Below are 62,483 nucleotides of genomic sequence, written 5' to 3'. Positions count from 1 at the left end.
CGACGTGGCAATTCCCGCAAATGCCATTTGATGGCCCAACCAATCCAGTCTTGGGTGGCCGAAAGATTTGACTTCCTTGTTCCTTCTCCTTTTCTCCTTCCTGGTTTCTTTTGTTCGCAGAGGGAAGAAGACAACTTTTGTCTTGTGCCATTGTGTCACAACTCTTTGCCAGGTTCTCTTGTTCAATTCTTAACACTGAGCTTGCTAAACATTTTTTTAAAAAACAGCCCCTGATGCTCTGGGAGTTTTGGGGATCCTTGTTAGGTAGCCCAAGAGTCTGAAGAAAGAAAAATTATTATTTATATTTATTATTTATATGCCCTCCCATTCCAATCGGACTCAGGGAATAGTGTTTCTGTCCGGTCCAGCCACATGAGAAAAGATTTCTCTAGCCAAACTTTTATTCTGGCAACTAAGGCCAGAAATCATGGATGCAGCTATGAAAGTGTAAATAGAATAGAATAGAATAGAATAGAATAGAATGGGAATGGAATAGAATTTTATTGGCCAAGTGTGATTGGACACACAAGGAATTTGTCTTGGTGCAGATGCTCTCAGTGGACATAAAAGAAAAGGATACATTTGTCAAGAATCATGTGGTACAACACTTAATGATTGTCATAGGGGTCAAATAAGCAATGAAGAAACAATCAATATTAATAAAAATCTTAGGATTCAAGCAACAAGTTACAGTCATACAGTCCTAAGTGGGAGGAAAAGGATGATAGGAATGATGAGAAAAACTAGTAGAATAGAAGTGCAGATTTAGTAAATAGTTTGACAGTGTTGAGGGAATTATTTGTTTAGCAGGAGTGATGGCGTTCGGGGGAAAAACTGTCCTTGTGTCTAGTTGTCTTGGTGTGCAGGGCTCTGTAGCAATGTTTTGAGGGTGGGAGTTGAAGCAGTTTGTGTCCAGGATGTGAGGGGTCAGTCGATATTTTCACGGCCCTATTTTGGACTCCTCCAGTATTCAGGTCCTCAATGGAAGGTAGGTTGACAGCAATTGTATCCTTAACACTTCTATTATTGATTGTTCCCTCATTGCTTATTTGACCCCTATGACAATCATCAAGTGTTGTACCTCATGATTCTTGACAAATGTCTCCTTTCTTTTATGGACACTGAGAGCCTCTGCACCAAAGACAAATTCCTTGTGGGTCCAATCACACTTGGCCAATAAAGAATTCTATTCAATTCTTATATATGTTTGACCAGTATATAAAATAAATAAATATCCTGGATGACTGAGGTTTGCTGGAGCTGTTCAGTCCTGCAGGTTCTGAAGGAAAGTTAGCATCTAGCATTTAGACCTATATATTGCTTGACAGTGCTTTACAGCCCTCTCTAAGCAGTTTACAGAGAGTTAGCCTCTTGCCCCCAACAATTTGGGTCCTCATTTTACCCACCGCAGAAGGATGGGAGTCTGAGTCAACCTTGAGCCGACTGAGATTCGATCGAAGTAGCTTGCAGTGCTGAACTATAACCACTGTACCACCAAGGTGACTACTTCAGCATTAACCAGAACAATACACAAGCACCCAATAGATACAAACTCAAGGCAAACCGTTCCAAACTCAATTGCAGAAAATACAACTTTAGCCACAGAGTGATCAATGCCTGGAATGCACTTCCTGACTCCGTGGGTTAGGGGAGAAGCCCCGAGACCCAGAGGAGGTGGGTGGGCTCCCCTTGTCTGGGTGCCTTCAAGGGCAAGGGGTCTCATCAGCCGTGGGTCTGTCAGCCTTCTTTTGGGTTGCAGCACTGAGCAATGGGCTCGGCTGGATGACCTCATGAACCGTTTCAAATCGCAGGATTCTCTCAGTGACATCTCTCCTGGCAGAAGGTAAACCCTGTCAGATTAAATTTCTTTTTGTGTACAGAAGCTGCTTCCTGATGGTTAGACTAAAAAATCCCCTCTTGAGCAATTTCCCTGGCCCTCTCCTCCCTCCCCAAAGAAATCCACCTCTTTCTTTACCTATAAAAGCCTCCGTCCCCTTTGCTGGAGGGAAAGCCTGGAGTGGCCCCTGAGGAGACTCGCTACCCAAGGAGGCAAAGGGACAGGTGAGTGTGACTCTCCCACCTGTGGGCACCTGACAGGTGAGGCCCCTGCCCCAGATCGCTCTGGGTCCCCTTTCTCCATCTGAAGGGGGCTCTTGCAGGGGGTCTTCAGGCAACATCTCACTTGCAGCAGGGGGTCTGCAGGAGGCTCCTCCAGGCAGGGAGGAAGGGATCTATGGAGGGATCTCTGCAGTAGATAAAGGGAAGGACACGGTAGATCACAACCTAAGGGAAGGTTCCTCACGGTTTGGATCGGTTCCCCTGAACTGCTAGTGACCCATTGAATGACATCACAAAAAGCCAACACAGTTCTAGGCTGCATTAACAGAGGGGTGGAATCAGATCCTGTGAAGTGTTAATACCAATTCTAAGCCTCTTAATAATCCTGCATTCAGTTTTGGTTCGCCACGATGCAAAAAGGATATTGAGACTCTGGGAAAAGTGCAGAGAAGAGCAGCAAAGATGATTAGGGGATTGGAGGCTAAAATGTATGAAGAAGGGGGGGTGTCTAGTTTTATGAAAAGAAAGCTTAGGGGTGACATGGTAGCAGTCTTCCAATATTTGAGGGGATGTCCCAGAGAGGAAAGGGTTGACGTATTTTCCAAAACATCTGAAGGCAGCACAAAAGGCAACAGGTGGAAACTCACCAAGGAGAGAAGCAACATGTAACTAAGAAGATATTTCCTGACAGGAAGAACAATTAACCAGGGGAACTGCTTGCCACCAGAACTGGTGGGTGCTCCATCGTTGGAGACTTTCCAAAGAGTTTAGACAACCATGTGTCTGAATGGTGGAGGGTTTCCTGCTTGAGCATCGAGGTCTCTTCCAATCCAGTTATTCTGTGACATACAGGAGAGCATTGCCCTAGAGGTCATCTATCCCACCCTCCCCTTTACAGAGCAACCCAGGATCCATTGGGGACCCCACTAGAGCCCCTTGCAGGACCAAGGGTGAAGGCTCCAGCTGGGCCATTTGAAAACTATGGGATCAACTTTGGGATTCCTAGCTTGGTCCCAAGTTGGAGATGGGGTCCCTCTTCCTTGTGTGTGGGTGGGGTGGGGTAGGGCAGCTTCCAAATGGTATCACTGCCCCTTTAACGTCTCCTCTCTTTGCTTCTCTCTGCAGGGAAAGAAGGAAGGAAGGGAGACCATGAGGCGATTCATCTTTATGAGCCTTGGCTTGCTGGTCCTGGCTTTTTCCCTGAATGGTGAGTTCGAACCAGGTCTCTGGTGTGCAGAGAATCCAACTCTCTTGCCTCTGAACCCCTTGCTGACTTGATACCCACCCCCCTACAACCTCTCGCTGAAGTTGCTGTTTGACATTGTTGCTCTGCTCCAAGACTCAGGGGCGTTTGCAGCAATGCAACAACAAAGGAAAATCAATGTGATTGACATGCAGAATTAATGAAAAGTTAAAACTTTTGCAAAAATGCATGCGTTGATCATTTTTTTAATAAAGAGTACCCCCCTCTATCTCGTGCTAGAGATTCCTCTGCATAGGATCCACCTTGAGATTAGATCCTTTCCCAGGAACCTAAGAGTGGCAGGGCATCTCCAGAAGGGGCTCCCCTGGGCAGTGAGTAGGAGGGGCTCAGTCCTACAAATAATCACCCCTGAATCCCATTATGAGCACTTATGGCACATCCTATTGACCAGAAGAATTCCTTAAGGAGAGGCCCATATGATTTCCCATAATTTGCACTTGTCAATAGCCTGTTATCTTCTTCAGCAGTTACAGTTTCAGGAAGTTTTGAAAGTAGAATAGAATGGAATGGAATGGGATATGATAGGATAGCATAAGATAGGATAGGATAGAAAATAGAACAGAATAGAATAGAATAGAATTCTTTATTGGCCTAGTGTGACCAAAGACAAATGGTCTTTGGTGCAGATGCTCTCAGTGTACATAAAAGAAAAAGATACATTTATCCAGAAATATGAGGTACAACACTTAATGATTGTCATAGGATATAAATAAGCAATCAGTAAACAATCAATATTAATAAAAAAATCATAAGGATACAAGCAACAAATTACAGTCATGCAGTCATAAGTGGGAGGAAATGGGTGATAGGAACAATGAGAAGACTAATAGTAATAGTAATGCAGCCTTAGTGAATAGTTTGAAGGTGGGGAGGTAATTATTTGTTTAGCAGAGTGATGGCATTCAAGAAAAAACTGTCTTTGTGTCTTATGGTTATGGTGTGCTGTGCTCTATAATGACGTTTTGAGGCTGGGAGTTGAAACAGTTTATGTCCAGGATGCGGAGAGGGGCGGCATATAAATCTAAATAATAAATAAATAAATAAATAAAATAAATGCGAGGGGTCAGTAAATATTTTCACTGCCCTCTTTTTGAGTTGGGCAGTCTACAGGTCCTCAGTGGATGGAAGGTTGGCAGCCATTGTTTTTTCTGCAGTTCTGATTCTCCTCTGAAGTCTGTGTCGGTCTTGTTGGGTTGCAGAACCGAACCAGACAGTGATGGAGGTGCAGATGACAGACTCAGTGGTTCCTCTGTAGAACTGGATCAGCAGCTCCTTGGGCAGTTTGAGCTTCCTGAGTTGGCGCAGAAAGAACATTCTTTGTTGTGTTAAGCCCACCGCAGTAATTGTAAAGGTTGTGAGACTCGCTCTGGGTGGTTCACATTTCACACCCCAAAGCCAAGTGTATAAAGGCTGAACAGGCTTAATCTGGTCCATTTTCTGGCTTTGCACAGTTCACAGAATGGTAGACCAAGCAGAGTAGAAAGGTTCACACACGCCATGGGCCTTCAAGGAAATTAATCCCCATTAATCCAATCCATGTTTTGGACAGTCTCCAAGTTCAGCTTCTGTGACTGTAACCCAAGTCAAATTCAATATATTGCTATCAAAGACGTTTGTAACTCAGCGGGTTAAGAATGTTCTGCAGAGCCAGCTGTCTCTTCCTCCTCCTCCTCCTCTACCTCCTCCTCCTCCTCCTCCTCCTCCTCCTCCTCTCCTGGCCTTCTCATCCTTGGCTTTCTCTCTTCTCATGCAGGCATTGGAGCCGATCAAGATTGTCCCTCTGGTTGGATCTCCGAAAATGTGACCTGCTACAAGTACTTCCCTGAACGGAAGACCTGGGACCAAGCACAGGTGAGAGATGCCCCCTACCTTTGAATCTGCCCTTCTCACCTCGAGGTTTGACTACTGCAATGCTCTCTACATGGGGCTACCTCTGAAGAGCACTTGGAAACTGCAAATTGTGCAGAAAGCAGCCACGCGAGCAGTCATGGGCTTGCCCAAACATGTACATATCTCTCCGCGGACTGCACTGGCGGTCACTTGGTTTCTGGACTCAATTCAAAGTGTTGGTTATGACCTATAGAGCCCTACATGGCATCACACCAGAATAGGGAAAACACACCCAGAGCCCAGAAGGGGAAAAAAGGGGGGGGTGTCATTTTTTTCTAGCAGTTCTGCATACCTGACCATAGCCATCACTGGAGTCCATCACTGGTAATTATCCAGTCACACACAGAGATACATTGAAGTGCATATGGTTTTTAAAGAAGCAGAACAGTCCAAAGGAACATTCCGGATTGTCCACGTTCAAATCAGCCAATCTCTAGTGGAACAATAATCTCCTTCCCGGTTTGTCAGTGAGTTCCACTCATTGACAAATGAGACAACTCGGTTGCTAAAGTCATATTTTTTGCAGTCAAGTTTGGAGCGGTTGATATTAAGTTTCATATACATTCAACAAAGAAATTACATCTTACAACACATCAGAATATCAGAGAGAATAACAGAGCATAACACAGAAATCACTGTCAAGTGAAAGAGTCAGTCAGAATGAAAAAAACAGAGAGAATAAGCTATGATCTGCCGCATGAATCCCAGAGCCAAGACCATGAGGTGCCACAGAGTTGGTCTCCTTAGGGTCTCGTTGACCAAACAATGTCGGTTGGTGGGACCTAGGGGAAGAGCCTTCTCTGTGGGGGGGGGGCGTCCCTCTGAAATCAGCTCCCCCTGGAGGTTCTTACTGCCCCCACCCTTCTCGCCTTCCAAAAGAGTTGAAAAACGCATCTTTGCCGCCAGCCCTAGGGTTCCTCAGATCTTTATTTTATTTTATTTTATTTATTTATTTTGTCCAATACAAATTGAAAGTTAAAGAGAATAAAAACGTGTAGTAGTAAATATCAGGGAAGGGATAGAAGAAAAGATATGAGAATAGAATACGTCAATGAAGAGTAGAGGAAAGGATATATGAATGGGAGGAAAGATATATAAAATATAGGAGAGACAATTGGACAGGGGACGGAAGGCACACTAGTGCACTTATGCTCGCCCCTTACTGACCTCTAAGGAACCTGGAGAGGTCAATCGTGGATAGTCTAAGGGAAAAATGTTGGGGGTTGACACCACAGAGTCCAGTAATGAGTTCCACGCTTCGACAACTCAGTTGCTAAAGTCATATTTTTTACAGTCAAGTTTGGAGCGGTTGATATTAAGTTTGAACCTGTTGCGTGCTCTTGTGTTATTGCGGTTGAAGCTGAAGTAGTTGTTGACAGGCAGGACGTTGCAGCATATGATCTTGTGGGCAATACTTAGATCGTGTTTAAGGTGTTGTAGTTCTAAGCTTTCTAGACCCAGGATTGTAAGTCTAGTCTCGTAGGGTCTTCTGTTTCGAGTGGTGGAGTGAATCTTCCCCTCTGACCAATGAATGTTCTTTGAATGGCTGTTGAATGAATGGCATTGATAGTTTTTTAAATTAGAATTCTAATTACTGTACTATTAATTGGATTGTTATTACTGTTTCCTGTTTTTTTCTGTACATGCTGTGAGCCGCCCCAAGTCCTCCGAGAGGGGCGGCATACAAATCCAATTAAATCTTAAATCTTTAAAATCTCTAGCTCCCTCTTGTGGCAACTTGCATCAGTACAGCCAATCAGAACATAGTATACATTTTAAAGCTATATTATATCAATCCATACAACCATACGTTGTTGGCTTCTTTATATCACCAACCCAACCGTTTGGACAGAGTACTAAACATGAATGAATTTATGTCAGGAACTGGTCGAGAGGTGCAGAATCCAAGCAGGGCATCTGTAGGGGTCAATGAATTAATGGTAGTGGCTGGGAGGGGCCCTTCCACCAGATCCCTGCCCTTTTACGCATCGATAGAGAAGATGTTCCTTCGGAGATGAATGAGAACCTTTCTCTGTTGTCGCTTTCTCCCAGAGGACCTGCGTGGAACAGCAGGGAAACGGACAACTTGCCTCCATCACAGATGCGGACAAGTCAGTGAAGTTGTCCTACGAGCTCTACGGAACATGGAATATCTTTGATATCTGGTTTGGATTAAGGCTTTCAAAGACAGTAGGTCCTTCCTATTGCTGATCTTTTATCAGTGCTTTCTACCATTTCTGAGGGGCTGTTTGAAGGGTGGTAGGGAATCTATTCCCTAAAAGCTCGCTCTATAGCCCTGGGATTTTGCTAGCGGTCTCCCACCCAAGAATTCATGGGTTTTGACCCTATTTTCCATTCTGAGATCAAATCACTATCAGCTGGCCTGGTGACTTTATGGAGACCTGGGGTGTTTCCAAAGGCAGGACCCAAAAACCAATCATTTATCATGAATAGAATAAAATAGAAATAAATAGAAATAGAAATAATAGAAATAGAAATAGAAATAATAGAAATAATAGAAATAATAGAAATAATAGAAATAATAGAAATAATAGAAATAATAGAAATAATAGAAATAATAGAAATAATAGAAATAATAGAAATAATAGAAATAATAGAAATAATAGAAATAATAGAAATAATAGAAAATAGAAATAATAGAAATAATAGAAATAATAGAAATAATAGAAATAATAGAAATAATAGAAATAATAGAAATAATAGAAATAATAGAAATAATAGAAATAATAGAAATAATAGAAATAATAGAAATAATAGAAATAATAGAAATAGAACTCTTTTTTTGGCCAAGTGTGATTGGACACACAAGGAGTTTGTCTTTGGTGCAGATGTTCTCAGTGTACATAAAAGAAAAAGATGCATTTGTCAAGAGTGAGTAGGGGGAATTTCCTCCAGAAGATAATAGGAAGCGCTCGTACGGACTAAAAAAATACACTGATGTTTATACATTGTGGGAAAGGAGGTGTAAATGATATAAAAATTCTAGAAAGAGAGCAGAGAAGAGCAACAAAGACGATTAGGGGACTGGAGGCTAAAACATATGAAGAATGGTTGCAGGAACTGGGCACAGCTAGTTTTAATGAAAAGAAGCTCTCTCTCTCTCTCTCATTTTCTCTCTCTCTCATTCTCTCTGTTTGTGTCTCTCTGAGTCTCTCTCTCTGTGTATGTGTGTCTCTTTCTCTATCTCTCTCACTTTCTCTATCTGTCTGTCTCTGTCTCTCTGTGTCTGCCATCAATCTTTTTCTGTGTTTCTATGTTGTTTCTGTGTTTCATTACAGAGCGGTTTCTGGCTGTGGCCTGATGGCTCCAAGGTGACCTTCACAAACTGGGAAAAAGGAGAACCCAACAACTTTTTGAACAAGGAGTTCTGTGCTGCACTGACACGTGGATCAAGTAAGTTTGCTAGGCTGCAGTTTTGCTGAAAACGTGAACTTCCAGTTTTCAGCAAAAGTGACACAAAACCATCGCAGGATCATGGGAAGCTGCAGGCAGCCATGAAGGTTTCTCAGCTACCAAAGTATGGTCACGTGACCAGGGGGAGAGAGGGGCACCCCACTGCCAGGACTTCTGTTCTGGGTTATGAGTCCTTTTTTTGTAGGTGGGTCATAATTTCAAAGCAAGTCAAACTGTCACGCATGAACAATTGAGTTCCAGCTGGCTCCTTTATTGCTTTCTGGTTGTTATTTATTTATTTATTTATTTATTTATTTATTGGACTTGTATGCCCCTCCTCTCAGCGAATTCGGGGTGGCTCACAACATATCAAAAAACAATATACAATAATGAATAGGATAGGATAGGATGGGATAGAATAGAATAGAATAGAATTAGAATAGAATAGAATTTTATTGGCCAAGTGTGATTGGACACACAAGGAATTTGTCTTTGGTGCAGATGCTCTCAGCGTACATAAAAGAAAAAGAGACATTTGTCAAGAGTCATGTGGTACAACACTTAATGATGGTCATAGGGGTCAAATAAGCAATGAAGAAACAATCAATATAAATAATAATCTTAGGATACAAGCAACAAGTTACAGCCATACAGTCCTAAGTGGGAGGAAAAGGAGGATAGGAATGATGAGGAAAAACTAGTAGAAATAGAAGTGCAGATTTAGTAAAAGGTCTGACAGTGTTGAGGGAATTATTTGTTTAGCAGAGTGATGGCGTTTGGGGAAAACCTGTTCTTATATCTAGTCATCTTGGTGTGCAGGGCTCTATCTGAAATCCAATTAATATAAATAACCTAAAACTCATTCTAAGAAGCTTGAAACATTAAAAATCATTCACTCAGATTCAGACCACAAACATACCACATACTCGTTGGCCAGAGGGTCTAGGGTCCAGTGACCCCAAATCTGGTGGCATAAATCGGTTTTCAAATTCTTATCAAAGGCAAGGAGGGTGGGGGCAGTGCAAATCTCTGGGGGGAGCTGATTCTAGAGGGCTGGGGCCTTCACAAAGAAGGCTCTTCCTCTAGTCCCGCCAAGCAACATTGTCTAGTTGATGGGACCTCAAGAAGGCCGACTCTGTGGAATCTGGGACTCATGCGGCCGGAGGCGGTCCTGCAGGTAATCTGGTCCGATGCCATGAAGGGCTTTGTAGGTCATAACCAATACTTTGAATCGTGTCCAGAGACCAATTGGTGGCCAATGCAGTCCGCGGAGTGTTGGAGAAACATGGACATGCCTTGGGAGGCCCATAACTGCTCATGCGGCTACATTCTGCGTGGTTTATTTATTTATTTATTATTTAGATTTGTATGCCGCCCCTCTCCGCAGACTCGGGGCGGCTCACAGCAAGATACAGCAAATCATGACAAATCCAAATAAATTTAAAAGATTTTAAAAGATTTAAAAAGAACCCCATTTACTAACAAACACACACACAAACATACCATGCATAAATTGTACATGCCCGGTGTTTCAGTTCCCCCATACCTGATGGCAAAGGTGGGTTTTAAGGAGTTTATGGAAGGCAGGGAGAGTAGGGGCAGTTCTAATCTCTGGGGGGAGTTGGTTCCAGAGAGTCGGGGCCGCCACAGAGAAGGCTCTTCCCCTGGGGCCCGCCAACCGACATTGTTTAGTTGACAGGACCCGGAGAAGGCCAACTCTGTGGGACCTAATCGGTCGCTGGGATTCGTGAGGCAGAAGGCGGTCTCGGAGATATTCTGGTCCGGTGCCATGAAGGGCTTTATAGGTCATAACCAACACTTTGAATTGTGACCGGAAATTGATCGGCAACCAATGCAGACTGCAGAGTGTTGGTGTGACATGGGCATATTTGGGGAAGTCTATGATTGCTCTTGTAGCTGCATTCTGCATGATCTGAAGTTTCCGAACACTCTTCAAAGGTCGCCCCATGTAGAGAGCATTACAGTAGTCAAACCTCGAGGTGATGAGGGCATGAGTGACTGTGAGCAATGACTCCCTGTCCAGATAGGGCCGCAACTGGTGCACCAGGCGAACCTGGGCAAATGCCCCCCCCCATAGTTTATAGTTTCCGAACACTCTTCAGAGGTAGCCCCATGAAGAGAGCATTGCAGTAGTCAAACCTCGAGGTGCTAAGGAATCAATAATGCAGGGATCTTCCCCAGACTGGTAGCTTCTATCTGGGAAAGACCAGATAAGGCTCCAAGATAAGGCTTGTGTACAGGTGACACACGGAGCCATATGGAAGGGCATGTACACGGGGTGGACAAAGAAATGGAAACACCTTGCAGCTCTTCTGTGGAATCCGTGAAGCTCCCTTCGAACAGTTTTTGTGGACACTGGGTCTGTACGTGTCTATTGAGCTCTGCAGTGATTTTAGGAGCTGTGGTCTTGCGATCCGCTCTAACCACTCGCTTTAGAGTCCGACCGGTCTCTCTCAAACGACTTCGACTTTCGACCAGGCCTGTGCTTGGCTGAGGACGTTTTCCCTTCTCTTTCAAAAGCAGTCAATACTTTTGAGACATGACCTCTTGAAACGCCAAACATTCGGGCACTTTCTGTCACACTAGCGCCTGCCATTCGAGCACCAACAATTTGCCTCTTTGAAAGTCTGAGAGCTCTGCCATTTCTAGAAGGTTATAACCCATTTCCTTAAATTTATGTAAAAAAAAAAGGTAGTTTAAAAAAACATATCAAATAACAGATTTTTTTAAAAAACAAAAGAACATTTAAATATGTCAAGTTTTGATTGATTTGAACATGTTCAAACATGATGCCAAAAAGTCAAGTGTTTCCATTTGTTTGTCCACCTGGGCACCTGATTTTCTAGCTTGGTGGAGGCTATTTCGCCCTCCGGAGGCTTCAAGGAAGCTTCCCTGAAGCCCCAGTGTGTGAAAAATGGTCCAATAGGCAAATTGGAAGTGTGAAAAAAGGCCCTTCCAGTCTGTCTGTTGTGCTGTTTTTTGCACTCCAAGGCTTCAGGAAGCTTCCCTAAGGTGTCCAGTGGGTGAAAAACAACACAACAGACAAACCAGAAGTCCATTTTTCCGAATTTCTGGTTTAGTGGTTTGGGTGTTTTTTCTCCATCCAAAGCTTCAGTTGGGTCTGTGAACATGTAAGAGGGCGCAGGGGTTGCACACATGCACAGGGGGAGGGAATGGTGCGGGTATGTTCACATGTGCTAGCCCGCGCACACAGAACCTTTTGGCATGTGAACCAAAGAAGCTTCTCCATCCCTGGCCCAGGTTGATTCTCGGCTTGAGTCCTTCTCCCAATGGGGTCAGTGGCTCTACAGCTGCCGCCAGTTCTAAGTTGCCGACTACAACGTCTACCAAGCACACTCAGAAGATTCTCAGCCCCTTTGTAATTTATATAGAAGAGAAAAATTGGCACATGCCTGGCCCAAGTTTATAGTTCTCATGAGAACAGCATAAATCCCCCCCCCCCATGATGTCTTTGTTTGAGTGGTCATTAAACCAATGGCCCTAAGTGGAGGATTCCCTGTAGAATTGTCTTAGGACAAAAAAGGAAGCTTTGCTGCCCTCTTGTGGCTGAGAGCTTGATAGGCAAGATCTGATAGCCATGACCTCACTTGATTGCTACCTAGGTCTCTTTCTCTTTCCCTTTCTCCTTCTCTTTCTCTCTCTCTCTCTCTATATCTTTCTCTCCCATCTTTAGCTAGCTACCATTTATTATCTATAAATCATTTATTATCTACCAATCATTTATTATCTATCTATCATTTATCATTTAATATCATTTATTATTTATCAATCATTTATTATCTATCTATCTATATATCATTTATTATCAATCATTTATTATCAATCAATCATTTATTTATTTATTTATTATATCTATCTATCAATCAATCATCTCTGTCTGTCTGTCTGTCTGTCTGTCTATCTATCTATCTATCATTTATCATCTATGATTTATTATCAATCAATCAATCATTTATTTATTTATTTATTATATCTATCTATCATCTCTTTATCTATCTATCTACCTATCATCTATCTATCACCTCTGTCTATCTATCTATCTATCTATCTATCTATCTATCTATCTATCATTTATCATCTATCATTTATTATCAATCAATCATTTATTTATTCATTATATCTATCTATCATCTCTTTATCTATCTATCTATCTATCTATCATCTCTGTCTGTCTATCTATCTATCTATCTATCTATCTATCTATCTATCTATCTATCTATCTATCCATATATATATATATATATATATATATATATGTTTTCGTAGATTTTATATATATAAAATTTTATATATATAAGCTGAAAACATTTTAACACATACAGAATATAGTTGTCGGCTATAAATATATTAACTGCCTTGTAGTGGTCCTGGGTTGGGCCTAGAGGCAAAAAGGAGCTGTGACGTTCCTTAAATATACCAGGGTGATCCGACTTAAGAAAAAAAAAAAATATATATATATATATATATATATATATCTTTCTACCTGCCTATCATCTACCTACCTACCTCTGTCTATTATTAAATTATATGCCACACTATCCAGCTGAGTTACAACAACCTACTGAACCCAAAGTGCATGATAGCAGGTGAGGGTCTCCTCCTACAATACCCTCTTGCAAATAAGGAGGAGCCCCTGAAATGCTCCTTTGGGACTGAGGGAAAACTTTCTCTTCTGCTGCCAAGGATATGTCAGATGGAATGACAAGGACTGTGAGCACCGGCATCCTTTTATCTGCCAGACCCAGTCCAGGGGCACCTGATGGAGGTTGGAGAAGCAGCGAGGGCCCCCTGCCTGCCGAAATCTCTGCTCCACACCCCTTTGCTCAACGGATGCTTTGCGTAGCTTGGACCTGATTTTGCTCATTCTGATGGGCCAGAAGTTCAAATAAATTCTGCCTGGCATAACTATTCTGTGTGATGGATCAATTATCTATTAGAAAGCAAACTCACATGCTGGAAAGATACGAACCCGGTGTTTAAGATTTTTTTGCCTCTTCTTCCGAACTATTTTCACCTTACGAACCCAAGCTGCTGCTGGTGGGATGAAGGGGTTTCTTCCCCCCACCTTTTTTGAAGAAAGAAAAGGGAGGGGCGGCTTGGAGGGGGAAAGACTTTGCATTAACAAAAGTAGGAGAACAGCGTGCTTGCAGAGGCACTGAAAGGGTGTCTTTTGAAGAAAGAAAAGGGAGGGGCGCCCCCTTGCCTTTCTTCCTTCCCACTCACCCTTTAGCCTAGCCTTGCTTCTTCCACCCGCCCCCTTTAGCTGCCCCTCCCTGCCCTCTGTTCGCCTCCCTTCTAAAGTTTGGGATTTTCCTGAAGGATTTGCACCCATTATTTGCTTTTACATTGATTCCTATGGGAAACATTGTTTCGTCTTCCGAACTTTTCACCTTACGAACCTCCTCCTGGAACCAATTAAGTTTGTATCATGAGGTACCACTGTATTAGGTTTTATGGTTCAGGAGATTTCATAATTACAGTATGTCTGCATCCATCTTTCCCTCTCATTTTTGAAATGTAGAGATATTTCAAGCATCTCTTTGCCTCAAGGATGTGTCTTTCATTACTCGGTGGGAAGTGACCCTCTCCACTTTCTAAACTGTCACGGAATTTGGGCACCAGGCATCCAGTCAGAGACGCTGACACAAATTTGTTGTTTTATAAAAATAATTATATTTTACATCTATATTTCTGGCAGACAAGATAGTCAGGCACATCACTACATCATGAGGTAAATCACAGAAACTTCCCCGCCTATTTTTCCTGGGTGTCCCTGTATAGTCTGTGATTTGCCTCATGATGTAGTGATGTGCCTGACTTGTCTCACGAATTTGACACCCCTGATTTACCTCATGATGATGTTCCTGTGATGATTGACCTCAGGGGTATCAAACTTGCGACAACATATTGTCATCAATTTTTTCCTGTCACCAAAAATTTGGGTGGGCATGGCCAGCACATGAGGCATCCAGTCCTCAGGTCACAAATATGACACCACTGATTTACCTTATCATGGTGTTATTGTGATTATTTACCTCATGATGATGTTCCTGTGATGATTTACTTCAGGATTATCCTGTTTGCCTGGCTGTCTTGTTCTGCTACAAATATAGATGTGGAATACATTGATTTATATAAAACTACAAGTTTGTGTTGGCATTTATTTATTTATAATATTTGTAGGCCGCCCACTCCAATAGGACTCATCTATAACTTCCTTTTGACACCAACTACACAATTTCTTGACAAAGCATCTTGGTTGTCTTTGTTGTGGCCGGGCAGCAACCTGTGCAGTTCATAGCTGATTCCGAAGCACAGATGTGGTGATGCACCGGTGGCCTGTGCAGCTGGCACCTGAGGCTGGAGAGGACTTGGTGCCAGAGGCGGAAATTCAGCCAGGGCCTTCAGAACCTCCGTAACATCCCATCAGTAATGAGGAAGAAGAGGAGGAGACTATTCTCAATGCACGGGTATGCAGAGCTGCCAAAAGGCAGGAATGGTTCCTCAGGAGGAAGTCTCCTGGGGAGTAAGGCTTGGGGCTAATTGGCCACTCCCCTAGCCTTTTTAAGGGATGATGACAAAGAAGCCAATTTGCAGGAAACAACTACGTTCATATTCTTTCATGTCTTTACTCTGACTTTTGTTTTCTCTCTTGGCATTTTTTCCCGTGCAAATTGCTCCTGGCCATTGTAAGCATGCAGATATCTACAGAATTGTTGACTCAGAATTGAGTTGTTATTTTGTGGACTCGTGCTGGCTGTTAATGAAGTTGAATTATCTGCTGGTGTTCAGAAAAGATTATTTTAAACTGTATTTGTGTTTGACGACTACTAAGAAAGCTCATTAGTAGTCCTTCATTAGTCAAGTAAGAGTTGTACGGACTTTGTGTGTGCTGCGTCCTGTGGGGTTTGTAGCTGGGGCAGAACACACTTCTTCTTGGCCACCATATCACAATCCCAGTGCTACCTTGGCTTCTGCCTGCCATTTCCATAATGGAGCTCCCATTTCAGAAGATGTCACTCTGCCTCCCCATAACATCCCCTGTGTTGTCTCCTCCAGACCTTGACGGAAGGCCCCCAACTCTTTCAAAGGCCGGCTGAAAAGAATCCCCCAGCGATGGGGGGTCTTCTTCCCAGTTGTGGCAGAAGGAGAGCTGAAGGAGTTCCCACTATGGCCTTGGACTGCTAGAGGGCGAGAGGTGTCACGGGCTCTTTGGTGCCCTCCAGAGGAGGTTCGTAACTTTGCATATCTGATGCAACAGCTCAGCACAGCCCTGGTCCTCAGGGACCCACCTCACCACCCCACCCCTGTGCTCTTTCTAGCGGGAAGCTACATTCATGCTCCGGGTGGAGATCAGGTGCCAATCATCTTGGTGGATGGAAATCGAAATGGTGCCCAAGCCCAGCAGATTCTCAGCCCTCCAGTTAAAATGAGAAGGACCTGCCAGAAAGAGACATAGCATCCATGGATGGTGCTCTTAAAAAATCCCCACCCTTCCTAAACAGACCTCTGAGTTTGAAAACAAAGGACACTGGTTATGCTAGGCAGAATTTATTCGAACTTCTGGCCCATCAAAATGAGCAAAATCAGGTCCAAGCTACGTAAAGCATCCGTTAAGCAAAGGGGGGTGGAGCAGAGATTTCGGCAGGCAGGGGGCCCTCGCTGCTTCTCCAACCTTCAGCAGCCACTTGCCTGCCTCTGGGGCTGGAGCTTGCAGACAATCATATTCCAGCTACGGCAGGTGTCGGTTCTCCAGTTGAGATATCCTGGGCAGCAGAAGAGAAAGTTTTCACTCATCCTAAATGAGCATTTCAGACACAGGACGGGGACCCCCACCTGCCATCATGGGCTCTCTGTCCAAATAGGACCGCAATTGGTGCACCAGGTGAACCTGGGCAAACGCCCCCCCTGTCCACAGCTGAGAGAATTCATTCATTCATTCATTCATTCATTCATTCATTCATTCATTCGTTCATACATTGGACTTATATGCCACCCCTCTCCGAGGACTCAGGGCGGCTTATAACATAAAACCACAAAATACAAAAACAAATTTAAAGTCCAATATTAAAATAATTTAAAAACCTGATTAGTAATCTTTAAAATCCATTTTTTAAACTCACACTCATTCATGCCACAATCAGATTCAAAATTAATGGCCGGAGCAAAATGTTAAAGCTCAACAGCCCCAGTGAGTTTTTAAGGACTTCTGGAAGGCGAGGAGAGTGGGGGCAGTATGAATCTCTGGAGGGAGTTGGTTGCAGAGGGTCAGAGTCACCACAGAGAAGGGCACTTCCCCTAGGGCCTGCCAGCCAGCATTGCTTGTCTGCTGAGAGGTCAAGAAGCAACAGGATAGAGGAGTGACCTCTATTCCAGGCCAACCAGAAATCATCCATCAGTGCAACCAAATCAGTTTCCATGCCAGGCCTGAATCCAGATTGCTGAGGGTCAAGATAATTGGCTTCATGCAAGGACCACAGCAGTTGGAATGATACCACCTTCTCAACAACCTTCCCCAGAAAGGGAAGGTTGTAGACCGGATGATAGTTATTTTAAATAGCCAGATCCAGGGAAGGCTTCTTGAGCAGGGGGTAGACAACAGACTCCTTTCCAGCACCCCTCCCTCAAAGAAGCCTTGACAACTGCCTGGATCCAGCCTTGTATTACCTCCCTGCTGGCCAAAACCAGCCAGGAAGGACATGGGTCCAACAAGCAGGTGATGGAGATCACATGTCCTATGGCTTTGTCCACTTCATCAGGTGTCACCAGGTCAAACTCCTCCCACACAACAGGACTAAGACAGGACCATGTCCACTGTTCCCTGTAAGCTGTGTGGCTGTGCGGCTGCGCAGGTGATAAGAAACCTTTGTGCTGCACTTTTCAAGTGCCGCGCAGTCATGGAGAACATGCCTCCCTGCCCACCTTCCCCCCCCTTTCAGCCTCCCCCCCTTCCAAGAGCCTCCAAGTTTGCTCCTCCGCCACTGCTACTCTTCACCTCTCCTGCTCCCTCCGCGGCAGAGCCAGGAGCTGTTTCTCCCCAACCAACTCACTTGGACGGAGAAAAACTCTCCTCCACTTCTGCCAAGACTGGCTTACCATCTCCCCCCCCCCTATTTTTTGGTGATTTTTGGCTCTCTGAGCATGCACAGAAGTAAAACCATCCCTCTGCGCATGCACAGATGCCAAATGGTAGTAGTGCACACTGGTAGGAAATGGTAAGAGGAATCTGCCCCTGGAACAGAGTGTGGGGTTGTGACAGTTCAGAGATCGAAGAGGTCAACACAGGTCATCAGTGGTCAAGGGGTGAATGTTACAACACAGACCAGATGCGTCCTTATTCCTGGAAGTGCACCCTCAGTTGACCCCAACATGTTGCCTTACGTGAACGGGTTATCAGTACAGCACACTCCTTCTTTGAAGGTTCTCCTTCTTCCCAGCGTGTGTGGGTCACCTGGGAGCCATCATTCCACAGCCAAATGCCTTTCTGTAATGGAAGGGAAACCAGGTTAGACAATTCTATCTATCTCTTATCTGTCTATCTATCTATCTATCTATCTATCTATCTATCTATCTATCTATCTATCTATCTATCTATCTATCTATCTATCTATCTATCTACTATTTCTCTGTCTTATCTATCTATCTATCTATCTATCTATCTATCTATCATCTATCTATCTATCTATCTATCTATCTATCTATCTAATCTTTCTATCTATCTAACTAATCTATCTATCTATCTATCTATCTATCTATCTATCTATCTATCTATCTATCTATCTATCTACTATTTCTCTGTCTTATCTATCTATCTAACTAATCTATCATCTATCTATCTATCTATCTATCTATCTATCTATCTATCTATCTATCTACTATTTCTCTGTCTTATCTATCTATCTATCTATCTATCTATCTATCTATCTATCTACTATTTCTCTGTCTTATCTATCTATCTATCTATCTATCTATCATCTATCTATCTATCTATCTATCTATCTACTATTTCTCTGTCTTATCTATCTATCTATCTATCTATCTATCTATCTATCTATCTATCTATCTATCTATCTATCTATTAGATTTCTATGCCGCCCCTCTCCGAGGACTCAGGGCAGCTCACAACATATAAAATGTACAATACACAATATCTTAATCCAATTAAATAATTAAAAATCTTTTAAAAATAACCTCAAAACCATAAAAAACCATCATTCCATTCAGTCCACATTCACTTCACATACTCACTGGGCAGGGGGCAAAGATCTAACAGGCCCAGGCCTGGCCGCATAAGTGAGTCTTCAGACTATTACGGAAGGTGAGGAGTATGAATCTCTGGGGGGAGCTGATTATCATCATCATTGTAACAGAGTTGGAAGGGACCTTGGAGGTCTTCTAGTCCAACCCCCTGCTTAAAAAGTGACAAAAGTGTTGCTTATGACCTATAAAGCCCTACATGGCATAGGACCAGGCTATCTCCGAGACCGCCTTCTGCCACACGAATCCCAGTGACTGGTCAGGTCCCACAGAGTTGGCCTCCTTAGGGTCCCATCAACCAGACAATTCCGGCTGGCGGGACCTAGGGGAAGAGCCTTCTCTGTGGGGGGGCCCCGGCCGTCTAATATCAGCTATCCCAGGAGATTTGCACTGCCCCCACCCTCCTCCCCTTCCAGAAGAGTTTAAAAACTCACCTTTTCTGCCAAGCCTGGAGTCCCTTAGATCTTTGCCCCTGACCAATGAATGTTTTAGAATGAATGGTAATGGTAGCATTTTAAATTAGATTTTTAAAAGAATTGTTTTAAATGTATTATTAATTGGATTGCTTACTATTGTTTTTTCTGTTTTTTTGTATATGCTGTGAGCCGCCCCCAGTCCCCAGAGAGGGGGGAGGCATAGAAATCCAATTAAATAAATAAATATATACATATATAAATAATATATAAATATGTAAATAGATAAATAGATGATAAATAGGTAAATAGATGATAAATAGATAAATAGATGGTTATTCAACATCTGCACTTCCAATGTTGGAGCATTCACAACTTCTGGAGGCAAGCTGTTCTGACTGTCAGGAAATGTCTCCTTAGTTCTAATTCACTTCTCTTCTTGTTTAGTTTCCACCAATTGCTTCTTGTTCTACCCTCGGGTGCTTTGGAGAATAGCTTGACTCCCTCTCATTTGTGGAAACCCTTGAGATATTGGAAGGCTGCTATTGTGTCTCCCCTGGTTCTTATTTTCATTAAATTAGACATACCCAGTCCCTGCAATTGTTCTTTGAATGTTTTAGCCTCCAGTCCCCTAATCATCCCGGTTGTTCTTCTCTGCCCTCTTTCTAGAGTCTCAACATCCTTTTAATATTATTTTCACCTCCTTTCCCACAATGTATAAACACGAGTGCATTTTTTAGTCTGTAAGAGCCCCTCCCCTTATCTTCTAGAGGGAATTCCTCCCATCCACTCTATTAATGATAAATGATTGGTTTTCGGGTCCGGCTTTTGGAAACATCCCAGAAGAAAACTGCTAGCAAAACCCCAGGGCTGTAAAGCAAACTTCTGGTGGAGAGATTCCCTACCAGGCTTCAATGGTAGAAAGCACTGATAAAAGATCAGCAATAGGAAGGACCTACTGTCTTTGAAAATCTCAATCCAATCCAGACATCAAAGATATTCCGTGTTTTGGAGAGTTCGTCGGACAACTTCACAGACTCTTCCAGATCCTTGATGGAGGCGAGTTGGGCACCTTCCTGCTCTTCCATGCAGATCCTCTGGGAGAAAAACGACAACGGAGAAAGATTCTCATTCATCTCAAAAGAAACATCTTCTCTATCGATGTATAAAAGGGCAGGGATCTGGTGGAAGGGCCCCTCCCAGCCACTACCATTAATTCATTGACCCCTACCGATGCCCTGCTTGGAGTCTGCTGTTCTTGAACAATTCCTGTCATAAATTCATACATGTTAGTACTCTGTCCAAATGGTTGGGTTGGTAATATATAAAGAAGCCAACAACGTATGCTTTTACGGATTGATGTAATATAGCTTGAAAATGTATGCCATGTTCTGAGTGGCTGTACTGATGCAAGTTGCCACAAGAGGGAGTTAGAGATCATGGCTTATTTTCTCTGTTGTTTCATTCTGATTGATTCTTTGACTTGATATTTATTTATTTATTTATTTATTTATTTATTTATTTATTTATTTATTTATTTATTTATTTATTTATTTATTTATTTATTTATTTATTTATTTATTTATTTATTTATTTATTTATTTATTTATTTATTTATTTATTATTTAGATTTGTATGCCGCCCCTCTCCGCAGACTCAGGCGGCTCACAACATAGAAACATAGAAACATAGAAGACTGACGGCAGAAAAAGACCCCATGGTCCATCTAGTCTGCCCTTTTACTATTTCCTGTATTTTATCTTACAATGGATATATGTTTATCCCAGGCATGTTTAAATTCGGTTACTGTGGATTTACCAACCACGTCTGCTGGAAGTTTGTTCCAAGGATCTACTACTCTTTCAGTAAAATAATACTTTCTCATGTTGCCTTTGATCTTTCCCCCAACTAACTTCAGATTGTGTCCCCTTGTTCTTGTGTTCACTTTCCTGTTAAAAACACTTCCCTCCTGAACCCTATTTAACCCTTTAACATATTTAAATGTTTCGATCATGTCCCCCCTTTTCCTTCTGTCCTCCAGACTATACAGATTGAGTTCATGAAGTCTTTCCTGATACGTTTTATACTTCAGACCTTCCACCATTCTTGTAGCCCGTCTTTGGACCCATTCAATTTTGTCAATATCTTTTTGTAGGTGAGGTCTCCACTGCAAACCAACAGAATGCAACAATTCATGACAAATCTAAATTATAGTTTAAAATATTTTTAAAAACCCATTTACTAAGCAAACATACACACAAACATACCATGCATAAATTGTATATGCCCGGGGGAGATGTCTCAGTTCCCCCATGCCATTTCTGTGTATACTCTGTTATTACCTATGCTAGGGTCCTCTTTGTAGACTTTAGTTCAGCATTCACCACTATCATACCTGACGTTCTTTTAACTAAACTAAATCAGCTATGGTACCTGAACACACTTGTAAGTGAATCACAAGCTTTCGTAAAGACAGGAAGCAGCAGGCAAAACTAGGCAAAATCACATCAGATACCTGTACAATTAGCACAGGGTCCTCCCCAAGGCTGTGTGCTCTCTCCACTTCTCTTTTTTCTATACACCAATGACTGGATCTCAAACGATCCATCTGTTAAACTACTGAAGTTTGCAGATGATACATCAGTGATTGGTCTCATTTGAGACAAATATGAATCCGCATATAGACGGGAGGTTGAGCAACTAACCTTGTGGTGTGACCGGAACAATCTAGAATTGAACACACCCAAAAGCATAGAAATGGTGGTAGACTTCCGCCTCTCACAATACTAGACAACACAGTATCAACAGTAGAGACTTTCAAATTTCTAGGTTCTATCATATCTCAAGACCTAAAATGGTCACCAAACATCAAAAACATCATCAAAAAAGCACAATAAATTATGTTCTTTCTGCACCAACTCAGGAAGCTCAAACTGCCCAAGGAGCTACTGATACAGTTCTACAGAGGAATCATTGAGTCTGTCATCTGCACCTCTATAACTGTCTAGTTTGGTGCTGCAACCCAACAAGACCGACACAGACTTCAGAGGAGAATCAGAACGGCAGGAAAAACAATTGCTGCCAACCTGTCTTCTATTGAGGACCTGTAGACTTCACGAGTCAAAAAGAGGCAGGGAAAATATCTACTGACCCCTCACATCTTGGGCACAACTTGTTTTACCCTCAAAACATTGCTACAGAGCACTGCAAACCAAGACAACTAGACACAAGAACAGTTTTTTCCTGAACACCATCACTCTACTAAACAAATAATTTCCTCAACACTGTCAAGCTATTTACTAAGTCTGCACTACTATTACTACTAGTTTTTTCTCATCATTCCTATCACCCATTTCCTCCCATGTTCACTGTATGACTGTAACTTGTTGCTTGTATCCTAAGATTTTTATTAATATTGTTTCTTCATTGCTTATTTGACCCCTATGACAATCATTGTGTTGTACCTCATGATTCTTGACAAATGTATATTTTATGTACACTGAGAGCATCTGCACCAAAGACAAATTCCTTGTGTGTTCAATCACACTTGGCTAATAAAGAATTCTATTCTATTCTATTCTATTCTATCTGATATTCTAATGTGTTGTAAGCTGTAATATCTTTGTTGAATGTATATGACAAGGACAAACTGGTAAGAAGATACTTCTAGAGATTAGCTGATTTGATCGTGTATTATCTGGAATGTTTGTTTGGATTATTCCATATCTTAAAGTAAGCACTATATGCACTTTAACATACCTCTGCGTGTAACTGGATAATTACTCATATCTACTGCAATATCCCGTTTCCATACGCATGTCCTTGATATCTCAAGGGCTACTCTGCACACACCTTAACAATGCATTAAAATCTCAGATCCCTCCATCTCTTCAGAGGCCAGAAGATACCAGCCAGAGTTGCCAGCAAACATCAGGAAATCTGTTCTCTAGCAGATGGTCACTCAACCCAACTCTGGAACCAACTCCCCCCGGAGATTAGGACTGCCCCTACTCTTCCTGCCTTCCGTAAACTCCTTAAAACCCACCTTTGCCGTCAGGCATGGGGGAACTGAAACATCTCCCCCCGGGCATGTTTAATTTATGCATGGTACGCCTGTGTGTGCGTCTGTTAGTATATGGGGTTTTTTAAAATACTTAATATTTTTAAATTTGTCTGTTTACTTATGATTTGTTTCTACATGTTGTGAGCCGCCCCGAGTCTTCGGAGAGGGGCGGCATACAAATCTAAGTAATAAATAAATAAATAATAAATAAATAAATAAATAAATAAACCCTGAAGATTAATACTGGAGTACCGGCCATGAAAATCTATACCAGCATAAAGTTCACAGAATATTTGCATTTTCAGACTGCCCTGAAATGGTGATTTGCACTGTCTTTCCATGCACATGGTCTAGTTGACCTCTAGTTCTCCCTTTGTGGGTCTTTGGCCCATCCAGGAGGGACTTGGGGGCAATGCCAAGTTCTACCTAGACTTCTCCTTTGTCTGGACTATGAGATTTCATTTTTCAATTTCTATAGCTGCCCACCTCTCCCGCATATTCAAAGGCAGGGGGCATCTCTCACCTGTGCTTCGCCCCAGGTTGTCCAATTGGAGAAGAACTTGTAGCAAGACACATTGTGGGAGAACCAACCAGAGGGACAACTTTGATTGGCTCCAATGCCTGCGTGAGAAGAGAGAAAGCGAAGGAGAAGTTGGCCAGGAGAGGAGGAGGAGGAGGAAACAGCTGGCTCTGCAGAATATTCTTAACCCGCTGAGTTACAAATATTTTTGATAGCAATATATTGAATTTGACTTGGTTACAGTCACAGAAGCTGAATTTGGAGACTGTCCAAAACTTGGTTTGGGTTAACGGGGATTAATTTCCTTGACACAGCATGGCATGTGTGAACTTGTCTACTTTGTTTACTCTACCATTCTGTGAACTGTGCAAAGACAGAAAACGGGTTCTTAGAAGGACCACATTAAGCCTGTTCAACCATTGTACACTTGGGGTGTGAAGTGTGAACCTTCTAGAGCGAGTCTCACTACCCTCACAACTACTGCGGTGGTCTTACGGGGGGCTCTTATCGAAGCTCTCCTGAAACTGTAACTGCTGAAAAAGTGAACAGTCAGGATATTGACAAGTGCAAATTACGAGGACTCATATGGGTCTCTCCCTAAGGAACTGCAGTGGTCAACAAGATGTGCCATAAGTGTTCATAATGGGATTGTTGTGGTCTGACTGCATCCTGAGCAATTACTCATGGGCCCGGAGCACACAGAGACAGTGGAATTGCAGTACAGGTGCCCTGCGTTCCTGGAACCCGAGCGAAGAGGATGTGGTGTCAGAGGCTGAGCAGCAACCAGGGCCTTCCGTACCTCCTGAGATGAGTGACTCAGGAGAAGAGATGCTAGGGTTCGCAGGGCCTCTAGGAGGCAGGAGTGGTTACTCGGGAGAAGGTTTACTTATGAGTAGCACTGCTGATTACTGGGCTACATCCTCAGGGCATTTAAGACGGAGTAACACACTGCTTCCGCACAGAGAACAACGTGATTCATTCTAGCATCTAGTTTTGAGTTTCTGTTTCTTCGGCTTGTGCTTTAAAGAGAGACATTCTTCACTTTCTGAGGAGCTCCAGGCTTCCAGGTAACTTCTGTACATCTCCGACTCTGACTATTATTCCAGCTAGGTAATTATTGTCATGCTTATCTCTTTCTGTGGCTCTAGCCAGCTGATAAAACTTTATAATTCAGTACGGCAAAGCCGTTAAAAGATTTTACTTTCATTTTGAAAAGACTTTAGCTGCAAATACTTCTTGTATGTAGTAAAACCCTTTATTATTTAAAACCTGCGATATGCACCTGATTTCTGGGGGCCTCGGTGCTGGAACAGAATAGGGATTCAGGGGTGATTATTTGTAGGACTGACCCCCTTCTGAAGATGCCCTGCCACTCTTAGGTTCCTGGGAAAGGATCTAATCTAATGGGTGGATCCCATGCAGAGGAATCTCTAGAGAGAGGTGGAGGGTGCTCTTTATTTTTTTTTAAATGACCAATGCATGCGGCTTTGCCACAAGTTTTAACTTTTCATTAATTCTGCATGTCAATCGCATTGATTTTCCTGCAAATGCCCCTGAGTCTTGGAACAGAGCGATAAAGTAGGGGCAGAATAATGTCAAATAGCAACTGCAGTGAGACGTTTGATGGGGTTGTCAAAACAGCAAGAGGTTCAGAGGCAAGGGAGTTGGATTCTCTGCACACCAGAGACCTGTTTCGAACTCACCACTCAGGGAAAAAGCCAGGACCAGCAAGCCGAGGCTCATAAAGATGAATCGCCTCATGGTCTCCCTTCCTTCCTTCCTTGCCTGCAGAGAGAAGCAAAGAGAGGAGATGTTAAAGGGACAGTGATAACATTTGGAAGCTCACCTGTCAGGTGCCCACAGGTGGGAGAGTCACACTCACCTGTCTCTTTGCCTCCTTGGGTAGCGAGTCTCCTCAGGGGCCACTCCAGGCTTTCCCTCCAGCAAAGGGAACGGAGGCTTTTATAGGTAAAGAAAGAGGTGGATTTCTTTGGGGAGGGAAGAGAGGGCCAGGGAAATTGCTCGAGGGGATTTTTTTTAGTCTAACCACCAGGAAGCAGCTTATATACACAAAAAGAAATTCAATCTGACAGGGTTTACCTTCTGCTAGGGCAGATATCACCTGCGATTTGAAACGGTTCATGAGGTCATCCAGCCGAGCCCTTGCTCAGTGCTGCAACCCAAAAGAAGGCTGACAGACCCACGGCCGATGAGACCCCTTGCCCTTGAAGGCACCCAGACAAGGGGAGCCCACCCACCTCCTCTGGGTCTCGAGGCTTCTCCCCTAACCACGGAGTCAGGAAGTGCATTCCAGGCGATCACTGTTGCTAAAGTCCTATTTTCCGCAATTGAGTTTGGAGCGGTTTGCCTTGAGTTTGTATCTATTGGGTGCTCGTGTATTGTCATGGTTGAAGCTGAAGTAGTCACCTCGGTGGTGCAGTGGTTATAGTTCAGCACTGCAAGCTACTTCTGCTGATCCTCGGCTGCCAGCAGTTTGGCAGATCGAATCTCAGTAGGTTCAAGGTTGACACATCATACAATACATACAAATAGTTTACGGAAACTTGTGCATTTTGAATTAATGTTGTTTTTACGTTGCCTTTTCTGCATTATCATAGTTCTAAGCTTTCCAAACTTGTAAGCATTGCAAGTCTAGTTGTGTAGGGAATTCTGTTGCGAGTGGACGAGTGGAGGGCTCTTCTAGTAAAGAATCTCTGGACGTTTTCTAGAGTGTTTATGTCCGAAATGCAGTGGGCTTTCAATTTATGTCGCTCTCACACACGCAGCCCTGGAAAATTGCCACACTCAAATCATTTTCAGCCCAACATTGGGGCACAAACGGTTCTTTAGAATACATGGAGACCCCGCGAATTCACAATAACAGAAAACTTTCCTGGTTACAGTGTATATTTATTTGCTTTTACACAAACACACACACACACAAACAAACACTCTTTAAAGGGACTTGAGATGGGATTCCCCAGTTGCTCAGTCCCAACTTCCTTTTTGAAATTCAGGTGACCTTTGTTTGTCTGTCTCCTTAACAACTTGGTTACCTCTAAACCTTTCTCCACTCTGCTTGAGTGCCATCATCAATCTTTAGTTATGGTAGTTTATCTGGAGAATTTAATTTAATTTAATTTAATTTAATTTAATTTAGTTTAGTTTAGTTTAGTTTAGTTTAGTTTAGTTTAATTTAATTTAATTTAATTTAATTTAATTTAATTTAACTTAACTTAACTTAACTTAACTTAACTTAACTAAACTAAACTAAACTAAACTAAACTAAACTAAACTAAACTTAACTTAACTTAACTTAACTTAACTAAACTAAACTAAACTAAACTTAACTTAACTTAACTTAACTTAACTTAACTTAACTTAATTTAATTTAATTTAATTTAATTTTTATTTTTAATTTAATTTTTATTTTATTTTATTTTTAATTTAATTGTATGCTGCCCCTCTCTGAGGACTCGGAGCGGCTCACAACAGAATGCAATATCACAAATACAATATGTTTTAAAAGCACATTAAACAGCACATTAAAACCATACAACTCAGTCACACGATTTACAAATCTACCATAGCCTAGGGGTAACTCAGTTACCCCATGCCTGGTGACACAGGTGGGTTTTGAGTAGCTTACGAAAAGCAAGGAGGTTGGGGAGTTCTAATCTCTGGGGGGAGTTGATTCCAGAGGCCTGGAGCCGACACAGAGAATGCTCTTCGCCTGGCTCCTCCTCTTCTTCTCAGCAGATGATAGCCAGGCAGTGGCTTTCGCAGTGTTTGGCACGAACGCCGAACCAAAGCACAAATTTTTTAAAAAAATTGGGTTCGGGTCCGGCATGCCGAACACCAGAAAATTTGGTATGGACCCGAATTGTGCGGGTTCGGTTCACCCAATACTAATCGTAAATAAGCAAGGACGCTGATCTGACTCGATTCATTTTAGAGTAGATAAGACAGCTGTAAATCCACACAGCCACACAAGCCAAAAGTCCTCAAAAGTTCTTTAACCATGAAATGTCCAAAGGTCACTAAAAGTCCTTGAATATTACGAGCTCTCCACACTGTAGCAATTGTCTTCCAAAGGTATCTCTTTCTCAAACGGATAAACACCCACAGCCCATGCTCCCCAACGCCCGTATTTATCACAAACTCATTAACATAATTACCACTTGAACAGGTGTGCTCACTTATCTTCTGAGATGCCTGTGCAACTGTTCCCTTCGTGCCACAAGCCTGTGCACACGGGCATCCACAAGTGGGTCCTCCTCCATTTCTGATGACTCACCAATTGGAGCACTGACTGGTGGGCTGGCTGCACCCATCTCCCCGTCTGTTTCCTCTCCCCCACTGTCTGTCTCTGACTGTGAGGTAATTTCACTGTCCGATTCCGCTGGCAACAAAACAAATCTCTGATAAACCAAGGATTCCCATGAATCAACATCAAAATTCCCCACTGCAGGAGCTGGGCCAGAGGCAACCACAACACCGCATTCCCTCCACTGCATCCGCACTGCTCGTTCTGGCTGGTTCTGCCCCATTCCTTTCAGTTCCCGCAAGCTCCCCACCCCCTGCCATGACCACACAGCCTGCTCTGTGCTCTCCTCAGCACATACATCTCTTGGTGCAGTGATGATGCCCCAAGCAAGTCCTGGCCCTTGGGAGCACAGCGCTGGAGGCAGGGGTGGGCAGCAGGCAAGACAGGATGGAAAGCAGTTCCACTGGCAGAAATGAAGATGAGTGTGCAGCTCCAACTGATCAGCAGCTGTCACTTCCTGGATTACTGGTCTCAGCTCATCTCTCCTTTTTCCCCCTGCTGCTGCTGCTGCCTCTGTGCTCCTTGCTTTTTTCCTCTTTCCTCCTTCCTGGCCTCGGAGGAGCTTCCCTCGCTCCTGCCCGGCTCCCTTCCAGCCTCCCACGGCCACCTCCTGCCTGAGGTGCAAACAGAAGGCCTGGGTGGAAGCAGCACTGGCAACATTTATGCTTATGGCAGCACCCATTCATCTAGCTGCCCAGCCTAAGATGGGGGGCCACCCAGGAAGGAGAGTGCAGAAAATGAGCAACACTGGTAAAGTTGTAAGTTGAGGACTTAATAGTTCACTTGAATGATGATGATTGTTCAAGCCACTCCCACCTGGTCATATGGCCAGCAAGCCACTCCTACCCAGTGACATGACCATTATGCCACACCCACAAAATAAGCCACACCCACAGTGTGGCAGTAAAAACTTTGGCCGGCCATTACTGGCTGGAGGCCCTGCCCAGCGGCACGTGGTTCTCTGCCAAGCCCTCCAAGAGTCCCTCCATTGTGGTCCAGGCTCGACGGAGAGTGGCGCACTGCCAGGCCAAGCCTCCAGCGCTGTGCCCCTGATAGCTTGGGCCATCGCCACCACACCGAGAGATGCCTGCAGCGTGGGAGAGCACAGGGCAGCAGGACAGGTGGCCGGAGCTTGGAACCACCGCTTTGCTTCTTCCTGGGGCTCTGTCAATCTAGGCGCCATGGCAAGATTCAGCTGCTGCGCATGGACAGCAACCTAAATCTCGTGTGAACGTCCCTCGTGCAGGGAGATTTCAGCGAAAGTCGCCGAATTCTTTGCTTTTATGCAGGCGCAGAAGTAAAAAAAAATGGCGATTTTCACTGGAATCTCACTGGTTGCACACAAGCATGGCACATGTAGGGCTGCTGGTAATGAAGCTGCATGCACAGTTCCATTTTCAGCACTGCAACCATGCAACGGCGTGCCCCCTTCCAGGGGAGACCCACCCCTGATTGGGTGGGATCCAGAAGCGTCTCTCTCTCTCTCTCTCACACTGATTATTCTCTGCTAGTAGGTCTATGTGTCTATGTTGTAGAACTGTGTCTTCAACTGATGGTTTAATGTATTCTGTAAGTCAGTGTTTCCCAACCTTGGTAACTTGAAGATATCTGGACTTCAATTCCCAGAACTCCACAGCCAGCAAATGCTGGCTGGGGAATTCTGGGAGTTGAAGTCCAAAGAGCTTCAAGTTGCCAAGGTTGGGAAACACTGCTGTAAGTTACAGTATTGTTTAATGTATTGAGAGGGGCTTATAATATTGGGTATGTATTGTGAGCATTGACTGATGTAATTGGGTATGATTAGGGTTGCTCTTGACTAAGCTATTTGCCAAAGTAGATAATATTTATACACTTAATGTATCTCGTTGGTTACCTGGATTATTACTCATATCTCTGGGCTATTAGCTGGATATCTACTACTTCCACATTCCCTCTATGCGTCCTTGGCAACTCAAGGGTTACTCTGCATACTCCTTAACTCTTAAGGCTACTTAAAGTCACCCTTCCCCACCCTCCTTAAAGCTGAGCCTCCACTTGAAGGAGACTTGGGTTTCTTGAGTTTTGGACCTCAACCATCTCCTGGGTCCCCAAAATAAAGGAGGCCAGTTGCGCTAAGGCAGAATTTATTGGACCTTCTGGCCCACCAGGGTGAGCAAGATCAGATCCAAGCTGCAAAAAGCATCCTACAGTGTCTATGGAGAGGGGCAGCATACAAATCTAAATAATAATAATAATAATAATAATAATAATAATAATAATAATAATAAGTTATGTTCGTCATCACCTATAAAGTCCTTCATGGCACCGGACCAGCGTATCTGCGAGACCGCCTTCTGCCACATGAATCCCAGTGGCCGGTTAGGTCGCACAGAGTTGGTCTTCTCCTGGTCCCGTCGACTAAACAATGTTGTCTGGCGGGACCCAGGGGAAGAGCCTTCTCTGTGGTAGCTCTGATCCTCTGGAATCAGTTCCCTCCAGAGATTAGAACTGCCCCCACCCTCCTTGCCTTTCGTAAACTCCTCAAAACCCACCTCTGTCGTCAAGCGTGGGGGAACTGAAACATCTCCCCTTGCCTATGTAGTTTTTGTGCATGATATGACTGTATGTATGTTTTTTATATATTGGGGTTCCTTGCTTTTTAGACTTTTTTGAATGTACAATTGTTATTTTAGAATCTAATTATTAGATTTGTCATTATGTATTGTTTTTATCACTGTTGTGAGCTGCCCTGAGTCTACGGAGAGAGGCGGCATACAAATGTAATTAATAATAACGATAACGATAACGATAATGATAACAATAATGATAATGACAATAATAATAGTAATAATAATAATAATAGTAATAGTAATAATAATAATAATAATCCAGGGTTGCAAGAGCCGAGGTTTTTATTAGGCAGGGGGCTTCCTTGCTTCTCCAGACTTCTCCAGGTGCTTCGCTCACTCTGGAGCTGCTTCCTCAGCCGCCAGGAACTTGCAGGTGAAAGGTAATGAGCTCTTGCACTCTATGTTGTACCAATCGATAGAACCTGGGCAGCAAAAGAGAAATTTGGGTCACCTGAGCGTCCTGCCATGTGTGTGGATGAAGAGATAAACGAAGAGGCCACAGCCGTTGCGATCTCCGGAGCGTTTAAAATTTATTAAAAACTACTAAAATCAGCTAAGCTTTTGTTAGTCCTCTACTAGCGTCGTCAGAGAGTTAAAATCCCCATCCACACAATGCTGCTGGCTTTGCTCCTTCCCTCCTGTAATTAGCTTGGTTGTTGCTTGCTTAGTTGTGTAAACAGGTGGAATTGCTGTTCCTTCTTTATCTTTTGGGTATTGCCTCTTTCTCTCCCCAGGGGGTAGAGAAGGATTATGAGGCAATGCGGCCCTCATTGTGGGTAGTACCCCCTCCTGCTGTTCTGTTCGGGTCGTATGTGACCCGAAGCCAAGTTTGAGTCCCTGTAAAATTTTTTCCCTGCATATCTGAAACTTGAAATTTCATGACTATTTATCATTTCAGGGGTTCTCTCTATGAGAATTTTTTTGGGGGGGGTGGGGGCTTAGTTTTTGCTGGGCAAAAAAAGTTACAAATCTTATGTTCCCGGGTCACCCTGACCCGGACCGAAAACTCTTCATTTGCAGTGCTTATGTTTGGTCTTTTTGAAAGCTTTTTTCACTTGGAAAGTAGTCTGAACATTTCTGCACACAATGATATGAAAATTGAAATGAAAAAAGTAAATCTTATTGGTTTATTTTGCGGATATAATGCACGCCCCCCCCGTTTTTGTGAAATTTTTTTCAATTTATGGATAGTTTTGCTTGCAAAATGCATTCTATTTTACTAAAGTTGGTGTGAGATTGGTAGCTTGAACATTTCTGAATATAAGAAAAATATAAAGGAACTGAAAAAAATGATTCTTATTGGTTTTTTAACATCAGAAATAAGGCCCCCCCCCCTTGGCTGCTTGCAACCATTTTCACTTTTTATTTTTTTATGCTCCAAATCCGAAATATTCTTTAAAATCTTAGGCATTCATTTACTCAATTTAACAATGCTGATCATCAAAAAATATTTTTGGGGTGGTGGCTAATTGTTTTCTGGGCAAAAAAAAATCATAACTTTGAATCTGTTTCTGTTCGTATGTGACCGGACCAAAAATAATTTTTTTAGGTACTTGAATTTGATCTTTTTGAAAACTTTTTCAACTGGAAAACTAGTTTGAACATTTATGAACATAATGATATGAAAATTGAACTGGAAAAATTGAGACTTATATTTTTATTTTGATCAAAAAGCCCCTCCCCCCATCCTTTTTTAATTTCGTGTCAATTTCTATTTTTTAAGGCTACAAATCCCTAAGGAATTTTCCCCCAAGAGGTTTGATATACTAAATTGAACATTTCTGAATATAAGAAAAATATAAATGAACTGAAAAAAATGGTTCTTATTGGTTTATTTTTGCCACAAAAGGGCCACCCCCCCCCTCGGCCTTGCTGTGTGCCATTATTGTCACTGTTTATACATATTTGTCTAGAAATATTTGGAATATCCTTTTGAAAATCAACCACATTGTAGCCAGAGAACTAATTTTATGAAACAAATCCATTTTACTAAAAAAAAGTATGTAAGTTTGAAATTAACAGCATAATTTTTATATAAATTGAAATAATTGAGGCATACTTTATGTGCAAAATAAACCAATATGCATCAATTTTTCCAGTTCAATTTTCATATCATTATGTTCAGAAATGTTCAAGCTACCAATCCCACACCAACTTTAGTAAAATAGAATGTATTTTGCTAGCAAAACTATCCATAAAGTGAAGACTATTTAAAAAAACGGGGGGGGCGTGCATTTCATCAACAAAATAAACCAATATGCATCAATTTTTCCAGTTCAATTTTCATATCATTATGTTCAGAAATGTTCAAGCTACCAATCCCATAGCAACTTTAGTAAAATAGAATGCATTTTGCAAGCAAAACTATCCATAAATTGAAAAAAATTTCACAAAAACAGGGGGGGCGTGCATTATATCCGCAAAATAAACCAATAAGATTTACTTTTTTCATTTCAATTTTCATATCATTGTGTGCAGAAATGTTCAGACTACTTTCCAAGTGAAAAAAGCTTTCAAAAAGACCAAACATAAGCACTGCAAATGAAGAGTTTTCGGTCCGGGTCGTATGTGACCCGAACAGAAGATTTGTTATTTTTCTTAAACAGAACAGCAGGGTTTTAAAAGACCTCCTGGTCCATCTAATCTGCCCTTATACTATTTCCTGCATTTTATCTTAGGATGGATCTATGTTTATCCCACGCATGTTTAAATTCAGTTCCTGTGGATTGACCAATCATGTCTCATGGAAGTTTGTTCCAAGCATCTACTGCTCTTTCAGTCTAATCATATTTTCTCACGTTGCTTCTGATCTTTCCCCCAACTCACCTCAGATTGTGCCCCCTTGTTCTTGAGTTCACTTTCCTTTTAAAAACACTTCCCTCCTGGACCTTATTTAACCCTTTGACATATTTAAATGTTTCGATCGTGTCCCCCCTTTCCCTTCTGTCCTCCAGACTATACGGATTGAGTCCATGAAGTCTTTCCTGATACGTTTTATGCTTAAGACCTTCCACCATTCTTGTAGCCCGTCTTTGGACCCATTCGATTTTGTCAATATCTTTTTGTAGGTGAGGTCTCCAGAACTGAACACAGTATTATTCCAAATGTGGTCTCACCAGCATTCTATATAGCGGGATCATAATCTCCCTCTTCCTGCTTGTTAGTCCTCTCACTATGCAGCCAAGCATTCTACTTGCCGCCTGACTGCACTGTTCACCCATTTTGAGACTGTCAGAAATCACTTCCCCTAAATCCTTCTCTTCTGACGTTTTTGCTAGCACAGAACTGCCAATGCAGTCTTAACCCAATGTCCATACCACATTGACTTACCTGGCTTTAAATGCATTATGACGCAATCGGGTCCGTCACCCCAGGCTTCATAACTGAGGCTGGAGCCATCACTCCACTGCCAGCTGCATTGCTGGAATGGCAGGGAAACCATGTTAGCCAACCATGTTACAAGGGGCTCCGGCTGCACAGGGCCCAGGGGCGGAAGGTTGGAAGGTTTACAGGGGGAAAGCAAAGGGGTCTGGGACAATTCTCCACGGCCAACGTGGTGTGGGACAAAAGTTTGTGGAATACAATCATTAAAGAAAAGGATCCCAAAGGAGGGACAAAAGGAAAGAGGAGTGACAAAAAGTTATTTTTTTGTAGGTTTAAATGTAATTTAATTGTTAAACTGTTCCACAAGGAGTTGTCCTGTGGTGAGTTGGCCAGGGTGAGTTGTCCTGTCCCAAGAGCAAATGTATCCCACCCGCTGTTCGCCATCCCAGTTCTATGGCTCTCGCCAAGGCCAGGACAATCAATGCAGAAATTTCTCCCAACATCACACACCACACACCCCATATTCCCTCTTTACAAACAGGACAGGTGAATGGATAAAGGTTAGCCTCAGAGAGGACCTACATTCCATAGATTACTCAGTCCGATCCACATAGAAGGTTGCTTCAAGCTTTTCAAGGCCAGATTGGACACGTAGGACCCTTCTTCACTGCTGAGGATGGAGGCCACGTGGCTGCCTGTCTTCTGCTCGAGGCAGAACTTCTGGAAGGGACCAACGAGAGAGGAAGACACTTGTTCAGCTGAGAAGCAGCTTTGTGTGTGTGCAGTGTGTGTTTGGCTGCCATCATGATTTGCTTGACCCCTGCAGCTGCCTTCACTGAACATGCAGTGTCTGAACATTACTTGTTTCAGCTCCACAAACAGGGGTGGGCAGCAGGCAGGGCGGGGTGGAACGCAGTTCCACCGGCAGAAATGAAGATGCGTGCGCAACTCCAGCTGATCGGCGGCTGTCACTTCCGAGATTACTGGTCTCAGCTCAGCTCTCCTTTTTTCCCCTGCTGCTGCTGCTACATCTGGGCTCCTTGCTTTTTTCCTCTTTCCTCCTTCCTGGCCTCGGACAAGCTTCCCTCTCTCCTGCCCGGCTCCCCTCCAGCCTCACATGGCCACCACCCGCCTGAGGTGCAAGCAGAAGGCGTGGGTGGAAGCAGCACTGGCAGCATTGATGCCTCTGGCAGCACCCGTTCGCCTAGATACCCAGCCTGAGGCAGCGGGTGACCCAGGAAGGAGAGCGCGGAAAACACGAAGCAAATTGTCACCCCAGCTGAGAAGGTTGTAAGTCAAGAACTTAACGGTTAACTTGAACGATGATGATCCTTCAAGCCACTCCCACCTGGTCACATGGCCAGCAAGCCACTACCCACAAAATAAGCCACACCCACAAAATAAGCCACACCCCACAGTGTGCCAGTAAAAAATGTTGGCTGCCCATTGCTGTCCACAAGTGACAACTTCCGACCCTCCCCCCCCACTTAATAAAGGCCCTAGACCAGTGATGGCAAACCTATGGCATGGGCACCACAGGTGGCATGCAGAGCCATATCTCCTGGCACGTGAGCCGTGGCCCTAGCTCAGTTCCAGAGAGCCTCCGGGGGAAATGGGGGAGGGCGTTTCTACCTTCTCTCAGCTCCAGGGAAGCCTTTGGAGCCTGGGGAGGGCAAAACATGAGCCTACTGGGCCCACCAGAAGTTGGGAAACGGGCCATTTCTGGCCTCCAGAGGGCCTCTGGGGGGTGGGGGAAGCTGTTTTTGACCTCCCTAGGCATTGAAGTATGAGTGGGGGCACTTGTGCATGCTCGATAGTATGCACACACGCTCTTTCAGCACCCAAGGAAAAAAGGTTAGCCATCACTGCCCTGGACTAAACCCAGGACCAGCCTTTTGGATAGTGGGCTCTACAGAAACCCCTCCCCCCCTGCTTCCTCTCTATGGAGCCCCCACTGGGTGTTGCCTGAGCGGAGTTTCCAAAATTTTGGAGGCGGCCAAGCGCATCTCGGCCTTCGGCACTTTGGGAGGCCTCCATGGCAGGTCCTGCCCAGCTTTTCAATGCACCCCAAAACTCCGTGCACACTGATGCTCCTAAGAGCTACTCGGAGTAACGGGATCACAGAGTTGGAAGATACCCTGGAGGTCTTCTAGTCCAACCCCTGACATCATTCCAGACAAGAGGCTCTGCCTGGGCTGAGAGATTCACAGGCGCACAAGAACATCTAACCTCGGCTTCGACCCAATTCTTGCGTTCATCAAAGACCTTGTAACAATACTTATCATAGGAGGACCAACCAGAGGGACAATCCATTGCAGATCCTAGAAGAGAGAGAGAGAGTCCAATGAGAAGATGGGGAGGGAGAGGAGGAGGAGACAGCTGGGTCTGCAGAACTTCCTCAGCCTGCTGAGTTGCAAATATCTCCTGCTGCTGCTGAGTTGCAACTGACCTGCTGCAGCATTTGAGATTATTTGGTTAGAGTTGTTTCTGGTTAATTCCCTGGAAGCTTCATATCCTGAGTCTCTCAAAACTGGGAGGCATGGAAGTCAATTAAGTTAAGTTAAGTTAAGTTAAGTTAAGTTAAGTTAAATTAAGTTAAGTTAAGTTAAGTTAAGTTAAGTTAAGTTAAGTTAAGTTAAATTAAATTAAATTAAATTAAATTAAATTAAATTAAATTAAATTAAATTAAATTAAATTAAATTAAATTAAATTAAATTAAATTAAATTAAATTAAATTAAATTAAATTAAATTAAATTAAATTAAATTAAATTAAATTAAATTAAATTAAATTAAATTAAATTAAATTAAATTAAATTAAATTAAATTAAATTAAATTAAATTAAATTAAATTAAATTAAATTAAATTAAATTAAATTAAATTAAATTAAATTAAATTAAATTAAATTAAATTAAATTAAATTAAATTAAATTAAATTAAATTAAATTAAATTAAATTAAATTAAATTAAATTAAATTAAATTAAATTAAATTAAATTAAATTAAATTAAATTAAATTAAATTAAATTAAATTAAATTAAATTAAATTAAATTAAATTAAATTAAATTAAATTAAATTAAATTAAATTAAATTAAATTAAATTAAATTAAATTAAATTAAATTAAATTAAATTAAATTAAATTAAATTAAATTAAATTAAATTAAATTAAATTAAATTAAATTAAATTAAATTAAATTAAATTAAATTAAATTAAATTAAATTAAATTAAATTAAATTAAATTAAATTAAATTAAATTAAATTAAATTAAATTAAATTAAATTAAATTAAATTAAATTAAATTAAATTAAATTAAATTAAATTAAATTAAATTAAATTAAATTAAATTTTAAATTAAATTTTAAATTAAATTTTAAATTAGATTAGATTAGATCTTAAATTAAATTAAATCTTAAATTAAATTAAATTAAATCTTACATTAAATTAAATCAAATCAAATCAAATCAAATCTTAAATTAAATTAAATCAAATCAAATCTTAAATTAAATTAAAGTACCAGTACATGTTGGACCATATTCAATTTGAGATTATGGATAAAAGGATGAATTTAGTTAATGAAACTGACTTGCGACAACTGATGAGACGATGGGACAGGATAAGATGATACATGGCGAGTAGAATCCGAGACCAAGCTACAAGGAATAAATTGGAATCACTCTATAAGATGTAAAGAGATAAAATGGTATACAAGAAACACACCCGATTTGATGCTGGGGTGTGAATGCTTTTCTGATGGTGGGCATTAATCACAAAGCATATCTGTTTTATGTTGTGTGCATGTTTATATCTTTTTAAAAAATCAATAAAAATATTAAATAAAAAATAAATAAAAATTTAAAAGACCACAAGGAATCCAAAAATTCCTCCTTAGGTCTGAAAGAAGCTCTCTAAAATGGTCCCCTAACATCAAAAACATCATCAAAAGAGTGCAACAAGGAATGTTCTCTCTGCGCCAACTCAGGAAGCTGAAGCTGCCCCAGGAGCTGCTGATCCAGTTCTACAGAAGAATCGTTGAGTCCATCATCTGCATCTCCATAACCCTCCTGGAACTCACCCTTTAGGGGGAAAGCCACAACCAGCAAGCCCAGGCTCACAAAGGTGAATGGCCCCATGGTCTTCCTCCCTCCCTTCCTTCTTTGCCTGTAGAGAGAGGGGGGACGGAGGGAAGGAGGGGGACGATGGGTGAGAAGCCCAACCTGTGGCCAAACCAGCTTTGCACTTTTTCACTTGCTTGACTGGACGTAATTTCTCCCTCTTTGGTCACCAAGCAGCCTCATTGGGTGAGAGTGGACACAGCATTGCTAGGTGAAGGGCAGAACGCCCCCCAAAAGGCCCCCTCCCTTTCCCCCAGAGATCCCCCTGATAGATCCCTTGACCCTTGCCACCCACAGATCCCTGATGGAACCTGGACGTTGACATTAGCCCCCTCCAAGAGTTCCCTTCAGGTGGAGACAGACAGGTATGGGGGGGATCTCCTGCAGGGGCCTCACCTGTCAGGTGCCCACAGGTGGGAGAGCCCCACTCACCTGTCCCTCTGCCTCCTGGGATAGCAAGTCTGCTCAGTGGCCACTCCAGGCTTTTCCTCCAGCAAAGAAGGGGAGGGAGGCATTTATAGGCAAGGCAGGGGGAAGATTTCCTGGGGGGGGGGGCGAGAGGGACAGTGGGAGAAATGGCTTTGTGTGAGAGTGGAATTTGGTGGCTGCCAATCAGGATGCAGCTTGTTTGCACAAAAGAACATGACGGTTTACACTCTGCCAGGAGAGGTGTCACCGAGAGAGGATCCAAGACCTTGACATGTTCCCTGAGGTCATCCAGCCCAGCCCCTGCTCAGGGCAACAGTCCAAAGGAAAGAACCCCGATATCTGGCTGGATAGCCCCCTCCCCTTGGGGGATCCCCCCACCTCCCCTGGGTCTGGGGGCTGCTGTTGTTAGATTTGTGAGTGAGGTTTCTCTCTCTTTCCTTCAGGACCTGCTGGGATGGACAGCTCCCAGCCTCCTCCCCAGGGAGCCCTCCCCTCCTTCCCCACAACAGGGCAAGACCTCAACCTCGGTTAAGAAGAGAAAAAGGGAGGCTTCTTTCTAGGTTCTTTCATATCTCAAGACCTAAAATGGTCACCTAACATCAAAAACATCATCACCACAAAGAATGTTCTTTCTGCGCCAACTCAGGAAGCTCAAACTGCCCCAAGAGCTGCTGATCCAGTTCTACAGGGGAATCATTGAGTCCGTCGTCTGCACCTCTATCACTGTCTGGTTTGGTTCTGCAACCCAACAAGACCGACACAGACTCCAGAGGAGAATCAGAAAAATCAATGGGTGCCAACCTGCCTTCCATTGAGGACCTGGATACTGCACAAGTCAAAAAGAGGGCTGTGAAAATAGTTGCTGACCCCTGTCATCCTGGACGCAAACTGTTTCAACTCCTACCCTCAAAATGTCGCTACAGAGCATTGCACATCAAGACAACTAGACACAAGGACAGTTTCTTCCTTCTGCTTGGGTGGGGCCGAGAGCTCCGAGGGGGGTGAGGAAGCTTTGTAAGGGCTTTGGCAAGACTCACAAAGGAGAAATTCTTGCCTTGGCATCAGCTAAGGAGCCTCTGTTGTTCCCAAAACAGCACCCAGGAATCTTGGAGCTCTTACAACCCGGATTTGGGCTTGGCCTCCTATTTGCACAGCTGAGGGGTGGAAGGAACCAAGCAGGAGAGATAACAGGGTGGGCAAAGGGGGCTCCCCAAAAACCGGAAAGAGCCACTGTATCAGTGAGATTGGTGATATAGAGAAGGAAGAATGGGTAAAAGGAGGAAGAGAGGAAGAGAGGAAAGAGAAAGGGAAGGAGGGAGGGAGGAATACAGCCACTACAGTCCTAGGATGCCCTCACCTCTGCTTGAATTTTATATTTCAGGATTCAAGCTGGGTAACTGACTGAGTTTCAGAGCTAAAATTAGACAAACCTGCCCTCTCCAAATAATCTTCACAATAACACAGAAGTCGGTTCTCTGCATTATATTCTTGAATCCAGGAAGGTGGATTATGAGCAGGAACAACTGGCAAGGGAAATGTCTTATCCTCCCTTCCCTTTCTTTCTTTCTTTCTTTCTTTCCTTCCTTCCTTCCTTCCTCTCTCTCTCCTTCCGTTCCTGTCTTTTTTATCATTCATCCTTTTCTATCTATCTATCTATCTATCTATCTATCTATCTATTTGATTTTTATGCTGCCCTTCTCCTTAGACTCAGGGCGCCTTACAACATGTTAGCAATAGCACTTTTTAACAGAGCCAGCCTATTGCCTCCTCAATCCAGGTCCTCATTTGACCCACCTCAGAAGGATGGAAGCCTGAGTCAACCTGGAGCCGGTGATGAGATTTGAACCGCTGACCTACAGATCTACAGTCAGCTTCAGGGGCCTATACTACAGCACTCTACAGTACCTGCTGCGCCACCTCAGCTCCATTTCTATGCTATAAATCTCATTGATATAGTGGCTCTGGGATGCTTATGATTTAACAGAACTAATAAGGCAAATGAGGACTAGAAAGTCGATCAAAATATCTTCCTTTCTGCCCAGATTATCTCAAGTAAAAGGGCAGACTAGATGGACCATGAGGTCTTTTTCTGCCGTCAGTCTTCTATGTTTCTATGTTTCTAAGTGGCAGAAGGTTCCCGCAAGTTCCAGCCAGAGACCGAACGAAGCGCCTGATGAAACTTGGAGAATCAACCTATAATTCCGTTGGAGTTTTAGATCGACTGATTGATTGACTTCGCATGGAAATCTTTACAGCTTTACTTTTCAAATTCACATTCTCCAAATTCTCTTTCCATGCTCCATTCCCCCCCCATTTCTCCCCCCTCCCTGTCTTCCTTTCTCCATTCTTCCTTTTCTATGCCCCCCACATCTCACTAACCCTGTGGCTCTGGGCTGCTTATGACATCACAAAACTAAAAAGAAAAAAGTACAACAAACAATTAAAATGGGAGAAATCGAGAGAAATCGGATGGAGAAGCCGTCAATCAAGATGCTGGAGGAGGGGGCATCTCTCCTGGGCCAGCAGCCCCCAGTCGGGGTCCCAGGCCACGTGGGAGAGCCCCGTGCTCAGACCCTGCGGGGGGAGGTCAGGAATATTCTGTGACTCATTATGGACTAGGCACCTTCGGGGGGGGGGGGGACCGGATGGACAGATTTTCTCCATGATCTTTTGCCCCCCCGGGACTTCCAGGACCCCCTTTGCCCACCCTGTTATCTGAGGGGTGAGGAAGATTTTCAACTGACGTGGCCGAGAGGCTCATAGTTATGTTCCTTCCACCCCTCGGCTGTGCAAATAGGAGGCCAAGCCCGAATCCGGGTTGTAAGAGCTCCAAGATTCCTGGGTGCTGTTTTGGGAACAACAGAGGCTCCTTAGCTGATGCCAAGGCAAGAATTGCTCCTTTGTGAGTCTTGCCAAAGCCCTTACAAAGCTTCCTCACCCCCCCCCCTCGGAGCTCTCGGCCCCACCTGAGCAGAAGGGAGACAGAGCCCTCCAGGGCCTCTTCCGATGCAATTGGGAGACTGGGGGATTCTGGGAATTGGAGTCCAGGCCCCTGAAAGTTAATGAGGTCCCGAGATGGCCATCTTTGTTCCTGTCCACCCAAAATGCCTCTTTTACCTTGGCTTCTTTCTCCCCAAGAAGCCAAGGGAAAGGGCTTCTTGGCCAAGGAACATGGGAACTGGGGTGGAGGGCTGATTTTGCATAGTTGTGGAACGAGGATGTGCACAACTGGTTGTGGGCAAATGCCCACCCTTCCTTGGCTCTGAGTCTTTGATGCAGGGGGGTGGGCTTTCCACTCATCCTTCCCCACTTCAAACATCCTCTCTGCACAATATGAAATGATTGACGTCCTGCCATCCAGGGGCAAAATCCAGCAAGAGATTGTTTCAATAGGGTGTAGGAGAAGGTGCATGACAGATAACAGCCACATCAGCTCTCCTCCTCCTCCTCCTCTCTGTAATCTCACTGTCTTCTAGTGCTGATGTTGTTCCGTAGTTGGGTCATGAAATGTCTCCAACGAAACCCCCAGCCCACAGGTCACCAGGAGGAGCAGAGTCCAAGCTGAGTTTGAGCCCCCTCTGTCACTCCAGGACCTTGGAAGCTGGGGACCCTCAACAGACTTTTGGGGATCAGGAAGGGGGCTGCTGTTGTTCCCAGCAGGGCTTCTTTGTGGGAGTAAGGGTGGCTTGTTCTTCGGTGGCTGAGTGGGTCACTCAGAGGAAGCCAGGATGATGGAGGGTTTCATCTAGTGGCCAACCCAGGAAGGCAGAGGGTTCATTCAGTCCCAGATTGAAGGGGGAAGTCTTTGGGTTCATCAAAAGACGAGAAGAACATGGAGACATGAAGTCAGTTGGACAGGAGGGATGTTGGAAAGCCAGGTTGGAGAATTGGACAAAGCCCAGAGGGTGGGCCAATCCTCAGTAACTGGGTTTAAACATGGCTGGGATCAAGACATGTCGTTTATCTGGGGGGAAAAAAGAAATTTATTTTTTATAACAAGCAGGTATAACAAGCAGGAAGAGGGAGATTGTGATCCCGCTGTACAGAGTGCTGGTGAGACCCCATTTGAAATAATACTGTGTCCAGTCTGGAGACCTCACCTACAAAAAGAGATGCATCAAATTGAAGGGGTCCAAAGACAGGCTACAAGATTGGTGGAAGGTCTGAAGCATAAAACGTATCAGGAAAGACTTCATGAACTCCATCTGTAGAGTCTGGAGGACAGAAGGAAAAGGGGGGACAGGATCGAAACATTTAAATATGTCAAAGGGTTAAATAAGGTCCAGGAGGGAAGTGTTTTTAATAGGAAAGTGAACCCAAGAACAAGGGGGCACAATCTGAAGTTAGTTGGGGGAAAGATCAGAAGCAACGTGAGAAAATATTATTTGACTAAAAGAGTAGTAGATGCTTGGAACAAACTTCCAGCAGACGTGGTTGGTAAATCCACAGTAACTGAATTGAAACATGCCCGGGATAAACATATATCCATCCTAAGATAAAATACAGGCAGACTAGATGGACCAGGAGGTCTTTTTCTGCCGTCAATCATCTATGTTTCTATGTAAATAAAATAAAATGTAAACTTAAGCTGCAGATTCAAATGTTATACACAAGGTCTTTTTCTGCTGCCAATTTTCTATGGTTCTGTGTGAAAGTTGTGTGTAGGGAGTTTGCAGCTGAGACTCAGTTGTGTGGTTTGTGGTTCAGCATTTCTTGAAAACCCAGCCAGTCCTTCAGCAGAGTGTGTGAATGAAGCCTCCCTTTCCCCCTTCTTAACCCAGGTTCAGGTCTTGCCCTGTTGTGGGGAAGGAGGGGAGGGCTCCCTGGGGAGGAGGCTGGGAGCGGTCCATCCCAGCAGGTCCTGAAGGAAAGTGAGAGAAACCTCACTCACAAATCTAACAACAGCAGCCCCCAGACCCAGGGGAGGTGGGGGGATCCCCCAAGGGGAGGGAGCTATCCAGCCAGATATCAGAGTTCTTTCCTTTGGACTGTTGCCCTGAGCAGGGGCTGGGCTGGATGACCTCAGGGAACATGTCAAGGTCTTGGATCCTCTCTCCCTGACATCTCTCCTGGCAGAGTGTAAACCCATCAAGTTCTTTTGTGCAAACAAGCTGCATCCTGATTGCCAGCCACCAAACCCCATTCTCACACAAAGCCATTTCTCCCACTGTCCCTCTGCCCCCCCCCAGGAAACCCTCCCCCTGCCTTGCCTATAAATGCCTCCCTTCCCTTTGCTGGAGGAAAATCCTGGAGTGGCCACTGAGCAGACTTGCTATCTCAGGAGGCAAAGGGACAGGTGAGTGGGGCTCTCCCACCTGTGGGCACCTGACAGGTGAGGTCCCTGCACCAGGTCGCTCCTGTACCTGTCTGTCTCCACCTGAAGGGAACTCTTGCAGGGGGCTAATGCCAATGTCCAGGTCCCATCAGGGATCTGTGGGCCACAAGGGCCAAGGGATCCATCAGGGGGATCTCTGGGGGAAAGGGAGGGGGCCTTTTGGGGGGGCGTTCTGCCCTTTACGAAGCAATGTGGGTCCACTCTGACCAGTGAAGGGCTATCACACTGTGCGCGTGGCTCTGCATTTTCTTTCAACACCTTTCAGTGCAAATTGGGTGCTCTGGGGTGGAGCTCCATTTTCGCTACCCCACTGCATCCCCCCCCCCATCCGGGCAGTAGCCCACCCCTGACTCTGACCCACTGAGGCCAAGGAGGGAGAAACAGAGTTCAGCCAGGCGAGAGAAAAAGTGGGAAGCCAAGTGTGGGACTCCCAGTTTGGCCACCAGTTGAGTTTCCTACCCACCTCCCTCTCCTTTCCTCTCTCTCCCCCTCCCCATTCTCTCTGCAGGGATAGGAGGAAGGAGGACCATGGGGCGATTCATCTTTGTGAGCCTGGGCTTGCTGGTGGTGGCTTTCTCCCTAAGGGGTGAGTTCCAGGAGGGTTTCCGGTGTCCTCAAAGAATAAAACTCTCGCATCTGATCCTGGTTTGACCTCCCCAGAAGAAGCTTTTATTCCTGCTTGGCTTTTAATCTGCAATTTAGACCCCACCTGCTCTCCCTGCTCCAAGACCCTGGACTCTGTGCAAAGATGCAAAACCAAAGCCAAAGGAACAGAGTTGAGATGCAGAATGAGTTATAAGTTCAAGCCTTGGCAACAATGCATGGCCTCAGGTGGACCTCTCCTGGGCAGGGGGTAGGAGGGGGGCAGTCTCCCAGATGATCTGTTCCTAATCCCTTTAGTACGGAGCCCCCTGACCCTCCCCCACTTTGCATCGGTCAACAGCCAGGCTGCTGCCTTCCCCAGAATTTGCTATCTCAGGAGGCTTTCGAGGGCAGCCCCACATCAGGCACATAGCAGTAGTCTGGATGGGGGGAGATGCAGTGGGGATCAGTCTTGCTAGGTCTGAATGGCTCAGGAAGCTTCACAGCTTTTATTTATTTATTCCTTTATTTTGTTAGCAATAATTCAAGGCAGAGAAGATTCCTGATATTCCTTCCTCCCCCTTTTCCCCACAACAACCACAACAACCCTGTGAGGTAGATTGAGCTGAGAGAGGACAACAAGCATTCTGGGCCAAAGTGGGACTCAAACTCACCATCTCCTGGTATTGGGCCCCAAGTCTCCTAACTGGCTCTCATGGATAAAGTGGGGTTAGGATTCCTGGCCTCCCACTTTCCGGCCTGGTGCTCTAACCACTAGACCAAACTGGCCCAGTTCTTTTTCTTTTTTTTTAAAGCAACATCTGTGAGAAAATCACCAAGCTTAGCAGGCACCAAGGACCCTACAATCCTCCTCCTCCTCCATCTCTTACTCCTCCTCTCCTTTTCCTCCTCCTCTTCTTCCTCCTCTTCCTCCTCCTCCTCCTCTTCCTCCTCTTCCTCCTCTTCCTCCTCTTCCTCCTCTTCCTCCTCTTCCTCCTCTTCCTCCTCTTCCTCCTCTTCCTCCTCTTCCTCCTCTTCCTCCTCTTCCTCCTCTTCCTCCTCTTCCTCCTCCTCCTCCTCCTCCTCCTCCTCCTCTTCTTCCTCCTCCTCCCGCCATCTTCTCATTGGACTCTCCCTCTTTCCACACAGGATCTGGAGCTTGTTGTCCCTGTGGTTGGTCCTCCTATGATAAGTATTGCTACAAGGTCTTTGATAAACGCAAGAACTGGGATGATGCCGAGGTTAGAATCTCTGTGAATCTGTGAATCTCTTGGACCAGTCAGGGTTTAAAAGACCCCCAAAGATCCCCCCTGGCTGGGACGGTGGAGGGAGACATGGCCCGGATGTATATCCAAGAGGGTGTCAACAGGCTCAAACTCAACCCTGACAAGATGGAGTGGCTGTGGGTCTTGCCTCCCAGGGTCAATTCCATCTGTCCGTCCATTACCCTGGGGGGGATTAACCTCCTCGGAGAGGGTCCCCAACTTGGGCATCCTCCTCGATCCACAGCTCACATTAGAGAACCATCTTTCAGCTGTGGCGAGGGGGGTGTTCGCCCAGGTTTGCCTGTTGCACCAGTTGCAGCCCTATTTGGACCGGGACTCACTGCTCACAGTCACTCATGCCCTCATCACCTCGAGGTTTGAGTACTGCAATGCTCTCTACATGGGGCCACCTCTGAAAAGTGTTCGGAAACTTCAGATCGTGCAGAACATGGCCACAAGAGCTATCGTAGAGCTACCTAGTTTTGCTCACGTCTCTCTAACACTCCGCGGCCTGCATTGACCCCCAATAAGTTTCCGGTCACAATTCAAAGTGTTGGTAATGACCTATAAAGACCTACATGGCATCGGACCAGAATACCTTCGGGACCACCTTCTGCCACACGAATCCCAGTGACCAATTAGGTCCCACAGAGTTGGCCTTCTCCGGGTCCCGTGTAGGTGTCCTTGTTTTGTCTTGGAATTAAAAATCAATTAAAAATAATAATAAAAAAAGAAAAGGCAGGCAGGAGCTGGCGTGGAGGCCTCTCGAAGGGCTGAAGGCTGAGATCCGCTTCGACACCTCCAAAATTTTGCCACCTCTTCCTTCTGTTCCTCTTGGAAACTCCACACAGGAGAGGGGGCTCCACCGAGAGGAAGCAGGTGGTGGTGGGTTTCTGTAGAGCCCACGACCCAAAAGGCTGGTCCTGGGTTCAGTCTAGGACCTTTATTAAGGGGGAGGAGGGTCAGAGGTTGTCACTTGTGGAGCTGAAAAAAGAAATGTTCAGAGAGAGCAGCTGCGGGTGTCCACCAAATCACGATGGCATCCATACACACAAATACACACACACACGTGCACACACAAACCAACAAACTCAAACTCAATCCAGACAAGACGGAGTGGCTGTGGGCCTTGCCTCCCAAGGACAATTCCATCTGTCCGTCCATTACCCTGGGGGGAGGATCATTGACCCCATCAGAGAGGGTCCGCAACTTGGGCGTCCTCCTCGATCCACAGCTCACATTAGAGAAACACCTTTCAGCTGTGGCGAGGGGGGCGTTCGCCCAGGTTCGCCTGGTGCACCAGTTGCGGCCCTATTTGGACCGGGAGTCATTGCTCACAGTCACTCATGCCCTCATCACCTTGAGGCTCAAGTATTGTAATGCTCTCTACATGGGGCGACCTTTGAAAAGTGTTCGGAAACTCCAGATCGCGCAGAACGCAGCCGCAAGAGCTATCGTGGGGCTACCTAGATCTGCCCACGTCTCTTCAACACTCCGCGGCCTGCACTGCCTGCCGATCAGTTTCTGGTCACAATTCAAAGTGTTGGTTATGACGTATAAAGCCCTTCATGGCATCGGACCAGAATATCTCAGGGACCGCCTTCTGCTGCATGAATCCCAGCGATCAGTTAGGTCCCACAGACTGGGTGTTCCCTGGGTCCCATCAACCAAACAATGTTGCTTGGTGGGGCCCAGGGGAAGAGCCTTCTCTGTGGCGGCCCCGGCCCTATGGAACCAACTCCCCCCAGAAATTAGGATTGCCCCCACCCTCCTTGCCTTTCGTAAGCTTCTTAAAACCCACTTCTACCACCAGGCATGGGGGGACTGAGATACTATTTCCCCCTAGGCCTTTACAATTTTATGCATGGTATGTCTGTATGTATGTTTGGTTTTATAATAAGGGTTTTTAACTGTTTTAATATTGGATTGTTATATGCTGTTTTTATTACTGTTGTTAGCCACCCCAAGTCTATGGAGATGGGCGGCATGCAAATCCAATAAATAAAATAAAATAATAAATAATAAATACTTCTCAGCTGAACAACTGTCTCTCTCGTCGGTCCCTCCCAGAGGTTCTGCATGGAGCAGGGGAAAGGGGGCCACCTGGCCTCTCTCGGAAGCATGGAAGAGGGGAACTTTGTGAGCAAACTCGCCCTCAATAGATTAAAGAAAGAGCCGACCTATGTCTGGATTGGACTGAGGGCTCAAGGCCAAGAACAGGTAAGGGTGCAACGTACGACCACAACAGGGCCCAGAATTTCTGTTGCTGAGTGAAGCATTTGTGAATATCTCCACCCCACATCAGTTCAGCGATGCGGTGGATGTGATGTGCTGGTGCCTGGAGGCTGTGAGGGTCTGGATGGGAGTTAACAGACTTAAACATAACCCCAAGAAGACTGGGTGGCTGTGGATACTGCCTCCGAAGGACTATGTCGACTGTCCTTCCTTGGTTCTTGGGGGAGAGAAATTAAGCCCCTCAGGAGGGGTTCACGATTTGGGTGTCCTCCTAGACTCACAGCTGAGGTTGGATCAACATCTCACAGCTGTAGCTGGGGTCTCGGAACCTCTGCCCTTGACTCCATTTCTCTTCCTGAGATCAAGCAGTATCATCCACAGCTGTCACCAGGTTGGACATTAAGGCAAGTGGCTCTCAAACTGAGTTGGTGACTGCATGGACACATCCAGGTCGTTTTCTTCTGTCAACTGAGATTGATAAAAGAGAGAGAGAGAAAGAGGAGAGAGAGAAGGAAGGAAGGAAGGATGGTAGAAAGGAAGGATGGTAGGAAGGAAGGAAGGAAGGAAGGAAAGGGAGGAAGAGAAAGGAAGGAAGGAAGGAAACAAAAGAGGGGTAGGGGGGATAGAGGGAGGGAGGATACAATTGCTCTGCTCCTGAAGACCTACCACCTTTCCTCTCGCTGCCTCTGGGCCCTGGACAACCAGAGCCCCCTCCCCAGTTGGCTGACGTGGCTTCCCTGTCATTCCAGCAATGCAGCTCGAGGTGGAGTGATGGCTCCAGGATCGGTTATGAAAACTGGCATCCCTTACAATCAAGAAAATGTCTTACATTGTCAAACTGGACAGGTAAGTCAACGAGTGTGCGCTTCCTACAATGAGATTCTCCTTGCAACCCTCATCCCTTGACCGCCGATGACCTCTTGGGCTGCTGACTCTGTACAGACAAGGGATCCCAAAAGGTCCAGGGGACACACCATTAAAAATGGGAAATATTATCTCAGGCCCATCAGCTCATAAGCAAAGTAACAGACGGTCTTGGTATATTCGGGTTTCTTCCCGTGTAGGATTTGGAAATTTCTGGCGACGTTTCGACGAGGTCCCACTCGTCATCTTCAGGCTGGTGTTTCTGTCCTTGTTCTAGGGCGAACACTGCGAGACCACACCCAGCCACCAGTATTTATAGAAGGAAGGCAGCTCAGGTCTCGCAGTGTTCGTTCTAGAACAAGGACAGAAACACCAGCCTGAAGAGGGTATGGCTAGCTGATGAGGCCAGAACAAAAACATGTGATATCAAATATATATATATATATATCAGTCTTCTACCTCATTGCAATGAGATGGATCAATGTGGATCTCAGCCACATTGTGTTTGTGTGTGTGTGTGTGTGTGTGTGTGTGTAAACATTATAAGTGGCTGAGATTGGTGTGGTGGCTTGCAGGTGGAGTTCTCACTCCACAATCAGGAGGCTGTGAGTTCAATCCTAGGTAGAGTTCTTTCTCTTTGGGCACCATGAGAATATATCTGCCGACCTAAAACTCCTTATTGGCAATGGGGAAGTGCATCCGGCCATTAAAACACTCAGTTCCATTCAGTTGCCCACACTCCATCCCTCCAGAGATTATGGGGTCATTAAAAGATGATGATAGTGATGATGATGATGATGTGACTGAGAGTCTTCTGACTCTGTTAAGTCTGCAACTTAAAACTGATTGCTGCTGGAGAGTAACTGTCTCCATCGGGAGAAGGACTCAATCAGTCAATCAATCAATCAATCAAAATACTGTAACTAGTAATCCAAACATAAGTAATAAGTGCTGGAAAAGCAAATCTGCCATAGGTACGTATTATCATATTTGGTGGTTATGTCCGGAAAACTGGTTGAAAGAAATGTTAAATTATCACCTGGAAATGAAACCGGAAATGTATCTTTTGGGAATAAGTAGAGAACAGCATAGTAAGGAAGACTACTACTTGATAACACATATATTAACATCAGCAAGGTTGGTGTTTGCACAAACTTGGAAAAAGGAAAATATACCCAATGAAGAAATGGCGATTAGGAAAATGCTAGATTGTGCTAAATTAAGCAAATTAACATATGAATTACAGAATAAACAAAATAAAGACTACTATACAGTTTGGGGGAAATTATATAGCTGGATAGAAAAGAAAAAAAGGATTGAACTAACGTTTAAGAAAAAGAATGAATCAATGGAAACAGAATTGTAAAGTATTAGGCAAATTCATTTTGTGTTTTTTTATATAGTGTGTCTGTATGTTTTGTTTTGTTTGTTTATTATTAAAATAATAAAAAAAATACTATAAGTAGTTTGATCTACTGGTTAGGATACGAGGATAGAAACCAAGAGTTGGTGAGTTCTAGTCCCAGCTTAGGCACTAAAGCCAACTGGGTGAATTTGGGCCAATCCCTCTCTAAGCCCAACCCACCTCACAGGGTTGTTTTGAAGGGAAACAAGGAGGAGAAAGGCACATTGGATGTGTTTGCTACCTTGGGTTATTTGTAACGTAAAAAGGTGGGGTGCAAATGAATTAAAATGAAATTAAGAAACAGGCAAAAGAAACAAAACAAACTTGATGTCAAGGTATTTTATCCAGGTCAGAACAATCTGTTGAACCCGCAGCTTCGTTTTAGCAGGTGAGGTTCTCTACCTGTTCACGTCGTCCTTCAAATGAGGGATCAGCGTCTGAAAAGGTCTTCTCAGACTTTGAGGGAACCCCTGCAAAAGGTGATCCAAATTTCTCTTTTGCTATCCAGAGTATCTCAAGTGGCACAATTATAACTGCGACTTCACGTTACCTTTCATCTGCAAGTTCCTGGCAGAACCTGATGATCCAGAGTGAGTGAAGCAGCTGGAGACGTCTGGAGAAGCCAGGAAGACCCCCACCTAATAAAAATACACCCCTTCCCTTCACGGATGCTTTCTGCAGCTTGGGTCAGACTTGGCTCACTCTGGTGGGCCAGAAGGTCCAATAAATTCTGCCTTCGCACAACTGGCATTCTTTATTTATTTGTTTGTTTTCTTATTTACTAGAGTTGGAAGGGACCTTGTAGGTCATCTAGTCCAACCCCTCCGCTCAAGCAGGTGTCCCTATTGCCATTTTGGACAAATGGCAGCCCAGTCTCCCTTTGAAAGTATCAAGTGTTGGAGCTCTCACAACCTCCCAAATTTTGAGGTGACCGTTGAGGTCCAAAACTCAAGCCCCCCCCCCCCCGAGTCTTTTTCATGGTGAGTAAGGCTTTAAGGGGAAGGGTGACTCTTAAGTAGGACTATCCACTGATGCTAAGATTCTTTCTTGATGGCCTCCTCATTTGAACTCTCTTTCTCTCTCTCTCTTTTTCTCTCTCTTTCTCTCTCTCTCTCTTCTCTCTTCTCTCTCACTCTCTTTTCTTTCTTTCTTTCTTTCTTTCTCTCTTTCTCTTTCTCTCTCCCTTTCTCTCTCTCCCTTTCTCTCTTTTTCTCTCTTTCTCTCTCTCTTCTCTCTCACTCTCTTTCTCTTTTCTTTCTTTCTCTCTCTTTCTTTCTTTCTCTCTCTGTCTCTCTCTCTGTCTGTCTCTCTCTCCCTTTCTCTCTCTCTCTCTTTCTCTCTCTCTCTTTTTCTCTCTCTTTTTCTCTCTTTCTCTCTTCTCTCTCACTCTCTTTCTCTTTTCTTTCTTTCTTTCTCTCTTTTTCTTTCTTTCTCTTTCTCTTTCACTTTCTCTCTCTCTCTCTCTGTCTGTCTGTCTCTCTCTCTCCCTCTCTCTCTCTCTCCCCCTTTCTTTCTCTCTTTCTCATCAACAAACTCCCCTTCCTTGAATGCATAGAGATGACTGACTCATAAGAAAGATCAGTTGAAATATCGATCATTGCATTATTTGCAAAAATCAGGAGAAGACAAGTAGCATTAATTATTATAATATAATAACAGAGTTGGAAGGGACCTTGGAGGTCTTCTAGTCCAACCCCCTGCTTAGGCAGGAAACTCTACACTACTTCAGACAGAGGGTTCTCCAACATCTGCTAAAAACACTTCCAGTGTCGGAGCATTTATAACTTCTGGAGGCAAGCTGTTCCACTAATTAATTGTTCTCCTTAGTTCTAAGTTGCTTCTCTCTAAGTTACTAAATTACTAGTTCTAAGTTGTTCTAAGTTACTATCCCTCTGTTTCTGCAGCCTAGAACTGTGTTGGCTTTTCTGGCAGCTGCAGCACAGAGCTGGCTGGTATTTAAGTGATTGTCCACTAGGACTACAAATAGTATTTAGTGCAATGTAAGAAATGGAAATAATTTTTCTGCGGACCGCCAAAGGTTTCTCACAGACCACCAGTGGCCCACAGATTGGTGACCACTGGACTAGATGACTTTCGAGGTCCCTTTCCTCCTATCCTGTTATTCTATCAGATGCAAATGAGGATTCAGAATAGGTTGACTTTTATTTGCATTAAATTCTCATGAATCTCAGGATAGCTGATATTTGTGGGATTGGAGGCTGGATTGAAACATGGCAGCTAAACACACCCACACACCCACACACCAGTTTTCCCACCACCCAGATGGACACAGGAATCGGTCGGATTTTGCAGAAGAGTCACTTCATCCAAACTGATGCAATCACTTGATAGAGCAGGTATTTTGACTCCCCACAAAATCCCAGGACCATCCTTATATCTGTGGACAGATGGCTTCCAAATGCTTTGCAAAGCAAGGTCTGGGGGGGTCACACTCACACACACACACACACACACACACACACACATACCGAGAAGGGTGTGTGGCTGTGTTCACATCTACTCTCTTTGCAGCCAAAAAAGGGCCAAAGAAATCCACCCTGGACAAAAGAGAAAGGACCTTTCCCATTTTACTTCAGTAAAGCCAAGAAGCAGTTTGCTCTTTATTGATTTTTCCAATTTGCATGCAGCCAGGTGTCCCAGGTGACTCTGGGAAGTTTACAGTGGAATAGAAACACAGGTACAAGCATTGAGGTTAGCAACCTTCAACCAGTAGCAAGAAGCACAACAGGAGGGTTAGGAACTTTGCTCCAGGAGGTGGGTTGTCCAGTTGGGAAGAAGACGGTCCAGGAGGGTCAGGAGGTGGAAGGAAGGTGTTGCAGAAGCCGCCTTAGATGCTCCCCAACGAGGAAGAGGCCCTCTGCTCCTCTCCTCCGTGGCTGGTTAGGCCTATGAGGAAGCTCTGTACTTGCAGATGAAGGGCAGGGCAGTGCTACAGGCTCGGTAGATCCACCTGGCTGTGGCTGGAGGGGAGAAGGACCAGAAAGGCTGTTACACTTGGGGTGGAGAAAGTCAGTGATTTAGTTCATTGAAGGATGAGAGAAGGAAGGGCAGGATGAAAAGAAGGGAAGTAAGGAGGGGGGAGAGAGAGGAAGAAAAGAAGGTGGGAGGAGGGAAGGAAAGAAGGGAGGGAAGAGGAGGGAGAGGGAGGAAGAAAAGAAGGGAAGGAGGGAGGCAGGGAGAGAGAGAGTGGAAGAACAAATTTCCTGACAGTGAGAACAATTGATCCGTGGAACAGTTTTCCTCCAGAAGTTGTGAATGCTCCAACACTGGAAGTTTTAAAGATGTTGGATAACCATCTGTCTGAAATAGTGTGGGGTTTCCTGCTTAAGCAGGGGTTGGACTAGAAGACATCCAAGGTCCCTTATTTATTTATTTTATTTGTTTATTTATTTTGTCCAATACACAGTGAGGGATTTAGTGGGTATATATATATATATATACACATAGTAAAAAACATGATGAAGGTAATAGAGGAGATACTCATAGTAAAATATATCCCTTCCTACTCTGTTGTTGTTGTTGTTGTTGTTGTTGTTGTTGTTGTTGTTGTTATTATTATTATTGAACAAGGAAGGAAGGAGGATGAAGGAGAGGGAGGGACATAAAGGATAGGAAGAAAAGAAAAAGAGGGAGGGAGGGAAACCTCCTAGGGCAGTGATGGCGAAACTATGGCATGGGTGGCACAAGTGGCATGTGGAGCCATATCTGCTGGCATGTGAACTGTTGCCCGAGCTCAGCTCCACCGTGCATGGGTGTGCCAGCCAGCTGATTTTCGGCTCGCACAGAGGCTCTGGGAGGATGGGCGTTTTTGCCCTCCTCTGGCTCCAGGGAAGCCTTTGGAGCCTGGGGAGGGCGAAAAACGAGCCTACTGGGCCCACCAGAAGTAGGGAAACAGGACTGTTCTGGCCTCCAGGGGGCCTCCGGGAGGATGGAGGAAGCAGTTTTCACCCTTCCTGGGCATTGAACTATGGGTGTGGGTACTGGCACATGCTCTTTCGGGTTCTCCAACACTGTCCTAGAGGGACCTTCTGAGATTGTTGTAAGGAAAGTTCATCTTCCCTCATCATTTCCCCCCTCCACCCCTTTTTCTGTAGAGGGACTGAGACTGACCTCCTGCACTATTGATGTTGTAGAGTGAGATGCATGGATAGTTGGACACTGAGGTGCTGGGGGCTCTGCTGTCCCAGAGGACGGATCCTGCGCTGTAGGTGGTTCCATCAATCCATTCCCAGATGAGCTTCTATTGAGACGCGAAAAGGCAAAGCAGTGAGTAAAGTATTTATTTTATTCTTTTTTTACAGATTTTATTTTTTTATATTTTTCTGTACCATGTAATAAAAACCTGCATCAAAGAAGACACATCCTACATAACATTATTTATATATGAAATTTTCTTATCTAATAAAATACATAATAAATTAAAAAAAGCTTTCAGACGCCTCTCCTCTTTGTTTTAGCATTTAAAACAATTATATCCCATCTTTCCAAAATCTAAACTCCTAAATATATATTAAAAAAGAAATATAACATTTAAGTACAAAATCCAAAGTTGCAAACATCTCTCTTTCTATCCTTATACAATTTTCTTCTTACTTAAAACATAAATTCTTTTGCTCCCAGAAAATAAAATTAGAATCATCTATTCACAATAATATCCAGTCTAGACTAGTGTTGTATCATTATCTAATCTTAATCCCTGGACTTAATCCCAGGATAGTTCAGTGGATTTGCAGCTGGCTGAAGCGTAGTCATCAGAGAGTTATTGTTAATGGTGAGTATTCTGAGCAGAGACGGGTTACAAGCGGTGTGCCACAGGGGTCTGTTCTGGGTCCTATTCTTTTTAATGTGTTTGTGAGTGACATAGGGGAAGGTTTGGTACAGAAGGTTTGCCTATTTGCCGATGACTCTAAAGTTTGCAATAGGGTTGATATTCCTGGAGGCGTCTGTAATATGGCAAATGATTTAGCTTTACTAGATAAGTAGTCAAAGCAATGGAAACTGCAGTTTAATGTTTCCAAATGTCAAATAATGCACTTGGGCAAAAGGAATCCTCAATCTGAGTATTGTATTGGCAATTTTGTGTGAGCATCTCCTAACTGGATTGTGGACTCATGTTCTTGTTCCCATGAAGGAACATCGTCCTCCTCCCCAGTCAGTGCCGTCCCCAGATATTGGCCTTGGGGGCTGCCCACACTTCCTACGACACAGGGCTGATCCCAAAGCCATGAAATCCTCCGTGACTCTCAACAGAGGATTGGAAGGAAAGAGGAACGCCAAGACTGTGCCTGGAGTATCTGGGGGTTTGTCAGATGAAGCCCTCTCAGAGGGATCAGAAACCAAAGGCTTGCCCACCGTGGGTGTTGGCACCGCGTGCAACCCAACCCAGGCCTCTACGCCAGTGCTGAAGCGCCTGAAGTGGGAGGAGACAATTTTTTCCACTGCAGCAGTCCGCAAAGTGGCCAGGTGGCCTCCACTCCTCAGGTTTTGGCACTCAATCTGCAGACAGGAAGAGAAAGAATTGTAGAATAAGAGGGTAACAAAAAGCAAAAACAAAAAAAACCCCAAGATGCTTGGCTGCATAGCTAGAGGTATAACAAGCAGGAAGAGGGAGATTATGATCCCGCTATATAGAGCGCTGGTGAGACCACATTTGGAATAATACTGTGTTCAGTTCTGGAGACCTCACCTACAAAAAGATATGGATAAAATTGAACGGGTCCAAAGACGGGCTACAAGAATGGTGGAAGGTCTTAAGCATAAAACGTATCAGGAAAGACTTAATGAACTCAATCTGTAGAGTCTGGAGGACAGAAGGAAAAGGGGGGACATGATCGAAACATTTAAATATGTTAAAGGGTTAAACAAGGTCCAGGAGGGAAGTGTTTTTAATAGGAAAGTGAACACAAGAACAAGGGGACACAATCTGAAGTTAGTTGGGGGAAAGATCAGAAGCAACATGAGAAAATATAATTTTACTGAAAGAGTAGTAGATTCTTGGAAGAAACTTCCAGCAGACGTGGTAGATAAATCCACAGGAACTGAATTGAAACCTGCCTGGGATAAACATAGATCCATCCTAAGATAAAATACAGGAAATAGTATATGGGCAGACTCGATGGACCAGGAGGTCTTTTTCTCCTGTCAGTCTTCCATGTTTCTAAGAGTAGTAGAATGACAGAGGAGCAAATAACGCAGAAGCAGAATAAGAGAGAAGGTGGGAGGGTACCTTGGAATCCAAGCAACTCTGGGTGGGGTAAATAAAATCCCAAATGAAAAAAAGCAAGCTTAATGCCAGCTGGGCAGCTGCTGAAGCCCCCTCCCCTCAAGCCCCTGCTAGCTATCTCCTGCTTCAGGGCCCCTTCTAGTCAAATTCTTGTCCCTGTTCAACTCTGCTGTTTTTACAAGATGGTTTTTAGCAAAGGGTGGAGGCCAAAGAGGGTGGGTTGGAGAGTCTCACTCCAAAACCTGTAGGGTAAGGAAGTCGATCTTGATGGAAACATGCAAGAATGCTGGGCCCAAAAATGGGAGTGGGACCTTTAGAAAAAATTCCTGAGAGGTGGGATGATAAAACCGGGGCACCGTTCAGATGGACACCTTCCTAATTCACTGAAATATAAGGCGGGGGGGGGGGTCCCTGCAAGATTCTGCTTTGAGAGCCAGTTCAGGGTAATGGGGCTGACAAAACTTTGTGCATCACACTGACCTCTGCCTCGGCCCAGGAGAGAGACCTATAAACCGGTTCGTAGCATATGCGTCGATAATAAATGGCCTCTTCAGGACACTTGGCTCGTTCCCGGAAGCCTGGGTAACACAGAACCATGGTTAGAACAACTGTTGTGGAAGAAGGAAAGGCATCCCTGGTCCCTCCCTCCTCATGGAGCCCAGTTCCACTCCATCCACACAGTCAGAAAGGGGTTTTTTTCCAGTTGACAAAGTTAGACACATCTGAGGACACACAACTCCAGAACCCAAGCTAAAGGGGGGAAGGGCACTGGAAGCTTTGCCCCCCCCCCCAATGGCCTTGGCTGGGCCTCCTTCAGAGGACACGGAGGGGGCAACCAAGGAAGAGGGCGGGTAGGCTGGGCTCCCTCTTCCTTCCAACCCCTGTCCCTCAACTCCTCCGGTGTCCACTGGGCGGGCTCAACCCCCTCTTCTGGCAGGTGGCACTCACCTTCCGCCAAGGAGGTCACCATCACACAGGCCAAGAGGCAGAATGCCCAGAAGGTTTGATGTCCCATCTTCTTGTTCTCCTAAAACACACAAAAAACACAAGTGAGATGGTCCCAGGAGATCTCCATGGTCCCAGCAGCACCAGGCCCACCAGAAGGCAAAAAGGAGATGCAGCACAAGGACCTCCCCTCCCCCGGAGGTGGGGCTGGACGTGGAGAGCCCAAGATGGGCAGAAGAAGATCCGAGGTGCCCTTCAGCCCCTTCGCCCAACACAAGCTTAGAGGAAAGCTCCATCTTTGGTGGTTGTGGAGGATCCTAAAATGGTTGTGAGGGGCTTCCTAATGTTGGGATTTAAACTTTCCTCTCCTTTCCATCTCTTCTCTTCTTTTCTTTTTTCTTCCCTTCCTTCCCCTCTCTCTCTCTTTCTTTTTTTCTCTTTCCTTTCTTTCTTTGTTTTTTCCTTCTCCTTTTTCTTCCTTTCTCCTTCTTCAGTTTCTCCTTCTTCTTCCAATTTTACTACTTTACAAATTCCTCGTGTTTCCAATGACACTTGGCCCACAAAGAATTCTATTCTATTCTACTCTAAATTCTATTCTATTCTATTGTTGACAACTTCAAGAAAAGCAAAAAGTCCGATGACAAGATGACAGAGATCCATGAAATTGATGTCCAGGTTCTCACCTCTGCTGTCTCCTGCTAGATGACCGGCTGTGGTTGTGTCTTTTCACAAGACTGTCCAATCGACCTGGCACCTGAGCTATTTATAGGCAGCGGGGCAGCAATTCTGCAGAGTCCAGTTGACAGTCACGCACAGGACAAAGAGAAATTTGAGATTTTCTCTCAGCCTCCTGAGAAAAGCATCCAGGAAATAATTCTCAGGAGGAAACAAAAAAAAATCCATGCTTGATGGAATTTGGAAAAAACACAGCTGCCACAAGAGCACACAACAGATTTAAACTTAATATTAACCGCTCCAAACTTGACTGTAAAAAATATGACTTTAGTAACCGAGTTGTCGAAGCGTGGAACTCATTACCGGACTCCATAGTGTCATCCCCAAACCCCCAACACTTTACCCTTAGATTACCCACGGTTGACCTATCCAGATTCCTAAGAGGTCAGTAAGGGGCGAGTACAAGTGCCCTCGAGTGCCTTCCGTCCCCTGTCCTATTGCTCTCCTATATCTCCTATACCTTTCTTCTATTCCTATATCTCTTCTATTCTTTCATTGATATGTTCTATTACTTTATCTTCTTTTCTATTCTTTCTTAGATATATTTTACTATGAGTATCTCCTCTATAACCTTCACCATGTATTTTACAATGTGCATATTGATATATACCCACTAAAACCCTCATTGTGTATTGGACAAAATAACTAAATAAAATAAAATAAATAAATAAATGTCTGAGAAGGCCGACCTTGAACAATCAAAGTTCCATTTTCTTTAGGCTTTTCCTTTTGAGTCAACCTTTCTTTTGGAGATGACACATTTTATGGGTGAGAAACATTATCTTCTATCTCTCCGTATCTTGTCTGGGAGAAAGAATCGATTTTTCTTTTCGAGGAAGAAATCAGAAGAAATCGGAGGACGTGGCCTGGAGGGACATGGTTGCAGGATCTGATCTGGGTCGGTCACCTGGAGTGTCTTCTGAGATAAATAATAAAATTTGATTTATTTTAAAAAAAAAATTTAAAAATTACCTTCGTAATCCACAAAAATTGATTAGATTATATTAAACAGCTGGTAGGGACCTTGTACGCCATCTAGTCCACCCCCTGCCACCCAAGCAGGTGACCCTACAAATCTCTGACAAATTGACAAACACATATACACATACACACAAAAATGTCATGTTCCACTTACAACCGTCCCTTTACTGACCATTTGAAGTTCCAACAAAAAAGTGACTTATGATCATGGCGTTGCAGCATCCTCACGGCCTTGGCAAATGACCATCGCAATTGTCCATTTTGCGACCTTCTAATCAGCAAAGACAAGAAGGAAGCAGATTCACTTAAAACCCGGGTTACTAACTGAACAACTGCAGTGATTCACTTACCAACAACGGCAAGAAAGGTCATAACTTGGGGTAAAACTCGCTTAAAATTCTCCCATTTAGCAATCCAAATTTTGGATTCCATTGTGGCCATTAAATCAAGGACTGCCTGTTATCTATATTCACACGCAATACACAGTGTGTATGTATTTAAACATCATATTTGACTATAAAAGAGAAAATTTCAGAGAAAGAGCCTTTGGTAAGAAGAAAAAGAATATGTCCGAGACCGCCTTCTGCTGCACAAATCCCAGCAACCGATAAGGTCCCACAGAGTTGGCCTTCTCTGGGTCCTGTCGACTAAACAATGTCGTCTGGCGGGACCCAGGGGAAGAGCCTTCTCTGTGGTGGCCCTGACCCTCTGGAACCAGCTCCCCCCAGAGATTAGAACTGCCCCCACCCTCCTTGCCTTCCGCAAACTCCTTAAAACCCACCTCTGCGTCAGGCCTGGGGGAACTGAAATATCTTCCCCAGACTTATACTGTTTAGGTATGGTATGTTGTGTGCATGTTTTTTTTAAAAATTATGCATTTTTAGCTTTCTAATTATTGAATTTGTATTATATATTGTCTTCTGTTGCTGTTGTGAGCCGCCCCGAGTCTGCGGAGAGGGGCGGCATACAAATTAAATAAGTAAGTAAGTAAGTAAGTAAGTAAGTAAGTAAGTAAGTAAGTAAGTAAGTAAATAAATAAATAAATAAATAAATAATTTTTTTAAAAAAAAAAGCCCAGTGTGGTCATGTGGTTAGAATACTTGAAGATTATCTGGATTATCCACCATAAACTGGAAGAATGAGAAACTCAAATGAGGAAATGATAGAAAGAAAAAATATTCCACAGTTTTATATCAGTGTAAGTCATACGTCAAGAAACTCGATATGTTAGCGTTCCAATAAATAGAAATGTAGAAGATTGACAGCAGAAAAAGACTTCATGGTCCATCTAGTCTGCCCTTATACTATTTTCTGGGTTTTTTCTTAGGGTGGATCTATGTTTATCCCAGGCATATTTACGTTCAGTTACTGAATGTAAATTGACCAACCGCATCTACTCCTCTTTCAGTCAAATCATATTTTCTCACGTTGCTTCTGATCTTTCCCTCAACTAACCTCAGATTGTGTCCCCTTGTTCTTGTGTTCACTTTCCTATTAAAAACACTTCCCTCCTGGACCTTATTTAACCCTTTAACCTATTGAAATGTTTCGATCATGTCCCCCCTTTCCCTTCTGTCCTCCAGACTCTACAGATGGAGTTCATGAAGTCTTTCCTGATACGTTTTATGCTTAAGACCTTCCACCATTTTTGTAGTCCGTCTTTGGACCCGTTCAATTATATCAATATCTTTTTGTAAAGCTAAAGATAAAATAGGACTCTGAGGCTAGATGTTTCTCAAAGTTCCAATTTATTAGAGATGCTATGTTGGCAACATCTGAAAAAACCCAAATCCAAAAGCTTTCGTGTTTTCTCCACTCAAAAGAAAGTTCAAGTCCCTGTCCAGCACACATATATCCATCGCACGACCCAATTAGGCGCCATCCAAAAGTGAAGATGCCTCCCAGTCACTTCCTCACAGTTGCCGGGCACAATGGCCTTGACCTTCTGGAAATAATGTTATTTAGACTACTATATAACAGAGAAGAAAGCAGCAGGTGAAGCTAGGCAAAATCACCCCAGATACCTGTACAATTATCACAGGGGGTCTGTGTACTCTCCCCACTTCTCTTCTCTCTATACACTAATGACTGCATCTCAAATGATCCATCTGTTAAACTACTGAAGTTTGCAGATGATACAACAGTGATCGGACTCATTTCAGACAATGATGAATCCGCATACAGACAGGAGGTTGAACAACTATCCTTGTGGTGTGACCGGAAATAATCTGGAACTGAACACACTCAAAACCATAGAAATGGTGGTAGACTTTAGGAGAAACCCTCCCATCCTACCACCTCTTACAATACTAGACAACACAGTATCAACAGCAGAGACCTTCAAATTTCTAGGTTCTATCATCTCAATATCTAAAATGGTCACCTAACATCAAAAACATCATCAAAAAGACACAACACATTCTAGTCCAACTCAGGAAGCTCAAACTGCCCAAGGAGCTGCTGATTCAGTTCTACAGAGGAATCATTGAGAATAGAATAGAATAGAATAGAATAGAATTTTATTGGCCAAGTGTGATTGGACACGCAAGGAATTTGTCTTGGTGCATGTGCTCTGTTATTACGTATATAAAGAAGTTAATGAATCCTACTAAATCAGTTTGCCTGTCTGTGTTTAAGTTTAAGTTTAAGTTTAATCAGATTTGCATGCCGCCCCTCTCCGCAGACTCGGGGCGGCTCACAGTGTGTGCTTTCTGGATTGAATTTTGCAACAAACTCTGATGCCGTATTCCAAGCGTGGCCTTACCAAGGCATTATAAAATGGTATCAACACTTGACATGGTTTTGATTCTATGTTAATGCAGCCTAGGGTTTAATGGAAGATCCCTTCCCATGCTATTATTCCCTTATTCTGTATCTTAAACTCTCCTTTTAGGCTGAGCTATTTCTCATCTGTATCCAATGGGGATTTCCTTGCTTTCCTCTCTCTCTGGGCCTGGATGTGAGTAAATATGCATATTATTGTTATGTGTGTTAATGTTTGGTTGAGGACTAAACTTGGCTTTTACCTACAAGTTTGAGCCTGAGTTGTATGTTTAGGGATTAAAACTTGGTAACTGAGCAAACATCTTGGCTAGACCTTCAGAGTGTTTATTGTGGCAAATCTTTGCTCTTGAAATGCACTTCAGAATAATAATACGAAGGGTGATTT

At 44.0% G+C, this 62,483-nt stretch overlaps 5 protein-coding genes and 1 long non-coding RNA gene across 6 annotated transcripts; 3 read left to right on the top strand and 3 right to left on the bottom strand.

Moving 5' to 3' along the window:
- Positions 1-1,910: 1,910 nt before the first annotated feature.
- LOC139168818 (C-type lectin lectoxin-Lio3-like) lies at positions 1,911-13,559 on the top strand. The gene is made up of 6 exons (XM_070754544.1): positions 1,911-2,061; positions 3,184-3,265; positions 5,076-5,173; positions 7,265-7,402; positions 8,512-8,626; positions 13,352-13,559. The coding sequence occupies exons 2-6, from the start codon at positions 3,208-3,210 to the stop codon at positions 13,426-13,428; spliced, it is 486 nt and encodes a 161-aa protein (XP_070610645.1). The 5' UTR covers positions 1,911-2,061; positions 3,184-3,207; the 3' UTR covers positions 13,429-13,559.
- Positions 13,560-16,203: 2,644 nt separating this feature from the next.
- Positions 16,204-25,902, bottom strand: LOC139168817 (C-type lectin lectoxin-Phi1-like). The gene is made up of 6 exons (XM_070754543.1): positions 25,804-25,902; positions 25,625-25,706; positions 23,925-24,022; positions 20,298-20,435; positions 18,050-18,152; positions 16,204-16,434 (listed from the first exon to the last, which is right to left on the bottom strand). The coding sequence occupies exons 2-6, from the start codon at positions 25,680-25,682 to the stop codon at positions 16,346-16,348; spliced, it is 486 nt and encodes a 161-aa protein (XP_070610644.1). The 5' UTR covers positions 25,683-25,706; positions 25,804-25,902; the 3' UTR covers positions 16,204-16,345.
- On the top strand, positions 24,274-39,681 carry LOC139168826 (uncharacterized). Its single transcript, XR_011559397.1, has 3 exons — positions 24,274-25,031; positions 38,072-38,298; positions 39,167-39,681. It is a non-coding gene; the product is annotated as an uncharacterized lncRNA (long non-coding RNA).
- On the bottom strand, positions 31,191-38,467 carry LOC139168822 (snaclec subunit B-like). Its single transcript, XM_070754548.1, has 5 exons — positions 38,255-38,467; positions 36,411-36,502; positions 34,764-34,901; positions 34,188-34,278; positions 31,191-31,279 (listed from the first exon to the last, which is right to left on the bottom strand). Exons 1-5 carry the CDS (start codon positions 38,310-38,312, stop codon positions 31,191-31,193), a joined length of 468 nt encoding a protein of 155 aa, XP_070610649.1. The 5' UTR covers positions 38,313-38,467.
- A 4,905-nt stretch (positions 39,682-44,586) lies between the features above and the next one.
- Positions 44,587-51,153, top strand: LOC139168819 (snaclec subunit A). Its single transcript, XM_070754545.1, has 5 exons — positions 44,587-44,644; positions 45,790-45,881; positions 47,976-48,125; positions 48,890-48,986; positions 50,918-51,153. Exons 1-5 carry the CDS (start codon positions 44,587-44,589, stop codon positions 51,001-51,003), a joined length of 483 nt encoding a protein of 160 aa, XP_070610646.1. The 3' UTR covers positions 51,004-51,153.
- Positions 51,154-52,995: 1,842 nt separating this feature from the next.
- LOC139168814 (lithostathine-like) lies at positions 52,996-60,441 on the bottom strand. Its single transcript, XM_070754538.1, has 9 exons — positions 60,096-60,441; positions 59,487-59,585; positions 59,023-59,252; positions 58,282-58,448; positions 57,602-57,680; positions 57,134-57,231; positions 55,783-55,926; positions 54,541-54,670; positions 52,996-53,390 (listed from the first exon to the last, which is right to left on the bottom strand). Exons 5-9 carry the CDS (start codon positions 57,666-57,668, stop codon positions 53,317-53,319), a joined length of 513 nt encoding a protein of 170 aa, XP_070610639.1. The 5' UTR covers positions 57,669-57,680; positions 58,282-58,448; positions 59,023-59,252; positions 59,487-59,585; positions 60,096-60,441; the 3' UTR covers positions 52,996-53,316.
- Between the last annotated feature and the right edge of the window lie 2,042 nt (positions 60,442-62,483).

This window comes from Erythrolamprus reginae, chromosome 6 (genome assembly GCF_031021105.1).
Source record: "Erythrolamprus reginae isolate rEryReg1 chromosome 6, rEryReg1.hap1, whole genome shotgun sequence".
Lineage (NCBI taxonomy): Eukaryota > Metazoa > Chordata > Lepidosauria > Squamata > Dipsadidae > Erythrolamprus > Erythrolamprus reginae.
This window is presented reverse-complemented; position numbering and strand designations above follow the sequence as displayed.

Excerpts from the sequence above, each read along its gene's own strand:
- LOC139168818 (XM_070754544.1), top strand. The coding sequence starts at position 3,208 with ATGAGGCGATTCATCTTTATGAGCCTTGGCTTGCTGGTCCTGGCTTTT. Across the intron at positions 3,266-5,075 it reads CCTGGCTTTTTCCCTGAATG|GCATTGGAGCCGATCAAGAT; the intron begins GTGAGTTCGAAC and ends CTTCTCATGCAG. Across the intron at positions 8,627-13,351 it reads TGCACTGACACGTGGATCAA|GATATGTCAGATGGAATGAC; the intron begins GTAAGTTTGCTA and ends TCTGCTGCCAAG.
- LOC139168817 (XM_070754543.1), bottom strand. The coding sequence starts at position 25,682 with ATGAGGCGATTCATCTTTATGAGCCTCGGCTTGCTGGTCCTGGCTTTT. Across the intron at positions 20,436-23,924 it reads CAACCTGGGGCGAAGCACAG|AGGATCTGCATGGAAGAGCA; the intron begins GTGAGAGATGCC and ends TTTTTCTCCCAG. Across the intron at positions 16,435-18,049 it reads TGTACTGATAACCCGTTCAC|GATATCTCAACTGGAGAACC; the intron begins GTAAGGCAACAT and ends TCTGCTGCCCAG.
- LOC139168822 (XM_070754548.1), bottom strand. The coding sequence starts at position 38,312 with ATGGGGCCATTCACCTTTGTGAGCCTGGGCTTGCTGGTTGTGGCTTTC. Across the intron at positions 34,902-36,410 it reads AGAATTGGGTCGAAGCCGAG|AAGTTCTGCCTCGAGCAGAA; the intron begins GTTAGATGTTCT and ends GGTCCCTTCCAG. Across the intron at positions 34,279-34,763 it reads GACTGAGTAATCTATGGAAT|CAATGCAGCTGGCAGTGGAG; the intron begins GTAGGTCCTCTC and ends CTGCCATTCCAG.
- LOC139168819 (XM_070754545.1), top strand. The coding sequence starts at position 44,587 with ATGGGGCGATTCATCTTTGTGAGCCTGGGCTTGCTGGTGGTGGCTTTC. Across the intron at positions 45,882-47,975 it reads AGAACTGGGATGATGCCGAG|AGGTTCTGCATGGAGCAGGG; the intron begins GTTAGAATCTCT and ends GGTCCCTCCCAG. Across the intron at positions 48,987-50,917 it reads TACATTGTCAAACTGGACAG|AGTATCTCAAGTGGCACAAT; the intron begins GTAAGTCAACGA and ends TTTGCTATCCAG.
- LOC139168814 (XM_070754538.1), bottom strand. The coding sequence starts at position 57,668 with ATGGGACATCAAACCTTCTGGGCATTCTGCCTCTTGGCCTGTGTGATG. Across the intron at positions 55,927-57,133 it reads TCTCCTGGGCCGAGGCAGAG|ATTGAGTGCCAAAACCTGAG; the intron begins GTCAGTGTGATG and ends TCCTGTCTGCAG. Across the intron at positions 54,671-55,782 it reads ACGCGGTGCCAACACCCACG|AAGCTCATCTGGGAATGGAT; the intron begins GTGGGCAAGCCT and ends GCGTCTCAATAG.